The sequence below is a fragment of the Oreochromis niloticus genome, linkage group LG3 (genome assembly GCF_001858045.2).
Source record: "Oreochromis niloticus isolate F11D_XX linkage group LG3, O_niloticus_UMD_NMBU, whole genome shotgun sequence".
Lineage (NCBI taxonomy): Eukaryota > Metazoa > Chordata > Actinopteri > Cichliformes > Cichlidae > Oreochromis > Oreochromis niloticus.
The window spans coordinates 66,502,262-66,574,350 of NC_031967.2; the positions used below are offsets into that span (position 1 = coordinate 66,502,262).

The 72,089-nt window shown below is 41.6% G+C and overlaps 2 long non-coding RNA genes across 6 annotated transcripts; one reads left to right on the forward strand and one right to left on the reverse strand.

The window, feature by feature from the left end:
* Window positions 1-28,059: 28,059 nt before the first annotated feature.
* On the forward strand, window positions 28,060-33,150 carry LOC102076394 (uncharacterized). Of its 5 annotated transcripts, XR_003218838.1 has the most exons (6): window positions 28,060-28,682; window positions 29,396-29,424; window positions 29,836-31,868; window positions 32,180-32,252; window positions 32,518-32,667; window positions 32,767-33,150. It is a non-coding gene; the product is annotated as an uncharacterized LOC102076394 (long non-coding RNA). The 5 variants fall into 5 exon arrangements; XR_002059920.2 differs by having other exon boundaries at window positions 29,396-31,868; XR_003218837.1 differs by lacking the exon at window positions 28,060-28,682 and having other exon boundaries at window positions 29,162-29,424.
* Window positions 33,151-59,704: 26,554 nt separating this feature from the next.
* LOC112846095 (uncharacterized) lies at window positions 59,705-64,017 on the reverse strand. Its single transcript, XR_003218922.1, has 4 exons — window positions 63,965-64,017; window positions 63,735-63,878; window positions 60,854-61,738; window positions 59,705-60,771 (listed from the first exon to the last, which is right to left on the reverse strand). It is a non-coding gene; the product is annotated as an uncharacterized LOC112846095 (long non-coding RNA).
* Window positions 64,018-72,089: the final 8,072 nt, after the last annotated feature.

A 72,089-nucleotide genomic window follows, 5' to 3' on the forward strand; every position in this document is an offset into this window, starting at 1 on the left:
ACGATCCGGATTCCATTTACCTCAGCGCTGAGTCCACTTCTTTAAAGGGCATTCCGTTGCGGAACCTGCTATATATTTCCTCAGGTAAAGCCACAGTTCTAACACAAGATAATATGGTGTTAAAGAATATGCTCATTATTTGGCGCAAAGTCAGGCGCCTGGAAGGATATTATAATTGTTTCTCCCTCCTTACTCCTATTCATGAAAACCCTGACTTTTTACCTGGTCTTCGGGCTGGTTTTGCGGACTGGTCTCAAAAAGGGATCAATACAGTGGGTGATCTTGTTCATGAGAACTGTCTTCTTACTTTTAATCAACTGAAAAGCAAGTTTGGTCTGACCAATAAGGATTTCTTGAAGTACTTTCAGGTAAAGCACTATATTACTTCTAAATTGAAGGATTTTAATGGAGGGTTTGGTCTTTCTCCTATAGAATCACTCATGGTAAAAACTACCCAACTAAAATGTATCACTAAAAAGATTTATAACATTCTCTCTGATCTTAGAATGGATAACTCTAACAAAATCAAGGGCCAATGGGAATCAGACGTAGGCGCTATAGATGCTGAAGCTTGGGATGAGTTGTGCTGTCGTCCTTTTAAAGCCTTGGCATCTAATTCTATTTGGGAAAGGCAGTTTAAACTTATAAATAGGCTTTATATTACACCTGAGAAGAGGCACATAATGTTTCCAGCTTTGCCTAATCTCTGTAACAAATGTCAGTCTGCTGTTGGTTCCTTTTTTCATTGTCTGTGGAGCTGCCCTGTTATTCTACAGTTTTGGAGATCACTCATAGATAAGCTATGTACTATATTTAATTGCCGACTGCATTTGGGTCCAAGGACTTGCTTGTTAGGACTAAATGATGAGCTACCTGCCGGCTTTCGCAGCAAAGATCTCCTTCACATACTGCTACACTACGCTCGAAAGTGCATTATGGTACTGTGGATTTCTGATAAGGCTCCATCTGTCAACCAGTGGCTACAGTCTGTGATATGTACTGTGCCAATGGAAGCCTTCTCCACAGCACTTAAGGACAAACCTTTCCTTTTCTATCGCACATGGGACCCTTTTTTGGCCCATCTGGACACTCCCTCTGCTCAGAGGTTAAAATCGGGCTTACGGGATTTAGCCTGGCAACAAAGGGACGATTGTTAACCTTTTTTTTTTTCATTGTTTGTTACTGTTGCTGTTGGGTTTTTCTTTCTACCTCCCACGTCCTGCTATATACATGTAGATGCATCTTTGTCCTGTGTATGTATATGCTGGTGACTGCTGTTTTCCTGCTTTGCAATTAAAAGTTCAATAAAAATAAATAAATAAAAAGGGGGGGGGGACATCTTTAGCCAAAATTTAAACAACAAAAACTCTATGGCTTTAATTTTGTCCAGATAGTTTTATTAATTTTTTCAAAATTAAAACCATCAAATAAAAAAGCTCTAAAAACTCTTTTCTGGTTAAATCTGTACTGAGTTTATTAAAATCTGGTCTGAGTGTCAAAAAAACAAACAATAAAAACAAGGTTGCCCAAACTTTTGCATCCCACTGTATTAGTATATTTTGTCATTAGTATAATATGAAATAAATTCTACATGTGTCAAGTCATGTGCCAACATTTGCTGTGTTGTAGAACTGAGACATTAGTCATTATAAAAATTTATTTGAAATAATATTAAAATTCTCAAACAGAAAAACATTAAACATAAATATATAAAATATAAGTATTTACAGAGAGACAGGAATAAAAAGGACCCAGCTGCTCTCCAGAGCAGGAACAAGGCTGAGGACGAAATGCTCCATTGGAGACTGGTGTGGCCTCTTCAGGGACACCAGGATGGCCAGCTCCACCACCGATGGACCGTCCTGGGACCAGTCCCTCATCTGCCTCGGAGCTGTCCTCCTCACTGGGCCTGTAAAACAGCACAAAACACAAAGAAATGAGAAAGCTGCTACTAGATTTTAATTTCAACATTGAAAAAAAACAACAACAGGATATAATCAGATTAGTTATAGATATTTAGTAAAGGTGATCACAAGGGAATCCCACCGAGTAAAAAGCTATCAGTGCTGCTGTACATCTGATGCTACAATTACATACCTGTGGGTGCAGCAGCAGGAGCTCAGGGACTGGGGAGCAAAGAGAAGCAACAGAGGATGCTCTGCTGCAGAATCAGTTGGTTCTATCAAGACAATATTAAATGTTAACAGGTTTTAAACAATAGTCATAGAGAAAGTATATACAGTGGTCCCTCATTTATTGCAGCAGGGGTTGTCAGAATAGCCCCTCGCCACGCACTTTATACACTTTTTTTCCCCACACACATGAACATTAGTCACAGTTCTCACAAGTTGATTCTCAAAGTGCAAACCTTTGTAGATTGCAAAACGTAAAAGTATTATTATGCCGTGTTTTGTCTTCGTCTGCCTGCCACTTTTGTGCGCCTTTTTCCCTCGCAGTGCAGGTGTCTATTTCTGAATGAAGGTCATAGTTATGGGTGTTTTTGTGCTGTTTTATCTATTGGATGTGATGGTTATCAAAACAAAACATGATAAATTTGACAAGCGCAGGAGACACAGCACGGAGGAGATTTGTCAATCAGGCTGCAGAATGCAATGCTGTACTGTGCAAAAAAAAAAAAAAAAAATCAGCAAAAAAGCGAGGCAGTGACGGATGAGTGGGACCACTGTGTGCTGTTTATTAATAAACAAAATATATTCCTATATGACAACATGCATGAAAGCAGAACGGTATTTGTACATCAGTGGGAAAATAGCGGTGGCTTGCTAGCTTTTGTGCGGCTTCCTCGGGTCAGTGAAAAATGTAAAAAGAGAAATGAATGAACTTACCAGGTTGCCCGATCTCTTCACATTTCTTCCTCCAAGCTCGGTCCTTTATATTCCTGTCTCGGTACACAAAGCAGCTGGTGTCGTACAGCTCCGGGTTGTTTGCTACGGCGTTGATTAGCCTTGCCTCCATTGAAGAATAAAGGGCTTTGGCTGGATCTGCCCCTTTGACAGCCACGTCACCAGGCTCCTGATTGGTTGTCGTGGCGCGATTTGACGCTGGAGTTCAGATTTTCCAACTCGAGCGGTAGAAGCGAAACACGCGTATGCACAAAATGCAACACAAAAACTCACGCGCGTTGTTTTTTTCGCGAGTCAAACGCACCAGACGCGGTACACTGACGCGCGTTTCACAGGTTTTGGCGTTTTCGCGACGCAAATATGCTTCCGAATTTTCGCCGGACGCGCAATCGCGTGTCATCGCGCTCTTTCCATTGACTTTACATGTAAACCTGACGCTCTGGCCGGCTCTATCGCGTTCAGTGTGAACACACCGTTAGAGAGGAGCGGTGCTTCAAAGGATAGTTGCAGATTTCTGTCAGAATCTGCAGATTATACAGTATAAATAAAATGTTCACGTTGTCTTCCCAACAGTTTCACTAACATCTGCACGGGATGGACACGAAGCGCTCATGTGTTCTCAATGTCTTCTCCAGCACTGATAATTGGCATGTTTTGTGTCAGTGACATAAAAGACGGATTTAATGCGACATGACCATTCAAACAGCAGTTGCTTTCTAAAACATCAGATATGTATCGGATTCAGTACCACATACGAACGTGACCCAGATCGGATTTGAAAATATCGGATTTGTGCTGTTTTTACACTGTCATACCATGATTAGATATGGGTTGCATACGGTCAAAAAAGTCGGATTTGATGCGCTTTCGCATGCAGTGTGAACGTAGCCAGAGCCTCCACATGTTCTCACTGTAATTTGCCCCTCATGAATGAATTTATGATTGCACTAATTTGAATGTTCGGGAGAAAATCAAACGCATTTTACTCACAGTACCCTACAAACGTCACTGCTGTTTAGTTTTCTGTATTCATTTATGTTGGAAGTGATAGCAGTGCTGTACGTTTGAATTTGTTTCCAAAATCCCTCATTTAGATGGAAGCTAGCGAGCTAATTTCCTGCTAATTTCTAACTCTGTTAAATGTCATAAATTCTGTTTCGTTTTCATGGATGCCTGGATGATAAACTCAATTGTTACACATGGTAGAGCAAAACGCTGATCATTTTATTACAGATGAAAGACTTTAGATAGTTTTTCAACTGTCAGTGATGCCACAGTGATCGTGTGATTTATGGACGTGCAGCGGAGTTTGAGTCCAGACACGGCTAGTGATGTCAGACTTAAAGACCGGATAAAGAGTGATATGAATATATCTATAACTTACCGGAATGAAAATGTCTGGAGCACACCAACAGATATTTGGAGATGGAAGAGAACTGGATATCAGCTCGTCTCACAGCTGCTATCCAGACTAGACACCTTCTTTTGGTAACATCCGATACATGAACTGCCTCATGTTGCTTCCAGGTGGGGAAAGAATGAAAAGATAAACCATTTTCAACCTTATTCCCTTGCCGGTCGTGCGATCTAACTTTACAACCGACCGCACAGCAAGTACGAACCATAGCTGGTGTTATCCGTGTACTTTCGCTCCTCTTTCGCTAGCGCTTTGTTTGGCCCAGAAACATGGCGCCTCAACCAAAAATCCTGGCCACGCCCCCTCTCGTGACATCACGCTCCACAACACTGTTGTGGGGGTTTTTGTATTTTGTTGTGGGGTTTTTGTCATTTGTTGTGGGGTTTTTGTATTTTGTTGTGGGGTTTTTGTCATTTGTTGTGGGGGTTTTGTATGTTGTTGTGGGGTTTTTGTATTTTGTTGTGGGTTTTTGTAATTTGTTGTGGGGTTTTTGTATTTTGTTGTGGGGGTTTTGTAATTTGTTGTGGGGTTTTTGTAATTTGTTGCGGTTTTTTAATTTGTTGCGATTTGCACTTCCCAGCCACCGTACCTAAGGCCACAAAACGGCCACGCCCCAAAAAGTGCTATAAAAATATTATATATTCATATTGTTTTCCACTTTAAATTAGTTTTTTAAAACTACTTCTCCCTGAAATATTCATATAAAGTTTTAATTATATTTCAGGGGTTTTAACCCTTTAAATCCCAGTTTCATCACATGAGCGCACTGTTTTTTTAGCTGAAAAAAAACAAAAAACTTAAATATTTTCCATAAAATACATTTGAAGTAATATTCGATTGTTATTATAATTAGGCCTTTAGATGGTCCAAAGATTGGCACCAACATTCATTTTGATCCACTTTTATTTTTTTTGCAGGAGCACATTTCAAAAAATGCACCCTTTCATGTTCCTAAGGCCACAAAACGGCCACGCCCCAAAAAGTGCTATAAAAATATTATATATTCATATTTTTTTCCACTTTAAATTAGTCAGTCTTTTAAAACTACTTCTCCCTGAAATATTCATATAAAGTTTTAATTATATTTCGGGGGTTTTAACCGAAAGCCGAAAAAAACAAAAAACCTAAATATTTTCCATAAAATACATTTGAAGCAATATTCGATTGTTATTATAATTAGGCCTTTAGATGGACCAAAGATTGGCACCAACCATTATTCTGATCAATTACTGTTTTTTTCTAGGAGCACAGTAAATGTAATATAATGGTAATCATATTTTCACTTTTTGCTTATGCTAACTGCTTATTACCACTTATTATTTACTTATTGCTTATTACCACTAAATGCGTATTACATTGTTGTGTTCATAAAATAAAAAAATATGAAAATAAAAATACAAGATCACTTTGAACCAGAAAACATTTATTTTAGAACTATGAACATATACTGTTTGGAATGGGGAAAGGTATGAGAGATATGAGATGTGAGAAAGAGTGAGAGATGGGGGTGTAGGGTGGGATGGGGGGGTGGGGGGCAGTCCTGCTCAGGTGGAGCAGTTTCTGCAGATGGTCAGGCTGTGGTCCTTGCATGCGCCCTTTTCACATTTGCAGCAGGTGGTGATGACTCTTCTTCTTTTTTCTGTGCAAAATTCGTATTGCCTCCTGCCCTTCGATTTGATGGCTGCAGAGGGGCCTGCAGAGGGGCCTGCAGCAGCAGCACCCTGCGCATGTTTGATTAACTCTGCTATGAGTGAAGGCGCTCTCTCTTCGCTATCTGCGGTTTAACTAACGTTTCTCCAACCTCCTCGATATACAACCTCCTCCTGTATGATTTGCCCTGCTGCCAGGCTGGGTCAACTGCGGTCTACAAGACGTAACCGTTGTAAAGCGAGACGTCAATGATATGGTGGAAAAGGGCCAATGGCCACCGACTCGTTCGCCTCCTACACGAGTAGGTGCCAACCGCCTAAAAAAACAAACAAAAGAAAAAACATTAAACCTACGTATATTTTACACAAGAATATATGAGCAAGAATGAATAAATTCGTGTGTAACTGATGCGTAATGACATCTACCTGATCAAGTTTGTCGACACCTCCCTTGGATTTGTTATAATCCTTTATTATTTGGGGCTTTCTCTTCGGGTCATCACTTACGCCTGGAGTGCGGTGTTTTGTGCTCAATAGGAGGACATTTCTGCCGTGGCGGGGGACGTAAGACATGACCGTGTGCGTCATGGTAAAGGCGAAAATGGAGGAAAACACCTCTCTCTGCCTTGTCTGGAGCAGCTGTGGCGGAAGCTCGGGTTTGTTTTTTCTAATGGTGCCAACCAGGGTCATTTTTCTCCTGAGCAGCTCTTCTGACACAGGAAAGGAAGTGAAAAAGTTGTCACATGTGACGACTTGTCCCTGGAGCCCCTCTGTCAGTTCCAGAACAACCCGCATCCCCTGGTTGACCTCAGCGCGTTCCCCAGCAGCTTTGCCTGTGTAGAGCTGCAGTCTCCAGGCGTATGACGTCTTGATGTCGCAGACTGCCCATATTTTCAGACCGTACTTCGCTGGCTTTTTGGGCATATACTGCCTGAAACCGCACCTCCCTTTGAACGGAACAAGTTGTTCGTCCACACAAATCTCCTGGTCTGGGCAGAACATCATCTCGAGGCGGTGGGTCCACATATCCCAGATTTTACGAAATGGAGCCAGTTTGTCACCACGGCTTCTTGGTCTGGAAAGTTTGTCATCAAATCGCAGAGCCCTGCTGATTTGATGAAATCTTTTCTGGGACATGGCAGCGCGAAAAACCATCCGCCCGGATTTCTCACTCCAGAGACTGAGCGTAGATTCATTTTTGGAACGGTAAACACCGGCAAGAATCAGTAGTCCCACATAAGTGCGCAGTTCGTCTGTGTCCACATCTCTCCAGTCTGCGATTGTGCGTCTCCCTTCGAGATTGGTCATTGACGCAATATGCAGCATAATTTCATCGGTAACAAACAGTGAAAAGCTGGATTGTGGGTCACTGATGCGAGCGGTGGCATAATGAGTAGGTCCGGTGTGTCCCGTGGCTACTGGAACATAGCGGAGCGTCTCGGCGTTTGTAGGAGACCACTTTATTCCGTTTTTAGCAATCCACCCTGCTGGTGCTTCCTCCGTCTCTCCGCTCTCATTTTCAGACGACTCTGCTCCACATGAGTCGGAACCGGACTCCAACTCCTCCATTTCCTACTCCGATGAAATCTCCGCGTCATCCCCAGAATCCTCGGCGGATGACGAGGAGCTATCCTCGCACTCGGGGTCCAGGATCATTTTCAAAGCTTCCTCTGTGTTGTAGTGTTTTGCCATTGCGAAAATGACTACTCCCGCGCTACTGCTCATTCTTATAACCACGGCTTTAGTGCAGCTGCATAAACAACCTGAGCTTGCAGACAAAATAAAGTCTAATTTGGCTTTGGGTCTTAGTGTCACGTACAAACTCTGAAGCACGTAAAAACTCCATTACGCGTAAAAACTCCAAAACACGTAAAAACTCCGAAGCACGTAAAAACTCTATAACGCGCAAAAACTCCAAAACACGTAAAACTCCAAAACATGTAAAAACTCCAAAGCACATACAAACTCCAAAACACGTACAAAACACAACAGAAGTGCTCCAGGATGCTAGGGGCAGTGTTGACCTTTTGTTACCTAGTGGCTACACAAGCCAGGAAGTACCAACGACCAGATTTGGTGTGTGGTAGTAACAGGTAAATGAACATTTTTTTGAATTATTTGAATATATATGAGTGCGGAAATCGGAATCACTACTCACACTACTACGAAATCCCATCACTACTAAGAGTATGCCTGTGAATAAAAAGTTAATCCCAGACAGCCCACAATTTTTATACCCTAAGACTAATAACACAACAGCAGTAGTGACAATGCTGTGTTACTATGGTACTAGGTACTATGACCTAATGGAAAACCTGAAAACCATGGTGAACCATGCTGAGTTGATCTGAGTAGTTAATAATAGAAAAGGGGCTTAAGAGATGGAGCCATTACCAAGACAGTGAGCTGACGTGAAATGACTTTTTTTTAACAAACTCCAAAGTAAAGAAAAGTGAACATGTACCCACTCCATCCATTGCAATATGTTTTGGGAATCAACTTCACAGAGTTCCCACACTGCTCACACTTAAGCTGCTTTTTGAAATTCATAAGCTCAAAGCTAAAAACTTCACTTAGACAGATGGTTTCTTAGGATGTGCAGTGAGACTTAAAAACAGAAACAAGAATCTGCTAAAAAAAAAAACTGCATCTACAAAGCAGAATCCACAGATATTTCACCAACTGAAATATGTGCTCCATCATGAAATAAAGAATAAGAAGCCTAGACTAGAAGCCTACTGTATATCAAACATGAATGGAACAGCCTTCCTCTCCTTCATTTCCAAACATTAACAGCCTTTTACAAAGTGGTAAATCGTTCTGCCCACAGTTAAAGGTGGATCTCTGACTTTTTTTTCACAATCCCTGAAATCCTATTTTGTGACTGATTTCTTTCTGCAGGATAGAATGAATGCAAACTTCTGCAGGTATATCAAATGTATACTATTACAGCTACAGGGAAACATTTTGTACAGATTAACTTTTTATTAATTTGTATTTATTCAGTGGTTAACTTCTGTAAACAGCAACAGGATTTCACAGCTTATATCACTCTTTAACAGCTCTGCTGAGAAATTACTATGGTGAGAATCTTTAGGTTCAAGCTGTGGTGAACTAGATTCAACAGCAGGAAGCTGCTACTGTGGTTTTACATGCAAAACTTTATGAAGTCAAAATTATTCATTGTATTAAAGGGACACTTTGACAGGCTGAAAACCTAGGGTTAAAGATCTTTAGTCTGTTAATATGTTCCATTCTGTGCCTCATATTAATAACAAATTTATCCTGTTTATAACTGGTGTGTGAGCCAAAAGCAGAGAGCAGACACATTTGAGCTGCTTTTCGATTAATTGTTCAATTACTGTACCACTAAAACACCCCTGACTTCTGGCCATACAAGCTCAACCTGTACTGACACCACAGTACTTAAAACAGAGTGCAGCTCAAAGAAAACTTGATCAAATAAATCCATTTATGTTGATCACTTGACTGGTAAAAACAGTCCTCCATCATCATGATCACAAGATGTGTTCACTTTTTGGTGGATATGGACCATCATGCTGAAAAAAAGTAAATACAGCAAGAAAAAAACAGCAAAAAATAATTTAAGTAATATAAATAAATCTCAGAAAGTTCATTCTGTTCATCTGGACGTAGCGTTTTCAGTGGAAGAAACATTTCGTCACTCATCCAACTGACGTCTTCAGCCTCAACTGACTGCAGGTTTCCCAATCTTTATAAAAGTACTTTTGAATAATGACTGAAACTAGCACCAGTGGCTAACAATGGGCCGTGAGGTCAGTTTCTTGATCATTAATAGCCAAATTGTCATGACCATTGACCAACAACAACTGATCAAAGACCATTGATAAGTGATCAATTAACTCCCCGGTCAACCAGTGTTCCTTCCCAGTTTTGACAAATGTCCAGCTGGGATAACCACATTTACTCAGGGCCTTGTTAATATGTTGTTCTTCTGCATCCCTGGCTGCTCTGTCTTTAGGGATGGTGTTTGCTCTGTGTTGTAGCGTCCTGATGACATTCAGTTTGCGCTCCATATTGCAGAGCTCTTAGCTTCAGTTAACCACAGACCACACAGTCCGGCACAAAAATAATAACGGATAACATCCAACAGCAAGCTTCAAAGACAAGTGCTCATTTATAATTAAGATTACAGATGTTAAATTTGGGATGTTAAAGGGAAATTTCAAAAATGTGTATCAATGAAATTGTGAAGCATTGTGGTAAACTAAACATATATTAATAAAATATATTCGTAATTTTGCTGTCACACCAAAAGGATTTTTAACTATTATTTTTCTTTTTGTTTTCTTTTTTTTTTTACTTCAGCCCATCCCTCGCATGCTCCATAATGTCTTCATCCATTATGCAAATCAACCATATTCACAGTCAGAAACAATCAGCATCAAACTGAAATCTAGTCAGCATGGTGGAAGATTAAGGTCAGAGAACATGTCCTCACAGTCATGAAGAGGAGAGACATTCTGAAAATGTTGCTGTATTGTAAAGTTTTACCAAAGTCCTTCTAGAAGCAAGTCTGAATACTCGTTAACTGTATTAAGAAACCATCCACGAAGTCTGAGCACCAATTTCTCTGAGTGAAATTCAACTAACAGCTATCTGTGCCTGTCTGATGCCTGCATAAAGTCCATGTATTTAGCTTGAAAATCAATCAAAACTTGATTAGTAAAGTTTAGCAAAGTGAATGCTAATTGCATTCACTTTGCTAAATGCAGTTAGCCTAATTTTGGTTCTAAAAACCAACACGTTCCTACAGTGTTCCCATTTAATAAAATAAAGTTTCTTCTCCCACACAAATCTTGCAACCACGATACCTAGACCCTGAAAACAAACAAACAAAAAATTTTTACAAAAACAAGCAATATTACCTCTGCTTCCGTCGATTGGCTGTTCTTGATGGTGCTGTATTGTGATGACGCTATATATGATGTCATCAGTAACATCATCTTCTGCAGCTTTGTCCTGACCTGCTCAAATTATTCAAATTTAATTGCAGCTCTTATAATTCATGACAAAAAGTCTAAATGGAAATGTATTCACGAAAAAAAATTGCATTTTATTGCATTGTAACAATTGTTATTTGCATGTGCAGAGAATGTAAATACAAAACATCTATTCATAATAAATGTGTAGATTATATGAGAAAATAAAACCACATGTAAAATTGACAATCTGATTCTCACCTTTAGGTTTCCTACAAATATATCTTCTCACCAGCAGAACCAGCAACACCAGTAGAACCATAACTGTAGCTGAATATAAAAATAACAATGCAATGTGTGGAGGAGAGGAGAATGTAGGTAGAGATGTGGATGTAGGTGGAGGTGTGTTGGTGGTGTTGCTCCCTAAAACAAATCAAACACAGTCATTAAGTTATCGTCACTTTCTGAAAGCTGCAGAAACACAGACAGGTGAGTGTGTCACCTGTGACAGTGATCCAACATGTTCATACTGACCTTGGCTCATTGTGCAGCTCAGCAGTGAGATCAGAACTAAAGAGAAATGACACTCAGGTTGATTTGAGCTGAACATGAAGGGCAATACTACACAAACAGCTGACAGACCTAAATTTTCTCTCTTCTATATCTGATTGTTTTGACTTTGGTGCCAGTGTCAATACATTTTGAGCAACAAAGGACTGAAAAGGTGTGTAATAATTAAACAGACTAAAACAATAAAAACATAAGTGATTAAATAAATAAATAATAATGACTTAACCTAGTGTGTGTTTGGAATGTGGCAGGAACGTGTATTTAACCTTCTGAGTATTTGCATCCGTTAATTTTCTACCACTTGTGTGGTTTCTTTCAATCTTGGCAATTCTTTTGAAAATATTTCTCGCAACATGGAAGCATCATTTACCACAGTTTGAAGTGTTCGTAAGAGCAGCACTTTAAGTGATCTTTATGATTACGTGCACTAACTATACTTTAAGAATAGTCTGTCATCAGTTATCAGGAGAGCAGACAGTCAAAGTACAAGAATTCAAACAAACACAGAGATTCTACTTACAGAGCAGACACAGCACAGATGTTTCCTTCATCGTCCTTCTCACTCATTTGAGCTTTTTTTCATTTCTCTCACTGACACCAAGTAAAGCCCGCCCTCTTCCTCTGAGTCTGTGGTTTATCTATAAGTTCACTAGCTGGGCCCACGTCCTCATTTTAGGTTTGACAGCGTTTTGCAGGTAAAAGTGAATGCTTTCACATGAATTGAGCTGCAGTTTGGGGAAGGCCTCGAAGGGGACTGGCGATGGCTCCCGGGCCTGGCAGATCCCCATGCACTAAATAGAAATGAAGAAATTAAAGAATTGAGAACAAGGAGGGAAGCAGGGTGGGGCACATAAACGAGAATGAACTGCTTGCAGACCCAGGGGAACCAATATAGATGACACCTGGAAGGACTGTGTTTGGAGGCGTGGTCTCGCTCCTGAAATACTGATAGATAATCTCCAATACGAAGACTGGTGGGTGTCTCACTACATGTGATAACATTATAAAATACATATATATGTTTATATGTATATATATATATGTATATATATTTCTGTCACTGACACAGAGTAAAGCTCACCTTGTTCTTCTGAAAATGTCCTGTTCCCTTCTTAGTACAGAGACAGTGGTACAACTGATGCTCCTGGAAATAGTGGTGACTCTTCATTTCATTAATGAAACTATTCTTAAATATGTCACATTGTAATGCCCATGTATTATAAAAAAAAAAAAAAGGAAAACATGTTATATGAGGATCAGTAAAGCACATTGTACTCAGTGAAACGTCATAGTTTATTCACAAACTTTAAAGAGAATCAAATATCCTCTATTCTCAGTGATCTGTAGTTTGGTTGATGAACAAATCCATGTCCATGTAGTGGACGTCCCCCTCAGTGAGAGAGGCAGATATGAGCTGAAACACAGGAATCAAACCAGGGACGCTGCTGTTATGGAGCTGAACTGGAACCATTCAGACACTGAGGCCCTCTGAACACATTTTAATTACAGCTGTGCAGAGACACACTGATGACTGACTGGAACACTATGATTCATATTTTACATTAACACCATCCTCACATGTTTATATATGGCCACTAGAGGGAGATGTTTGTACATGTGCAGTTCCTGGTACAGTGACAATTTTATGTTTAACTGTGCATAAAGATTGACTTCATGTAAATATGTGGTCAGGATGGTGTTGAAACAGACTCTGGAAACTGTGAGTTTTAGAACCTTCCAGATTGTAATACTTCTAATATAAAAAATAGAGAATAATTTTTCTTAAAAAACCTACTTAAACTAACACTAATGATGATAAAGCAGCACGGTGGCACGGTGGTTAGCACTGTTACCGCACAGCAAGAAGGTCCTGAGTTCAATTCCAACATCAGGCCGGGGTCTTTCTGTGTGGAGTTTGCATGTTCTCCCCGTGTTTGCGTGGGTTCTCTCCGGGTACTCCGGCTTCCTCCCACCATCCAAAGACATGCAACTTGTGGGGATAGGTTAATTGGATAAACCAAATTGCCACTAGGTGTGAATGTGTGAGTGAATGTGAGCGTGAATGGTTGTCTGTCCTTGTGTGTTGGCCCTGCGACAGACTGGCGACCTGTCCAGGGTGTACCCCGCCTCTCGCCCTATGACAGCTGGGATAGGCTCCAGCGCCCCCCGCGACCCTGAAAAGGAGAAGCGGAAGCGAATGGATGGATGGATGGATAATGATGATAAAATAACACATATCTTGCTGTTATTTCATGATACCCTTCTATTCATTCCACATAATTTCTCTTCAGCATGTAGGTAAAATGTAGCCTAAACCTACACCTTGGTTACACTGGTTTCACGGTCTCAGTAGTAAATCTTAAAATGTTTAACACTAGATTTACTAACCCTGCGCAAATTTGCGTAAGTCCAAAGGTGTTATTCACCCCTGCTGAGATGTTCACAAGTCATCAGCTCGATTCTCCTCCTGCTTTTGTTGTGCAAACCACCCATTACACATTTGCATTTGTTCACTCAGAGTAGCTCAGATCCAAGGCAGGAGAAAAATCTGTGTTACAACCCTCAAAAATGCCTGCCGTATCTATACAAAATATCCCACACATTGACTGACCTGCAAATATGAAAGACACACATTCACAATATATGGAAACACAAGTCTGTTTAATTTATAAAAAAAATGTGTGAAAACAGAATGAAAAGTTGCTAATACAATGACATGAGTGACATGTGTGATCTCTCCAGCTTTGCATGTTCTCTCCTCTGACTGTTCATATAAAAATTGAAAAAATTAAAAAACAAAAAACATAAAAAATAAATTCTGTCCCTCAGTTCAGTTCTTTTGCCACATGGCAAAAGACGGCACTGTGTGGGTAGAGGAGGACACTGGAATGCCCAGTGCAGTAGCAAATAGTGCTTCACTGCTCAAGCTGGACCCACTGATTCTGCTAATGTTTGTCATTGCCATAGTACATATGATATTTATATAAACCCATTTAGAGTGAAGGTCATGTAAATTTACCATTCTCTATTTATTTATTTACTCCCCATCAGGAAGTGTAAGGTCCATTAAGACCGCAGAAGAGCAGCACTGGAATTTGTCAGTTCATGAACTGATGGCATTCATTTCAATTCTGTTTGTAAGAGCAATCATGTGTCTTGTTGGTGCCATTCTAGATTGCTGGTCAGAAAGATTTCTGGTGCCAGTAATCAAAGAGACAATGCCCCGAGATAGATTCATTTCAATTATGCAACACCTTCGATTTGATGACAAGGACACACGGGCAGAACGGGTGAAAACAGACAAATTTGCGGTGATCTCCGACATCTGGACAAGCTGTTTAACTGCTCTGTTATACAGCAGTAGCTCTGCTGTAACCTGTTTCACCAAAAGGTTGCAGCACACTTCAAAATGGGAATCATGTCTGTTTCAAACTTGTCTGGGCTGTTGACTCTGTGCTGGTTGAGGAAATCCACTCTGGGTCACATTTTCATAAGTTTGTTACTTATCAATAAACACTCAGCTCTCTGGGTCTACATGTTTTATGCTAAAGTAGACCTGAAAAACGTTAATTATTTTCTGAAACCCAACCTAACATGTTAAAAATTACTTTAGTTTATATTAATTACAATCAATATATAAATAAAATGGAGAGATGCAAGGATTCATATCTATGAAGCTGCTACCAGAGTTCTGTTTCTGTCATCTGCCTAAAATTAAAAGGAAAAAATAAAATGAATTATATACAATGAGTTTTTGACTCATCAGCTAATTTCTAAAGACATCAAACCTATTCACACACTCTTAGTACTAACCCCTTCTTTCCAGGTTACATTCACAGAATTTTACTGCATATCCAATTTAATGCTTATTCTTTCTTTTCTCCAGTGAAATGAGCCGTGTATTTGTTAGCCACAACTAAACTGGGTAAAGTCCAATTTTTCATATGAAACCTCAGTGAAACCCACAGAACCACACAAAGAAAACAAATTAGAAAAAAAGAGGTTTATTAATCTGACAGAGAAACCAGATCACGACTATGAGAGCAACAGAAACCATTATATTATTATTGGTGATTTTAAGTCCACATTTAAAACTCTGCTAAAAATACATCCAATTTGAAATGGCGAAATAATTGGAAAAGAAGATATAAAATATATAATACATATACTTCTTTGTAACATGTGGATGTCCTCTGGTCTGAGGTGCTGCTGGGACCAGTTAGAGACCAGCAGCTAGACGTCATTGGTTGGACTGGTGGACTACTGCTGGACTGGTAGTAAAGAGTAGACGACGTCTGGCTCTGGTTTAATGTCTGAACACAAACACACACAGTTCAAACAACAGGAAACATGATTTACAAGATTTGTAGTTCAGTCAAGACATCCAATCTCCACCTCTCTGCATCACACACAGTCCCAGTTCAGATGTTACTGGGAACCAGCTCATTTACAACTGCTTTATAAAAGGTTGATGGAATTCACACAGGTCAAACCAGAAACCCACAGATCTGTACCAAATTATCTTATAAACAGCATTAAATTACATTAAAAAGCCCTATAATCACTGTTTCCACCTTCTCCTTCTCTTTGCTGTGTTCACTGGCTGATTGAGTGGTGAGACTTGTGAGTGGACTTGTAATGGGGAGCAGTGGAAGGAGATGTGGGTGTTTAAAATTTGACCAAGTGAATTGTAAAACAGGAAATAACAGATTACCTAAAAGTGAACTTTGTGGTAGAACATGTGAGATGTAGGTGTGGAAGTATTATCTATGATGACCACAAAAGTTGTTTGTAAGAGATGTGAATGAAACCAATCAACTGCATTTTTTTAATGAATCATTTTCATTGAATGTCTAAAATACTGGGTTGTGATCTACTGAGTCAAAAATCTAGAAAATGGCAAAGACGATGACAGAGGACTGTTATTGTATCAGGAAGTGCAGGAGATTAGTAACAAGGACGTGAGGGCAATCATTAAGGCTCAGGTTTATATAAGTACCGTATTTTCACGACCATAAGGCACACTTAAAAGTCTTAGATTTTCTTCAAAAAGTACGGCGCGCCCTATAACGCAGTGCGCCCTGTGTGTTGTAATGAGGACGTAGTAGAGAACACCATGAGAACGCTAAAGGGTGAAGTGTGGGCGTTGACTTTATGCAGGACATCGTTGTTTTAACAACCCTGAAAATGGCAAAGAGACACGCTTACGAAGCACAGTTTAAACTGAAGGCCATCAGCTACGCGGAGGAACATGGAAATCGAGCAGCGGCGAGAGAATTTAAGATTAACGAATCGATGGTTCGCAAATGGAGGAAGCTAGAAAACAAGCTCCAGCAGATCAAGAAAACGCAGCTGAGTTTCCGCGGACATAAGGCGAGGTGGCCCGAGTTGGAGGAAAGACTCGAGCGGTGGATCATCGAGCAAAGAACGAGCGGGAGAAGCGTTTCGACTGTCACCATTCGGCTAAAAGCAGTTTCACTAGCTGAAGAGATGAACATTTCCAAGGAGGCCCGTCTTGGTGCTTTCGTTTTATGAAACGGTGCCATTTTTCCATCCGGACCAGGACTACGGTAGCGCAGCAACTTCCAGCGGATTACCGGTATAAGGAAAAGCTGGCCATCTTCCGCTCCTACTGCAGCAAACACATCGGCGACAAAAACATCCAGCCCAGCCACATCACAAACATGGACAAGGTGCCGCTCACCTTCGACATCCCGGTGAGTCACACTGTGGAGAAGAAGGGGACCAGCACAGTAGCGATACGCACAACGGGGTATGAAAAGTCTTCTTTTACTGTTGTGCTTGGCTGCCATGCTAATGGACAGAAACTGCCGCCTATGGTGATTTTTAAGCGAAAGACTTTGCCTAAAGAGAAGTTTCCAGCAGGAATCATCATTAAGGCAAATGAAAAGGGTTGGATGGATGAGGAAATGATGAAAGAGTGGCTGAGGGAGGTGTATGTAAGGAGACCAGGTGGTTTTTTCCACGCATCACCATCGCTCTTGATCTGTGACTCTATGCGTGCCCATCTCACAGCCGATGTGAAAAAACAAGTGAAGCAAATGAACTCTGAGCTTGCTGTCATTCCGGGAGGCCTGACAAAGGAACTCCAACCGCTGGACATCGGTGTGAACCGCCCGTTCAAAGTAAGGCTGCGAGCGGCCTGGGAGCGATGGATGACCGATGGAGACCACAGTTTCACCAAGAGTGGAAGGGAGCGCCGGGCGAGTTACGCCACAATTTGCCAATGGATTGTAGATGCTTGGGCTAACATGTCTGCTGGCACTGTTGTTCGAGCTTTCGCAAAAGCCGGCATCATTTCCGAGGAGCCGCACGGCACGGAAAGTGACTCTGACAGTGAAGAAAGTGAACCTGGCATGTTTGATGGAGATTTAGCGCAGCTGTTCAATTCAGACACAGAGGATGAGGACTTCGATGGGTTTGTTTGATGATAAAAATGTGAGTACCAAACTTTGTTTTGCTCCTGCTTTATTTTTAAATACGCACACTTGTATGCTTGTGTGTTGTTGATGATGACGATTACTGGTAATAAAAATGTGAGTACCAAACTCAGTTTTGCTCCCGCTTTATTTTTAAATACGCATACGGTACTTGTATGCGCCCTATAATCCAGTGCGCCTTATGTGTGTGATAAATACAGTAATGGCACACATAACTGAGACTGCGCCTTTTAGTACAGTGCGTCTTATGGTCGTGAAAATACGGTAAGTAAATAAGTAAAATTTATTGATATAGCGCTTTTCACGGATAAAAATCACAAAGTGCTTTACAACACAAGAAATGGAAATATAAAAAACAATGTAACAGTAAATAAAAGCAATGTAAAACAATAAAAACAACATAAGAGAAAATTAATAAAATGCTTTCTCTAAATAAAAATGTCATCAGCTGTTTTTTAAAAGAATCAATGGAGTCCGTACAGCGTAGAGACAGTGGAAGAGAATTTCACAACTGTGGTGCCACTGCCTGATAGGACCGATCAGCACGAGTTTTAAAAGTGCGCGGTACCATCAGCAGTCTCTAATCGAATGACCTTAAAGCTCGAGAAGAGGAATGTGGTTTCAGCAGGTCAGATAAATATTGGGTAGCTTGACCATGTAGGGCCCTAAAGGTTAGAACTAAAATTTTAAAATGAAACCTAAAATTTACAGGTAACCAGTGAAGGGAGGCTAAAACTGGAGTTATATGAGATCTTCTCTTGGTGCCTGTTTAGAGACGTGCTGCAGCATTCTAGACAGTCTGAAGACGAATTGAGGCTGATTTGTTAAAACAAGTAAAAAGACAGTTACAGTAGTCTAAACGGGAGGAAATTAAAGCATGAATAATCATTTTAAGTTCAGGCTTTGACACCATTAGTCTGAGTTTTGAAATATTCCTTAAATGATAAAAACAGTTTCGGACCAGCTGCTTAGAATGCTGCTCGAGCGACATTGAGCTGTCAAATATGACACCGAGGTTTCTGAGGCTCGATTTTACATAAGGGTCTAAGAAGCTGATATGCTACCTAATTTCTGAGACCATGTGGTCTGGAGCAATAATAAGAGTTTCTGGTTTATCAGAGTTTAGTTGGAGGAAATTGTCATTTAACCATTGGTTGATTTCTGTCAGGCAATTACTTAAATTAGGCAATTTATAAAACTCAGAAATTTTGAAGGAACTGTATAGTTGAATGTCATCAGCATAGAGATGATATGAGATATTTTTGTAGGGCTTAATAATTTGGCCTAGGGGACTATATAAAGTAGAAAGAAATGGACCCAGGACAGATCCCTGAGGTACCCCACACGGCAAAACAGTTGATGATGTCACATGATTCATGCAAACAGAAAAAGATCTCTCAGACAAATATGACAGTAGTAATATACCTATGGCTTCCCCCCCCACTTCCCCTTTTCCCCCCACACCCCCCACTTCCCCTTTTCCCTCACCCCCTCCCCTTTCCCCTGCGCATCCATGTGTGTGCGTGTGAGCGTGAACGTACTTTTGCCCATGCATGTGAGTTCGGGGGTCATATGAGTTTACATGTGTTTAATAGCGTTTTATTTAATGAGACCATTATGTGTTTTAATTAAACTGTTTTTAAAGGGTTGTATAGGTCTCAGAGCTCTGTTATTTAGACATAGATGATTTAATTTAGCTAGTTTAAGAGTATTTTACTTTTAGTTTAACTAGTTAGGAGTATTTTGCTTTTTTCTTTAGTCCTCTGAAACACATAGGGGCTAATAGTTTTTAAACAGAATACCACAAAAAACATGTATTCTTTTAGAAATAAACTGTGATACTTCTAAAAACCATGTATTCCCACACAGCATTTAATTCAACTAGTTTAGGGGTATTTTGCTTTTTCTTTAGCGCTTCGAACAGTCACGGGAGCAAATAGTTTTAAACAGAGCACCACAAACAACATGTATAGAAATGAACTTTGCTTGTGATACTTCTAAAAACCATGTATTCCCACACAGCATTTAATTTAACTAGTTTAGGAAGATTTCACTATTCTAATAGTTTCATAGGCTAATAGTTTTTAAACAGAGTGCCACAAACAACAGGTATCCCTTTAGAAATAAACTGTGATACTTCTAAAAACACATATCCCCACACAGTGTTTAATTTAACTAGTATAGGAGCATGCCACATTTCTTTAGCGCTCTGAAAGACACAGGGGCTAATAGTTTTAACAGAATACCACAAACATCAGATATTCCTTTAGAAATAAACAGGGATACTTCTAAAACTACATATTCTTAACTCTGCATCAGTTAGACAGAGGGGGTTACAGTTAGACTCCCAACAGTCAGCAGAAGAAGTCATAAAAAAAGAGCTGTCCTTATCAAGAGCATCCAGCACTCACACATCCCAACTATAGTTCCATAGTTTTCCATTACAAAACAGTTCCTTTATCTTATCTTATCATGTCAGAGGTCAACTGAAACCGTGTCCAACTGAACCTCCAAAGGTTTTTCACCTTTTCTTACACCCCCACACATTTATCTCTACAGGCAGACAATTACACCTCCTAGTGACCAACCGATCCTCCAAACAGTTTTCCACCTTTCTTCTTTACATCCTACCCTTTTTTTATCTTATCATGTCAGAGGCCAACTGAAACCAAGGCCACCTATATAAAAACACCCCATCAGACACACAGTATTTTCCTCAGCACTTCACAACTGCCGCAAGGTATAGTGTTTTACCTTTTTATTTTTTCGGATCCCAGACACTGTGGTGCGAGGTAGTTAGCTGTTCATAAGAGTTTAATTTAATCAAACCTCATTTTACGGATCTAAGTGGCTCCTCATCACCAGCCAATTCACCATTTTATTTAAATATCTGAATTTTCGGAATGATGATCCAAGCGGGACACAGAGGCTGCTAGTTTTAATGCACCAGTATGCAAATATAAATAAAAGCCTGACTATCCTGAGAGCCTAGCCGCAGCGACACCTTTCTTTCAGACGGTTGCCTGGATGTGCGTTGGAGCCGACTTTGCTACAGAGCGTTTCTGACCTACGGGCGCTGCTTATACAATAGAGAAAAGCAACAATACAGCGTGTTTCTCTGCTCCAAGACATCAGAGGGCCTTTCACACAGTAAGCATGTCTGTTATACCCAGCGCATAAATGTCTGTGTGTTAGCGCTGATTATTCAAAACTTGTTTAAAATGTGACACATATGTTGTCCGAAAACAAATCCTCTAAATTTGCAAAGTTACTGATTTAAAAATATATTTTCGAATTTTTAGTTCCATGTCAAACATATGATAGTGTCATGATCCTGGGTCCTTTTGACCCAGCGTTTTGTGTTTTCTATTAGTATCATTTTGGTTCTGTTCTTCCTCCTGTTTAGTGTTGTTCTGTTCTGCCGTCTACTCCTGTGTTAAGTCCGCGTTTGCTAGTCTGTGTCTTTGTGTGTATGTGTTTCCTGTTTTATTGTGAAGGTCTGCGTCTGATGTGAGTGTTTTCTGTTTGCCTCCCTTGTCTCGTCAGGTTAATCTCTCCCAGCTGTGTCCCCCACCTGTGTGTAATCTCCCTGTGTTCTCTGAGTGTATTTCAGTCGTGTCTTTTGTCTTAGTGATTGCTGGTTCGTCTGTGTTGTTTCCCCTAGATGTCCCTGCGTCTCTCCATATGTGTTTCCTTGGACCTCCCTGCATCTTCGTTTCTGGTTTGCTTTGTTAGTTTTCCCAGTTTAGGTTTTTCAGTTCTTGTTCACCAGCCTTTGTTGTGTATGCCCCCGCGTGTAAATAAAGATTCACCTGCACCAGAGCTGCCGCCTGTTGGGTCCTCTCTACACTCTCCACACGCCTGCCACACCGGGCGTGACAGCACGAACCAGCCAACATGGACCCTGCGGTATTCAATCCGTCCGAGGAGCTCCGAGATGACATCATCTTTAATGTGGAGATTCTCCTCGGGAAATGGCTTGAGAACCCTCCGGAGGAGCTTCGCCGCGCCGTGGAAAGCCGGCTACAACGGCTGTTTTCTGGCCTGCCATGGCTTCTAAAGTCACTTCCTCCAACCACGCAGGCTTTCCTCCGGCACACTCCTCACCTTCTCTCAGCCACTCCTGCCTCGCTGCCCGACTCGCCGGATGTGTTCTTGCCCGGCCTGTCGGAGCCGGCTGCGGGGAAAAAACGTCGATCGCGCCGCCGGCGCGCCACCCCACAGCCGGACATTCGGACTTCTACATCGCCGGCTGTGGTGGGTGAGGACTCTTTTTCCGTTGTGGATTGTGGAACTGTTTGTTCTGGGGCAGTGTTTTGTGCTGCAGATAGCAATGTAAACAGCTTTTCGCCTGCTCAGCCATTCTTAGCTCAGTTAGCTACCCAGCTGCCACTCTCAGCTCAGTTAGCTGCTACGCAGCCGCTCTCCACTCAGTCTCCAGTGTCAGTCGCTCACTCACCGTCTACTCTGTCTCCGGTGCCACACTCTGCTCAGTCTCCAGTGCTCCCAGCTTCACCCTCAGTGCAGTCTCCAGAGCTCCCAGCTTCACCCTCAGTGCAGTCTCCAGAGCTCCCAGCTTCACCCTCAGTGCAGTCACCAGAGCTCCCAGCTTCACCCTCAGTGCAGTCTCCAGAGCTCCCAGCTTCACCCTCAGTGCAGTCTCCAGAGCTCCCAGCTTCACCCTCAGTGCAGTCTCCAGAGCTCCCAGCTTCACCCTCAGTGCAGTCTCCAGAGCTCCCAGCTTCACCCTCAGTGCAGTCTCCAGAGCTCCCAGCTTCACCCTCAGTGCAGTCTCCAGAGCTCCCAGCTTCACCCTCAGTGCAGTCTCCAGAGCTCCCAGCTTCACCCTCAGTGCAGTCTCCAGAGCTCCCAGCTTCACCCTCAGTGCAGTCTCCAGAGCTCCCAGCTTCACCCTCAGTGCAGTCTCCAGTGCCCCTTTCGGCTCAGTCCCCCCCAGTGTCACCTGTAGTTCAGTTTCCAGTGCCCCCAGTGTCACCTGTAGTTCAGTCTCCAGTGCCCCCAGTGTCACCTGTAGTTCAGTCTCCAGTGCCCCCAGTGTCGCCTGTAGTTCAGTCTCCAGTGCCTCCAGTGTCGCCTGTAGTTCAGTCTCCAGTGCCTCCAGTGTCGCCTGTAGTTCAGTCTCCAGTGCCTCCAGTGTCGCCTGTAGTTCAGTCTCCAGTGCCTCCAGTGTCGCCTGTAGTTCAGTCTCCAGTGCCTCCAGTGTCGCCTGTAGTTCAGTCTCCAGTGCCTCCAGTGTCGCCTGTAGTTCAGTCTCCAGTGCCTCCAGTGTCGCCTGTAGTTCAGTCTCCAGTGCCTCCAGTGTCGCCTGTAGTTCAGTCTCCAGTGCCTCCAGTGTCGCCTGTAGTTCAGTCTCCAGTGCCTCCAGTGTCGCCTGTAGTTCAGTCTCCAGTGCCGCCTGTAGTCCAGGCCCCAGTGCCGCCTGTAGTCCAGGCCCCAGTGCCGCCTGTAGTCCAGGCCCCTGTGCCTCCAGTGTCACCGTTACTTGTAGTTCAGGCCCCAGGGCCACCTGGTTCACCCGTTCACTCCACGCAGGGAGGAAGTCTTACGTCTTCTCAGTGTACTTTTCAGGGTTTAGCCGCCGTTGGTACAGTTTGCCACTCCAGGGCTTCCCCAGAGGCTAGGTGTCAGGCCCCAGCTAATTCTGGACCCCTGCAGTTTAAGCAGCCCCCTGAGTACCACCTCATGTCAGCGTTGCCTGGGCAGGGCCAGTGCTCAGTGCAGTGCCAGTTGCTTTCATGTGTGCTAGGGGCCTTCATGGCTGCTGGCTTAGTGATGGCTTCTGCTGGAGGGTCCGTGGGACCGCTCCGGCCTTCGTCTCGTGTCTCCGCTGGAGGGTCCGAGGGACCGCTCCGGCCTTCGTCTCGTGTCTCCGCTGGAGGGTCCGAGGGACCGCTCCGGCCTTCGTCTCTAGTCTCCGCTGGAGGGTCCGAGGGACCGCTCCGGCCTTCGTCTCTAGTCTCCGCTGGAGGGTCCGAGGGACCGCTCCGGCCTTCGTCTCTAGTCTCCGCTGGAGGGTCCGAGGGACCGCTCCGGCCTTCGTCTCGTGTCTCCGCTGGAGGGTCCGATGGACCGCTCCGGCCTTCGTCTCTAGTCTCCGCTGGAGGGTCCGAGGGACCGCTCCGGCCTTCGTCATCAGTCTACGCTGGAGGATCCAAGGGACCCGTCCAGCCTGCAGCGCTTCCGGCTTCCACGCCGCCTGCTGCAGCGCCTCCGTCTCCGGCTTCCACGCCGCCTGCTGCAGCGCCTCAGTCTCCGGCTTCCACGCCGCCGCCAGCTGCAGCCTCTTCGTCCACGCCAGCTGCAGCGCCTCCGTCTCCGGCTTCCACGCCGCCGCCAGCTGCAGCACCTCCGTCTCCGGCTTCCACGCCGCCGCCAGCTGCAGCGCCTCCGTCTCCGGCTTCAACGCCGCCGCCTGCAGCGCTTCCGTCTCCGGCTTCCACGCCAGCTATAGCCTCTTCATTCACGCCAGCTGCAGCGCCACCGCCTCCGGCTTCCACGCCGCCGCCTGCAGCCTCTTCATTCACGCCGCCTGCAGCGCCACCGCCTCCGGCTTCCACGCCGCCGCCTGCAGCGCCACCGCCTCCGGCTTCCACGCCGCCGCCTGCAGCGCCACCGCCTCCGGCTTCCACGCCGCCGCCTGCAGCGCCTCCGTCTCCGGCTTCCACGCCAGCTGCCGCCTCTTCATTCACGCCAGCTGCAGCGCCTCCGTCTCCGGCTTCCACGTCAGCTGCCGCCTCTTCATTCACGCCAGCTGCAGCGCCTCCGTCTCCGGCGTCCACGCCGTCGCCTGCAGTGCCTTCGTCTCCGGCGTCCACGCCGTCGCCTGCAGTGCCTTCGTCTCCGGCGTCCACGCCGTCGCCTGCAGTGCCTTCGTCTCCGGCGTCCACGCCGTCGCCTGCAGCCTCGTCCGCTACTCCAGCTGCAGTCGCCGAGTCTTCAGCGTCGCCTGCTGCCGCCCCGTCTGGTCCAGCCTCCGAGTCTTCAGCGTCGCCTGCTGCCGCCCCGTCTGGTCCAGCCTCCGAGTCTTCAGCCCCGTCTGGTCCAGCCTCCGAGTCTTCAGCCCCGTCTGGTCCAGCCTCCGAGTCTTCAGCCCCGTCTGGTCCAGCCTCCGAGTCTTCAGCCCCGTCTGGTCCAGCCTCCGAGTCTTCAGCCCCGTCTGGTCCAGCCTCCGAGTCTTCAGCCCCGTCTGGTCCAGCCTCCGAGTCTTCAGCCCCGTCTGGTCCAGCCTCCGTGTCTTCAGCCCCGTCTGGTCCAGCCTCCGTGTCTTCAGCCCCGTCTGGTCCAGCCTCCGTGTCTTCAGCCCCGTCTGGTCCAGCCTCCGTGTCTTCGCCTTCAGCTAACCGGCCACTTTCCAGGCCACTGGCCAGGCGACATCGCCGTCGTGGGCGGCCCCCGGACCGCCTTCGCCTGAGTCGCCGCCATTGCCTCCCTCACGGCCGGCCCCTGAACTGTCCGGGCTCCTGTGTTATCGGCCCCCGGGCCGGCCCCCTGAACTGTGCCCGCGTCGGCGCCGCTGCCGTCCTCACGGCCGGCCCCTGAACTGTGCCCGCATCGGCGCCGCTGCCGTCCTCACGGCCGGCCCCCGGAACTGTTGGGACTTCTGTGCGGTCGGCCCCCTGGCCGGCCCCCTGAACTTTTCTGTTTTGGACTCTGTTTCCTTGGGCTCCAGTGTGTTTCTTTTGTTGTTGTTTGGTGCTGGCTCGTGTTTTGCTTTTGGTTTTTTGTCCCTCTTGTGCTCCTGTTTTGGTTTTGCCTCGAGCCCTCCGTCCTGGACCCCCACCGCCCGCCCTGGTCGGGTTGTTTTCTGTTTTTGGGCGTTTCTTGGTTTTCTTGTTTTGGGCTGTCTGGGGCCAGCCTTTGAGGGGGGGGTACTGTCATGATCCTGGGTCCTTTTGACCCAGCGTTTTGTGTTTTCTATTAGTATCATTTTGGTTCTGTTCTTCCTCCTGTTTAGTGTTGTTCTGTTCTGCCGTCTACTCCTGTGTTAAGTCCGCGTTTGCTAGTCTGTGTCTTTGTGTGTATGTGTTTCCTGTTTTATTGTGAAGGTCTGCGTCTGATGTGAGTGTTTTCTGTTTGCCTCCCTTGTCTCGTCAGGTTAATCTCTCCCAGCTGTGTCCCCCACCTGTGTGTAATCTCCCTGTGTTCTCTGAGTGTATTTCAGTCGTGTCTTTTGTCTTAGTGATTGCTGGTTCGTCTGTGTTGTTTCCCCTAGATGTCCCTGCGTCTCTCCATATGTGTTTCCTTGGACCTCCCTGCATCTTCGTTTCTGGTTTGCTTTGTTAGTTTTCCCAGTTTAGGTTTTTCAGTTCTTGTTCACCAGCCTTTGTTGTGTATGCCCCCGCGTGTAAATAAAGATTCACCTGCACCAGAGCTGCCGCCTGTTGGGTCCTCTCTACACTCTCCACACGCCTGCCACACCGGGCGTGACAGATAGACTCTTGAGCATATTTATTTATATAGCTACATTCACAATGGTATAACCGTGCTAAATAAAAGATGCCCAAGCACCAATGCACTCTAATGCAAGCCTCTGAACGGTAAGTTGATAAGTACATGAAGCGTACCTCTGCCTCTGAAAACAGTTTGTATACGCACTCTGAGGGTCTGCTGAATTGTTTTTAATATGGCACTTTTTACGAACTGCAGATGATGAATTCCCCTTTATTGGAGATAGGGTCCTTTCACAGTATTGTTGTTGTAATCTTTATTTTTCTATTTTATTATTATTATTATTATATATTCCGTACGTTTTTTGTGCTCCTACTCCTTCAAAACCGTTCAACTTAGAAAAACCATTCAAACACCATTAGATTCCTCTTCTTTAGGACATGACTGCGTCTATTTTTCTCATTTTTAACATTTATATTTTTAATTTTTATATTTTTAACATTTATATTTTTAATTTTATTCAACTTTTTTCAACAAAAATTTCTCATGTTCAATGGGGAGACCCTTCAAATCCCTTCAAATCCTCATTCAACTTACTCATTTTTAAACTCTTACTACTTCCACATACGTTGACATAGAGCCATCATTCAAACTTTAAAACGAAGACAAGACATTCAACTATTCAACTTGTATTTATCTTTTCAATATCTATTATACTTTTTCTTCAGTTCCAGTTTAAGTTTCATGATGTTTTTTCTCCCGTTTGAGAGTTTATAATGGGTGTGTATGGGGCGGAATGTTGGGGCTAGAGTGAGACAGCTCAACTGCTAGAGTGAGAGGAGCAAAAAAATTAATCTGAAAATCTTTTTTAAAACTGCTGCTGTGTCCGCAGCGTTTGCTCTACAGGTATGATTTTACCCTCAAAACGTAGCCATCGCTGTCCTCTTTCATCCAATGTGTTTACTATTGTACTAGGTGTTATGGTTCTTTCATAAACGTCACCAATGCACAGCCTCCTCCCTCCAACTCTTCCATAGACTCTAATGTTAAAATGGCTCAGAAGGTTCGTTTGAATATCAGAAGAGCATGGTGTCTTTCCACTGTCACCACGACCATATAATAAACTCCACGGGCATGAAAACTGAGAATTTGGTAGACTGGACATTGCTGCCGCTCACGGTGAAAGAATTTTGTCAATACGACATGTACTTTTCATTTGGGAACGATTTGTTTCGGGCTGACTTTTCTGTTCATTTCAAGCAGCAAAAGTGAGGTGCATGTCTGTGTGCGTGCCATTGGGTGCAGTCACTATAGCAACCAGGCTCACACCTGCCTGCCTAACGAGCTCTCTCTCACTGTGCCAAGATTCATCTTAAACACTTCTCTTTTAACTGCTGCTGTGTCCACAGTGTTTGCTCTACAGCCATCATTTTACCCTCAAAACGTCGCCACCGTTCTTCTCTTTCCAACACCGTGTCTTTCAAAGCTCAGAGATGTAAACCTTTAAAACTGTGTGGATCCAAGTGGAGGGATTACATTTTAGTCATTCAGTGAATAAAAGAATATGAACTTTTAATATTCATTCAGATGTTTTCTGACTCTAAATTGTGTTTTCTCATTTCTCATTTCTCTGCCAAGATTAAACCTAAAAATGTCTGTTACATCTAAGCAGTTGTAGTAAGATGAACTTTTTCAATAGGTACAATAAGACAGATTTGACAGGGTTTTGCCACAGATTAATAGTTTGTCAGCAGTTAGTATATGCTAACTAAGTAGAGCATTAAATTCAAGCTTATTGTTTAGTGGTGGACTTGTCTTCTGCACACAGGTTTTTCAGATCTAGGTAGTTGGAGTCAGTTGATGACTTTAAAATCATTTTTTCTGACTGGATAATTAAAGCTCACAGCATCTACCTGTCTGTAGTTGATTTTCCCACATTTTAACTAACATTTAACTAATCTAATCTCATTTAATGTCTCTGTTTATAGTCTATATAGTTTATCTCCCCACTAACACACTTAAAGTAGTCTTAAAATAAAACCCACAAAACAGTTCAAGATGAAATACTTTGTATTTGCTCATGTAATGCCAGTTGCCCTATTTTTCTGTATGTCACTCATTCGCTTATACTCGGGCAAAAAATACCAATTTGTACACTGATGAGTCTAGTGTATTTTTTCCCTTTATCTCTCTATGTCTCACACACACAGACCAACACACAGACATGTATATGCTCATTATTGCTGTTCAAACTGATGGTCAAATTTCCAAGCAGCACCTGAACGCCTCATCTGTTTTTAACCCATCACTGGACCAACTGTCGTCATTCCGCTGTGCTCTCTGCTGTGGTAAGTACAGTACACTAAGTACTGCATCGTTTTATTTTTATGATGGTAAAAATACATGTTTGACATTTAAACTCACATATCAAGTCCAACAGAGTTCAAAAGAGTTCAAAGAATAAAGAAAGAAAAAAAAAGAATAACCTTCGCTATCATTTATATAGGTTTATGACATTTTGCTGTTAGCAGCAGTGCTAACGCTAGCTTTAATGCTAATGCTAGCATAATGCTAACGCTACCTATATTGCTAACACTAGCCTTAGCAGGTGTTAACTGACAAAAAGAATGTTCCTGTGATATCCCTGTGATATTTCTTGGCGGTCAGTGAGACAAAAGTAACAAATGAGCTTTATTATTGCCATTGTGGCTCAGTTTTAACAGTAAGAGTGCTAGCGCTAGCAGCATTGCTAATGCTAGCTGCAATGCTAACGCTAGCTGCAATGCTAACGCTAGCTGCAGTGCTAATGCTAGCCGGAATGCTAGCGCTAGCAGCAATGCTAAGGCTAGTAACAGTCTAACAGTAGCCTTACATAAGTGGAAATACTTCAGGTAATTAGTATGAATTATAAAATGGCTGCTATGTCTGTTGGTGTGCTATATTATTCTATAACCTGCTGACTATAAGTTCAGTGTATCATGTCGTGTGGGCTTTGTATTTCTGTTAGTCTGATAACACTGTACAGACAACTAACATATTATTTCTCGTCTTACACTTTCAGGAACTTGACTGACAACTGTGCTTTGCCTGGTAGGTGTGCACATACTGTAAGAGAAGTAGACCAAAATAAAAAAATAATCTGACTAATATAAGCTGTAAAGTGATGGGTTCAAACTTTGTGCTAGACCTTTTAAACACAGTTTTATAATAAATACACATAAGTGCAGCTTAACAATTGGGCTAAAATATTTTTTTCGTACATTTTTGTAGTCACACTACATGTGATTAGTTAATGATTCACTCAATCATATTTGTATTTAAATATTATTGCTGAATTTAATTAAATATTTATTCTTTTAGAAAGTGCCCAATTATGCAACTTTTTGCACATGGCAGCCGACAACCGTTACTGCTTCTAAACCCAAGGCATTGAAAATACTTTTTGAACCGTGAGGGTCTTAAGGACTGGTTCTACACAACAATGTGTTCTTTATGTTCCAGCTGTCAAAATGTGGCCACATACGCAATTTCAAAGTTGGGTCTTTCCTCCTGTTCCTGACAGATAATACAATCTATAGGTTAGTTACAAGGTACTTGCTTCTTATTTCCTGAAAATGCAAGGTGAATTCTAATATTTGGGGGGGGGGGGTGTAGCTGAAAAGTAACAGCTTCAGATGTTAGGCACAAAACATCTGCTAGATACAGTTCATGGTGACTCTTGATGTCATTAATATGAGCTGACAGTGCCTCTGTAATATGGTGAACAATGATGAAAGTTTTTAACCAGCTGACTGTTTGTCTTATGAGTAGACACCCCTCTACACACTAAGCATATCGAGATAACCGGCTTTTGTCTCGAGCACATCACGCACTTTGATGAGCGCGAGCAGATTCCTTCTAGAACATCAGACCGTTGGCTGTTATTTGACACCTAAATCGTAACTGCACAAGATAGGTGAGTATTATTGGTTTAAACACACAGTTAATCTCTTAAATCAAAATATGTAGTCCCAAATCAATAACACAACTCCATAATTGATGTTATTGTATAAAAAAACCCCAGCACGAACAAATAATAAGTACCTAAAACCTCCGGTTATAAAACCCGAAATCTCCCGTTAGCAGGCACTCCTTTAGCTACGCTGTCAGTTAAACATTAGCAAAGGTGACAAAGAAATCACCTTAAACATTTTTTTAATTTCTGTGAAATAAACAAATTTTACTGGTTTGTTAAAAGATTAGCCATTTTTTTCTTTTTCATTTTTTCAGTTATCGTGACATATGCAAAGACAAGAACATAAAACAGTGATGTAGACTACAGAAGGCTATATGGGTTTTTAACAGATATTCTCAGCATATAAATAACACAATGCGACATATTTCTTAGTTATAAAGGCTCCGTGTAACTCTGCTTACGTTAACTAAGCCATGAACACCTGTGCGACTTGAATTTCATATGTTAGCAGCACGGTAGCAGGTACACTGACCGCTAGCCACACAGTTTATACTCTTAAATTCATGTGCTCTTTGTACACTCTTGGCTAATTAACTGTGGAGTTTACATTGCAAGTTATTAACACAGAGAGCATTGAAAAACGCATAAGTCTTACCTACATGTTCGGGTTTAAAATTTTCCCTCAGTTGCCTCGTGCCACGTTATGAGCTCCCCCGTGACTCCGCGGGAGCCGAAACTGCAGCACTTACTCTGTTCCTGGCATGCATGAATTCAGAGTTAAAAATATGTGGCGCCTCCTACTGCACGGAGTGTGTGATATCAAGAAAGACGTCTTAAGAGCTTAAAAGAATGTGATTGGACTTCTTTAACTTATCAAAACCTCCCCTTTTTTCAAGTTTTTAACACTAACATGCGTAAGATGACCGAGGGCTTACACAAACATCAAGATTATTTTTAATTCACAGGCTCAAGGGAAATATATGAAACATCAATATATAAAACATCAATATATAAAACACAAAAACACATTTTTGTGTTTGTCATATTTGATTAAATGGACATTATGGTGTCTCATAAAACTCTGTGTGTGTGTGTGTGTGTGTGTGTGTGTAATTTCAGAATGGCTTCATCAAAGCATCATCGCAGTACCAGTGAGCCGTACACGAGGCTGCCACCCCTAACGGTCAAAGTGGTTTGTCTTAAAGAAACCCCTAAAGTCACTGGCTGGCATTTCTCTGATGGAAGTGCAAGGCCCAAAACTGTCCACAATAATACAACTGCGGCAGTATGTGACGGGACAAATGTGTTCAGATTTGTGCTATTCGAAAACTTGGCCTCCCAAATTAAAGAGGGTAAAACCTATACCATTAGAAATTTCAAAATGGGCAAATTTGGAAGCACGCGATCAATGCTTTCAAGTAAGGACACGGCAGTGTACGTCAGTGCACCCATCCAAGTCAGTCAGCAGCTGGAGGACGAGGCAAGGCTGCTTCTGGGGCCACCCACCACCTTGACCCCACTGACCAACATCAGCCAATCACAGATGATGTACGTGACAGTGAAGGGATGGGTCACAGCTGTAAGTTTTCCCACATTAATTTGCTACTAACACATTAAGATGTAGCTTAAAGTTTTGACCGTTTCATTTTTACTGTTCCAAGTTAAAGCTAACGCACCAAACAATATGTTTATTTTAGTGCACTTGCAAAACAAAAATCAAATAAATAAAAATCAGAGAATGACAAAAGAAAGAGGATGGTTCTTTTGAGATTTACAGCATGTAGAGCCAAATCTGAACTATGTACAAGTTAAAATAGGATACGGTTATCTTCTGCAATACACAGATTTATGTCCATTTTTAAAATAAATGTCCTTCTCTGTCACATTTAGATGGAACCGTTGAAAAAAAATTCAAAAGGGGCAGGATCCAGCAATCCCTTTGCAGATCATCAATCTCAAAGAGGTAAGGAATATATATACAGACAGAGAGGGAGAGGGAGAGAGAGAGAGAGAGAGATACAGACAGACAGAGAGGGAGAGAGAAGAGATACAGACAGACAGAGAGGGAGAGAGAGAGAGAGATATACAGACAGAGAGAGAGAGAGAGACACAGACAGACAGAGAGAGAGAGAGAGAGACACAGACAGACAGACAGAGAGAGAGAGAGAGAGAGACAGACAGACAGACAGAGAGAGGGAGAGAGCTTACAGCATGTTTTAATTTTACAGGATGAGTCAGAGGTGAATGTGGCACTCTGGGGAGAGGCTGTGCTCACCCCAGTCTGTATCGGATCTCCGGTAGAGATCAGTCACTTAAGAGGCAGCAACTCGCAGTCACATGGCTTTGCTCTTCATACATCACCATTTACTGTGGTTAAGGTTGGTAAATTACTTTATGCAGTTTCTTGATGCTCTTAGTACTGGTCTTAAACTGGCAATGAAGTTATTTTTCTTTTCTTCTTCTTTTATTATCTACAGCCTGGAAGTGGGATCCATGAGATTAAGCCAAGAGGTTACAGAACCATTGGCCAAGACCAAGAGGTCCTGGACTCCGATGACATTCCACACATTGTGTCATCTGATGTGTGGCTAAAAGTGTTCCCAGACACCCCAGAAATCCTCCCTTCAGTGATCCTGCTGAATTATGAAAAGGGCACCGTAATAGATATTCTGATGCCAGAGGAGTAATGCTCTTTATTATTTTCCCAGCATTTTTAGTTAATTATCTAATGTATTTCTTTTTTTAATCTGTTGTTTATCTGTAAGTAATTAGTTAAAGATGAAAATTAAATAAGTTGAAAAAAAAAATCAGTTAATTAGTTCATTGTTTTGTGGTGGTTTGTTATTCCTGAATGTTTTAATAAATGCTTTGCAAACTTTAAGGGTCTTATTTAATTTAATAACAAAATGTATTTACATATACTTCAAAGGATTTGAGGCGGCAGCACTAAATTAGTAAATTCCAACTGAAGAAAATGGAGAACAACAAGGAGAAAGATGAGGAGGAAAAGAACAGTTTTTACTGCGATTGCATTCCTGTTTTGAGCAAAGGTCCTTGTTTTTACTGTTATTAGCAGCATCTTGAGGCTGTATTGGTTTCCAAGTCATCACTCTTCAGAGTTTTAGTGTTTCAGTGAATTTGCTCTAACAAATGTAACAGTTGCAGGGTTATAATATCCAACAACTGCTCCACTATATAATGTACTAGAATGAATAGAAAGAATTGTGACTATTAAAGCTATATAGAGAGATTGTACATAGTTACCAAGTACTCACACACATGCCCTCATCAGGGTAGATTGTGTCAGTTGATAACTTTCCAAAGATTTAGGTACACTCTTTTCTGACAGAGAACATGGTCTCTGAAAGACCTTATGCTAGACTAACTTTTTGTGGACTTTATTTCCACTTTCAGGTGGATTACTGACTTCCTGTTTGAGAGGAAGGAATAAAAGCAGACTGCATTGTGCCATGATCGCTGCTAAGAAGATGCTGATGACCCCACACATAGACTGTTTGTCACACTGTTCTCTGGCAAGAGGCTGCTGTCCATCACTTCAGCCTTATTTTACAGACTTCCTGCCTGACAAGAAGTCACTGATCTACAAACCCAGTAAATTAGAGTAGAAGTGCCAGATGTTCTGGTTTTTCTTTCAAGAATATAAGATTCTTGAATTTAGACCCTAAAAATGAATAATTCCACTCTTCTAGTGATAAAAAGAATATCAACTTTCAATATACATTCAGATGTTTTCTGACTCTAAATTTTCTTTTCTCATTCCTTAGGTTTTTCTAATTTATTTACATTTAAAACATTTTCAGCTATTTTCCAACTTCTTCCTTTGTGTAAACATCAGCTTTTAGCAGTTCTGCACTTTTGTTTTCAGGTGCAAATTTCTGTATTTTTCATCTCATTCAACATTTTTAACTTAAAATTCAGCAATTAATTCATTTCAGTGCATACACTCAGATTCAAGCATTCACACTGCAGTTTCTTCAGAAAATGCACTTTCTAGTTTTAGAAGTATCCCTGTTTATTTCTAAAGGAATATCTGTTGTTTGTGGTATTCTGTTTAAAAACTATTAGCCCCTGTGTGTTTCAGAGGACTAAAGAAAAAAGCAAAATACTCCTAACTAGTTAAACTAAAAGTAAAATACTCTTAAACTAGCTAAATTAAATCATCTATGTCTAAATAACAGAGCTCTGAGACCTATACAACCCTTTAAAAACAGTTTAATTAAAACACATAATGGTGTCATTAAATAAAACGCTATTAAACACATGTAAACTCATATGACCCCCGAACTCACATGCACGGGTAAAAGTACGTTCACGCTCACACGCACACACATGGACGCGCAGGGGAAAAGGGGAAGTGGGGTGCGTGGGTGGGGCCGGGGGGGGGGGGGGGGGGGACAAAACAGCCATAGGTATATTACTACTTATGACATAAACCATTTTAAACAACACCAGTAATCCCAAACAAGTTTGTGAGTCTGTTTATCATGATACTGTGATCTACAGTGTCAAAAGCAGAGCTGAGATCCAACAGGACCAGAACTGTGTACTCTCAGGAGTCTGCTGCCATCAAGATATCACTAGATACTCTAAGTAAGGCCGTTTCAGTGGAATGCAATTTACGAAAACCAGACTGGAAAGTGTCCATAACAGCGTTTTTATCCAGGAAATAGTTAAGTTGTTCTACTACTACTTTTTCTAAAATTTTCAATATAAAATCAATTTGGATATTGGCCTATAACTGTTAGGAAGAGATGGATCCAGGTGAGGTTTCTTTAATATTCGCTCAACAACAGCTTGTTTAAAGAAGCTGGGAACTGAGCCAATATGAAGGGAAATATTTATCATTTCCACAATACAGGGGCCAATGGAATCAAACACACTAGTGAAAAGTGAGGACGGAAGGACATCAAGGGGTCTTGAAGTCTGTTTTATATGACAAAGCAGGACTCTGATGTCTTGTAATGTAACAGGAGTAAAAGAGGACCAAGTATCAGAGGAGAGCAAGTTGTAAGTTTGATATTGAGAAGATGATGCAGAGATACTTGACCTAATGGCGGTGACCTTATTTGTGAAATAGTTCATAAACTCATTGCATTCAGACATTGAGTGAACTGGTGCACAAGGAGCATCAGGAGAAACAACACTCTTAATTGTTTTAAACAAGAACTTAGGGTCATTCTTTTTGAAGCTATGAGGTGTGAAAACTGTTCTGGCATTTTTCCACATGTCATTTAGTAAGAGGATAGATTCTTTAAGGTGTAACCTATAAACCTCAAGCTTGGAAGCCTTCCACAAACGTTCTAACTTGCGACAATATCTTCTGAAATTACGAATGTTTTCATTTATCCAAGGACAAGATTTCAAACATAGGACAGTACTTTTTTTCAGAGGTGCCACTATGTCTAAAATAGAATTACACTGATTACTGAAGGATGAGACAAGGGAGTCCAAATCATTGTAAGTCATTTCAGCATCAAACATGGCAGATAACCTTTTGGCAGCATTCTGGTTTATAATTTGCCTTTTAATCATGATTTTGGGAGCCGGGGGATCCAAATAAAACGACAAATTAAAATATATGCAGCTATAGTCACTCACCTGGACATCTTCCACACGAATGTCATTTATATTTAAACCCAAGGAGAAAACAAGATCCAATGTGTGACCCTTTATATGTGTGGGACCAGAAACATGCTGCCTAAAGTTAAAAGACTCTGTGATAGTCATGAAGTCAGCAGCCATGTTACAGGATGCATCATCAATATGAAGGTTAAAATCTCCCAACATTACCACCTTCTCTAATTTAATAATGGATGACAAGAGGTCGTTAAATTCAGTTAGAAAGACTTCGGTAGGTCCAGGAGGTCGGTAAATTAAAATACAATAAAAGGTTTGCAAAGAGCCGACCTTAAGCATCTGCAGCTCAAATGAAGTGAAGGAATCCGAATTCATCAGTCTGCGGTCGTGTCCAAATTCATGGGCTGCATCCTCCTGAGGCCGCATTTGTAGACCGACTACGTCACAGCAACGCGCCGAAGGCTGTCCAAATTCGTAGACTGCTCTGAATGCAGCCGACAAATGCGTCCTCATTTTCCCCGAATTTGAGGATGGGTCGGGTGTGTCCTTCTTGGCCCACCATATCCCAGAATTCATAGCGTGGCCCAGCCAAACTCTAGTTTCTGGCAATGGCGGCCGGTACTACGTTTTAAAATTACTCTTATTAATTTTTCTGGGTCACAAAATAAACTTTTAACATATTTTCAGGCGAGAAAGTAGCTGTGTAAACATCAAATATCTGCTCGGTTTATCAAGATATCGCATATTTGGAAAGGTGCTTCGACGTTTTCGGAGACGCCTGCTACCCACCAGCTCGATAGCGAGCCGGGAGCTCGAGGGTCACTGAAGCCGCTGAGAACGGCACAACTCCCGGCACATCATTTTCAGATCACCGCGGACTTTCGCTACTCGGGTTAAACGTAGTATATAAGTACCTGAGACAACCTAAATATGTTATTGTTGGGCTTTTTCAGTGTTTTGTTTGTTCGTGAGTAAATCGGTTTGGCTGAGATTAAAGTTATTAGATTAGATTAGATAAAATAAAACTATTAATCCCCCGAGTGGGTTCCTCCTTGGTTTTTATACAGCTGACCAAACGTCAAACAGAAAACCGATTAAACAGAAGTGTGAGACGGTTGAGAATTTACGCCAGTGTCCTGTTATATTTTACATAGCAAGGAGCAGACGGCCGAGTTTATTAAACTCCACTGAGACAGCGGTGACGTTAATCAGAAGGCTAGACCGTCCAATTTCACTGCCGTTTACTTCCGGCCTACCTGACCGTCTGAGGACCCGGCCCACGTAGACCGCGAAGGCCGGGTCCTCAGGAGGATGCAGCCCATGAATTTGGACACGACCTGCATATGAATCTGTCCTAGTGCACAACAGCGAGTCCTCCGCCACGTCCTGAAAGACGTGGAGTTCCGATGACAGAGCAGCCAGTCGAACAAATTTCCTTCAGATGTGTATAATCCATGTTTTGTTGCCATGTCTCAGTTAAACACATGAAGTTGAGAGATTCCTTCACAAAAAGATTGTTTAAAATAAATTATTTGTTTGTGATTGAGCGAGTGTTGAGCAGGGCAAACCTGATCGATGGCATTTGGTTGGTGCACTCAACAGCTGACTGCAGTGGCACTCGAATTAAACACCTGAGCGCACCGCTACATCTGTTACGCCTGGCGGTGACTTCAGGGCTAGCTGGAGCTAATATCCATGGTAGTATGTCTGTGAAGGTTCTCAGTCATCCAGGTCATCGTAGTCTAAGGAGCTTGGGAAGAAGTTTAAATTAGCTCCTTAGACATCCATGGTAGTACATCACCTCTGCCTTCAAAACCGCGGTCAGACGACGGACGAAAGGTGAACGTGGAGCCATCAGACCTGGGAACTGAAGTGTGGCGTCGGGACTAGGTGACAGTAGATGCATTGGTCGTAGGCACTGGGAATCTTCCCACATCCAAGAAGCTAATCTTCGGTACCTTCTCAGTCGCACCTGGACACCGGCCCTGGTTCCCCTCCCTCCTTCTTTTCTTCGTGTTGAATCCCACCGATATGTAGAGTAACGTGAACTCAGGTGAGGAACACACAAAAGGTGGAGGGAAAAATTTCCTGTAACTGTCCCAACTGTCAAAGTAGCTCTGCATTGAATTTTTTAAATACAACAGCGTGCCCCAATCAGAAATATAGATGGCAGAGATAAAATCGAGACACAGAACAGTAAAAATAGCATTGCAGGCGACAATAGCGGCCAGTATAAAACTATACCAGTGAGCTGTACTAGCGGCACAAGCACTGAAACCAAACAAAGGCACCATCTTGGACGCCTTCAAGCCTCACAATGAGCTGGTAACTATGTGACAGTACATCTCATCACCATGTTACAAAGAAATTGTCCTTGTCCTGAGTCCGTGAACTCAGTGATTTTGGTTTTGTGTAATATAATATTATTATTATTATTATTATGGTTTTGTGAACTGGCATTCTGGCTTTTGGTTTTTTGCCCCCTCTGTTGGGCCCTGATATTAGTGTTCTCGCTGTCTCGTTAGGTTCATCAGATCCAGCTGTGTTCCCCACCTGTGTGAAATTTCCCTGTGTTCTTTAGTGTGTATTGAGGTTGTGTGAACTTGTGTGCTCCGTCTGTGAATCTACAGTGTGTCCCCCCTGCTGTCATCCTTCATGTACCTCCGTTCTCCTTCCTTCGTGTTCAGGTTCATTGTTTAGTTGTTTAGTTTCTCCCAGTTCAGGTTACTTTTAGTTCTGTTTTGCCATCCTCGCCTTGTTTATTGTTTTGTAATAAACCTCCCTTGCATCTCAGCAATGCCTGCATTTGGGTCCTCGTTCATTCCTCCACACGGCTCACTCCGCTAGCCGTGACAGTATGAACCAGTCAGATTATGGACCCGGCATCATTTGCCCCACCCAAGGAGCTCCAAGAGGACATTATTGACTGTTTCGAGGTTGGTTAACCTGTGGCTCGAACATGAGGAAAAGGAGTTTCTCTGCGCTGTGGAAGCCAGGCTAAAGTGACTAATTTCTGATCACCCATGGCTACTGGAGTCACTCCACCCGGCCCGTCGGAGCCATCTCCGAGAAAGAAACGCATTCACCGCAGCCGGACTTTGGGCCAAGCCTCCTGTGTTGCCTTAAGCTCAGTCTCCTGTAGTGCCTTTAGCTCAGCCATTAGCTCTGCCCACTGCTCAGCCATTAGCTCAGCCATTAGCTGAGTAACTCCCTCCAGGGCCTCCCCAGAGGCTGGGTGTCAGCCACCAGCCAACTCTGGACCCTTGCAGGTTAATACGCCAGTGCCAGCTACTTCACCTGGGAACTCTACTGAGCAGTCTCAGCCGTCATCACCCGCTGAGAGCACCAGCGAGTTCACTTTTCCGCCTCCATCCTTTAATGGGTGTGTTGGTGAACACTTTCAGCCCTCTGAGGACTGCATACCGCTGTTGCTATCTGAGCATGCCAAAGATTCTGGAACATGCTGGTTCTGTTTTGTGCTGCCAGAGGTCCCCGAACCAGCTGGTTCTGTTCTGTGCCTGCCAGAGGTCCCTGTACTTACTGGTTCTGTGTCTGTCTCCGCTGGAGGGTCCAAGGGGCCCATTCAGCAGTCTGTCTCCGCTGGTGGGTCCGAGGGATCGCTTGAGCCATCACCTGATTCTGCTAGAGGGTCCAAGGAGCCCATCCAGCCTCCTGCTTCCGCTGGGGGTTCTGAGGAGCCCGTCCAGCCATCACCGTCACCTGCAGCGCCACCACCTGGAGTTTCCACACCATCACCTGCAGCGCCACCACCTGCAGTTTCCACACCGTCGCCTGCAATGCCACCACCTGCGGTTTCCAAACCGTCGCCTGCAGAGAACTGATTGAACTGTTTTCCAAGCACCCATGTGTGTATATGAATATTTTCTTTTGGACTCTCGGGACTTTGTTTTGGTTCTAGTCCAGCATCTCCTGGTGTAGATGTCCTGAAGGGGGGGGGAGCAGTCCCGCAGCAACATTCTGCTGTCCGGATCACTCTCTGAAAAGCTTTTTGGTCCTTAACACAGCTGTTCCCAAACCAGGATGAGATGTTCTGTGTGAGGATGCTCTCCACAGCCTCTGCAAAGAAAGTCCTGAGGATCTCTGGTGAGACCCTGAACTTCCTCAGTTGTCGTAGGTGGTACAGACGCTGCCTAGCCTTTTTGGTCTGGACCTGAATGTGGGCAGACCATGTCAGGTCTGAGGAGATGTGGACACCGAGATACTTGAAGGACTGCACCCTCTCCACTGGAGCTCCATTGATGATAATGGGCTTGTAGTCCCTGATGGTGGAGCTATTGAAGAATGTGGCGACCACAGACTTCACCAGGGACCCATTGAAGATGGAAGTGAACACACCCGCTAGCTGGTCAGCTGCTGTGCTGACCAGCTAGTGGGCTGTGACAGAAATGCTACAATAATAGAAGCATTATACAGTAACTAGTGTAGCAAACTACTTTATTTGGGAGGGATTACTAAATGTGAACTCAAAACACTGACCTAATTTAAAATTAATGTTTAATTTGAGCATTCAACGGAAGAACAGGTAGTGAAGAAAAAAAAGCTTTACTTATTTATTTATTTATTTATTTATTACCTAAACAAATATTTATTTATTAAAAATTGTATTACTTTTTAGCTACATAAAAATAAAAACCTGAGAGCTTTCAGTTTTACTTATACTACGCATATTTATAATTTGTACTGCTGTGATTGATAAACTTTAAAGAAAATGTTTGAAATGGCAGAAAAACAGTTTCCTTTAGGAGAGATGGGCAGTTTGATATCCTGAACTTGGGTCAAGATTAGCTTAGTTTAGCAGAAAGACTGAAAACAGTCTGGAAACAAGCAGCTCATTTGGCAGTTTCCAAAGTTAAAAACAGAGCAGCTGTACCTCTGATCCTCTTTGGTGTGATGGCTATTTCTCCATAACTGATGGCTTCTGTTCTCACTGTTGAGTAGATTACAGTTGAATCACTCTCTGCACAATGAAACAAACAGAAATGATTGCATGTACAACAACGACTATGAGGGGCCGTACAAGCCAAAATTCATTCTTTCACTCTCACACACATACATTCTTCTTTCACACACATATACTTTCACTCTCACATACATATATTCTTCTATCAGACACATGTATTGTCACTCTCACATACATATATATTTTTTTCACATACATATACTTTCACTCTCATATAGTTTTATTTTAATTTGTATATTTAGATATTTTTATTCTCATGTTTACACATATTTAACACACACATTGCAATATTGTGCTCTCTTATACATGTATTTTAATGTACATATTTACAAATTTTCACTCTAACATACATGCATTTTCATTTATGCATTCCTACAGTTTGCTCTCATTTACATGCATTCAATATGCATTTAATCTCACAAATAATATATGTATGTAAGAAGAGAATGCATACATGTCTGAAGAAAATATATGTATGCAAGAAAATAATGTATGTGAATGAAAGAGTATAGTGGAAACGGAAGGAGTTTAATGGAAACGGAAGGCTGGGTGTCTGTACCGCTGTGATTGGCTGAGAAGCACGCGCGGGTCACTTTCAAGTGTCTGACAGCATGGAGGGGGGAGAAGAAACTCGAGTTCTTCAGCAAGCTATCGGGGTGTTAAGAAATATTTTATCATCTCCTGAAACGGTCACATCGTTGTCCTCGTCACTTGATCGAGATGGGACGGGCTCAACTTTTTTTTTAATGTGCGCTCAGAATAGTGGCACAAAAATAACGCCATAGTGACCCAGAAAGAGTAATATTTCAAACTCCGCCACTCTGCGTTCCTCCGCCACTGCCTCGTTTGAGTTTTGGACGAAATGGATTCTGGGATATTGCATTTCGTCATTTCAAGCTGATTGGAGACCAGAACAGCCAATCAGATATTTTTGCATCCAAGTCTGATTGGCTGGTTTTGTGGCACAAAAATAACGCCATAGGTCACAAAATAAACTTTTAAGATATTTTCATGCGAGAATGGTGCTGTGTAAACTTCAAATATCTGCTTGATTCATCAAGACATCAGATATTTCCATAAGCGCTCTAATGTTTTCGGAGATGCCTGTTACCCACCAGCTGACCGCATAGCTGGACTGGCCATGGGCATGCCGGGCGTTTGCCTGGTGGGCCGATGGTGATTTTTCATTTTTATGTTTGTTTGTTTTTGTAACGGTATAAACAATGAAAGGTGGTGGATTAGCCAGTTGGCCATGATTAACTCTGGGCTGGACCAATTACAATACATCCGTATTGAGAGGAAAAGGAACGCGATTAGTCACGTACTTCAGCTAGAATGAAAAAAAAAAGACAAAACTGGAGTTATTCCGTTTTTACGTTGCACAGCTGCCTCTTCTCCCCTCATTCTCTCTCCTGTTGCTACTTCAATCATGAAACCGATCAATGATCAGCTGATCGTCTCTCTTGTTTGTTTATCTCCCACTTTGCGCCAGAAAGAGGAAACCAGCGGATGCCGCGCTAAACAACAGCAGCACGTTCAAGCTTGATCAGCTGTTGTTAGAATTTATTTAAAATTCGTTTCTAGTATCGGCTGATGTTTGCTGGAGCCACAGCTGTAAAAGCTGCTGCTCTCGATCAAGTGACGAGGACAACGATGTGACCGTTTCAGGAGATGATAAAATATTTCTTAACACCCCGATAGCTTGCTGAAGAACTCGAGTTTCTTCTCCCCCCTCCATGCTGTCAGACACTTGAAAGTGACCCGCGCGTGCTTCTCAGCCAATCACAGCGGTACAGACACCCAGCCTTCCGTTTCCATTAAACTCCTTCCGTTTCCACTATACTCTTTCATTCACATACATTATTCTCTTGCATACATATATTTTCTTCAGACATGTATGCATTCTCTTCTTACATACATATATTATTTGTGAGATTAAATGCATACTGAATGCATGTAAATGAGAGCAAACTGTAGGAATGCATAAATGAAAATGCATGTATGTTAGAGTGAAAATTTGTAAATATGTATATTAAAATACATGTATAAGAGAGCACAATATTGCAATGTGTGTGTTAAATATTTGTAAACATGAGAATAAAAATATCTAAATATACAAATTAAAATAAAACTATATGAGAGTGAAAGTATATGTATGTGAAAAAAATATATATGTATGTGAGAGTGAAAGAATGAATTTTGGCTTGTACGGTCTCTCATAAATGACAGTATTGTTTTATTATTACACTATAGCTGTGGCAGTACGGTTTTATTTCGGGTTAGGCAGAAATTAAATGATAGCTTTTATACACAGATGTGGGTTTTCACAGTTGTTTTTTTTCCACTTCTTACCACCTCTGCTGAAAAACATCTTACCAGAAAGTGGTGAGAATAGAAGGCAGATGACCACAAAGCTGCCATTTTCTTTTAATACAGACTGCGACGCTTCACCACAGAGCACAAAGCAAACATGTTCTCACAACATGAACACTTCTGTTAGCCAAACCAAGACACACTGTGGTGAGAGGTCTGATCAGTCTCAGACTACAGTTACCTGGTGTCAACAACAGGAAGTGGCTTCTGTGGTGTCACATGCAGAAAGATGTTAAAAGTCAAAATTACATATATATATACACACACACACATGCACACACACACACCAGGGTGTCTGTATCCAGTAAGGTTCCTTATGCTAGTCCCCCCCATGCTAACCAAGCCTACCTGAGATATGAACAAGAGACAGATAACAGAAGCCATACCGGCCTGTGCGTTGCCCGTATTACCAAGAGCTGCGTCAGGTGTTGAGAAACCAGGACACATTGATGAGAAGTTGGCCACTGGAATAGGAAGGCACAGGACAAGCAATGAGAAAAGGCCACTGTTGAATGTTACAACATAAGTAACCCCAGTGGAAGGTGTTACATGAAAAGGATCTGGGAAATGTGGACTCTTCGATACCCAACATCTACACTAATGGCAAAACAGCGAGTGTCTCACAGTATTACCGGTACAGTTTTTAATTGGGTGTTTTTCACTATTTGATGTGTTGTTGTTCCTGTACATGATGTTGTTTGTGACATTATCCTCTCAATCTTTGTATTGAGCTGCTGTAATGATTAGAATTTAACAGCAAAGTTTAGATAAAATTGTCAAAAAAAATTCTACATTTGTAATTTCTAAAAATCAGCAGGTATTTAAGACATTTCCACTTAATAAAGGTTTTGATTATTCACCAAATCAAAAGCATGTATTTGAAATCTAGATATCAGAGTCTCACCTTCAGGATTTTTGTGGACATATCGTCTCACCAGTAACACCAGTAGAACCACAACACAGACTGATCCAACACATGACAACACAGAGAGAACAGCAGGAGAGGTGGATGTAGGTGGAGGTGTGGTGGTGTGTTTGTCTAAAATAAAGCAAACACAGTCATTAAGTTGTCGTCACATTGTGAATGTTGAAAGCTGCAGAAACACAGACAGGTGAGTGTGTCACCTGTGACAGTGATCCAGCTGGATGGAGACTCTCCATGACCGCTGATGTCACACTTGTAGAGGCCTTCATCAGACCTGGAAACATGCTGGATGGTCATGTGACCTGTAGGCTGCTTCCTGATGAGGGAGCCATCTTTATAGAAAGCAGCTGGGAGGTTGGAGGGAGTGGTCTTTGTTTTACAGAGCAGAGTGACGTCATCTCCCTCCATCACAGGGAGGACAGGACTCTGCAGGATCACTGATCCACCTCAACACAGAGACAAACTACAGCATTTCATCCATTTACACACAGCTTCATCAACACTAACTCCACACACTCAGCTTACCAGTGACTGTCAGGTTAACCACGTTACTGATGGGACCCTCTCTGGACTCACACCAGTAAACTCCACTGTCATGAATCATGATAGTGATGGTACAGGAAGAACCAGCTGGTTTTCCCCACCCATCTCCACACTGAGTCCTCTGTTGTTTGCTTGTGTTTCTCCTCAGAGTCCATCCAGCAGAGCTGTCGTCCTCCTCACAGCTCAGAGACACAAAGTCTCCTTCAAAGAACTGAGAGCTGCTGGGACTCACAGTCAGACGAGCTGTGAGGGTTAAAATGAAAAACTGATGATCTGTTAGACTTTACATTGTGACACATGAACCCAATCAGGTCATATCAGAGAGCATTTCTCAGGTTTAAACTGTGACAGAAGAAGGTTACTGACCTTGGTTTGTTGTGCAGCTCAGCAGTGAGATCAGAACTAAAGAGAAATGACACTCAGGTTAATTTCAGGTGAGCATAAAGAACAACTCCACACAAACAGCTGACAAACACACAAACTCATGTCTCTCTGATATATCTCTCAATTTCAATTTAATGCCAGAAACATGTTTAAAAAGAGAAAAGACTGAAATATTTATTTCAAAGTTAAACAAATAAAGATAAAAAAAGGAACATGGAGTTGGAGATCATCCATCTCAATTCAATTCAATTCCATTTTATTTATATAGCGCCAAATCACAACAAAAGTCGCCTCAAGGTGCTTCATCTCCTTGACTAAATTTTCATCTTTCAGTCTGCAGAGCCCAACTATAACTTGCTGACCATCTACGTATAAATAACATGTTACTGGTCCAATGCTGGATAAAAAAAAAATCCCTGATTCACCTGAAATGTTAAGTGAACATGTTTTAACATTTTACATCAAATTTAAAATCTGACACAGAGATTCTACTTACAGAGCAGACACAGCACAGATGTTTCCTTCATCGTCCTTCTCACTCATTTGAGCTTTTTTCATTTCTTTCACTGACACCAAGTAAAGCCCGCCCTCTTCCTCTGAGCACCAGCTTTTCTATTGGTTCAATACACAGTGAGTGGTCAATGTGTGTGTGTGTGTGTAGTTGTGTGTGTTTACTTCCCCTCAGTGAGAGAGGCAGATATGAGCTCCAATCCAACTTTATTGATAAAGCACTTTAAAATACCCAGCACAGGCCCAAACTGCAGCACAGTAAATAAGTTAAGAACTATAGAATAAAACAAAACAGCAAAAAATAAAATACATAATACATAAAAATTAAAACATCCCTATATTAAAAAACAAGATAAAACAGCATAGAATCAACGAAAACAACTAAAATAAAAATAAACTAAAACCAACATCTCATTCGGTGTCAAAGGCCAGGGTGAAAAGATGGGTTTTCAGAAGTGATTTAAAAACAGGCAGAGAAGAGGCCTGTCTAATCTCTAAAGGCAGATCGTTCCACAGTTTTGGAGCTGCTAAAGCAAAAGCACAATCTCCTCTAAGTTTCCACTCAGTCCTGGGTATGTTTAGGATCACCTGATCATCTGACTTGAGACACCTGGTGGGTGGCTGTAGCAACTCAGAGAGAAAGAAGATGGGGCTAGGCCGTGGAGGGCTTTAAAAGCAAATAAAAGAATTTTAAAATGAATCCTAAAAAATGAATCCTCCTGTCACTTGGTGTTCACTCTCTCTGCAGTAGTATCACTTCCTGTTCCTGTTCCAACACAGTGGTCTTTTTGAGTAGCTTATCTGCTTAGCAATTTAATTAAAAACTTTTAGATAACTTCTGTTTTCATAGTATAATCTTCACGTGCTTCATCCAAAACACCCTTTCTGTGTGCTCACTACCTAATTTATAGCCAAAGTATTCACTCACTGTCTCTGTACTGTTTCGGTGGCTTAGCTTAGCTCGTAGCCAACTCGCTAGCACCATGGCTACTTCACCTGTCCCTCCTGCACTTTCCTGCTCATTGTGTCAGATGTTTAGTTACTCCTCAGCCTCCTTTAGCAGTAATGATACTTGTAACAAATGTAGTATATTTGCAGCTCTGGAGGCCAGGATTACTGAATTGGAGACTCAGCTTCGCACCCTTGATACACCCACAGCTAGCCAGGCCCCTATAGGCGGTGCAGCTGAAGGTAGCGTAGGCCCCGCTAGCTGTTCCCCGGCAGACCCCAAGCAGCTGGGAAAAGAGGGCGGCTGGGTGATGGTGAGGAGGAAGCATAGTCTTAAACAGAAGCCCCATGTACACCACCAACCTGTTCATATGTCTAACCATTTTTCCCCACTCGGCGAAACACCTGCCGGGGGTCAAACTCTGGTAAATGGTGATTCTGTTCTCAGATATGTGAAGTTTGACAGCCAGTGGGCTGGCGTTGTGTTTTGCTTTTTCTGTTATCTGTTTCTTGCAGGTAGGTGGAGCTGACCCAATTAGAGATGCAGCAGAGATTCCTATGAGCCTGGTTGTGACAGAAGCTAGAAACACCAGCAACCATAGGCTATGTCCACACGTACACGGGTATTTTTGAAAACGGAGATTTTCCGTTTTCGTTTTAAAAAATAATCCCGTCCACACGTAAAGGCAGAAATGAAGGAAAACGCTGCTAGGAACATGCCAAAGCAGCAGGTGGCGCTATATTCCTAACCGTGTAGAAATGTTGGCCAATCAGAAGTCTAGAAGCCTCGGTGGGAAATAGTAAACAAAGCTGGGGCATAGAAGCAGAACCGAGTCGTATGTGTGGAGGGACAGTAACTGTGTGTGTATATGTAAGCATTTAAACACTGCAGAGAGGACAATTAACAGTAACAGTATTGTAGAAATTCATTTCATCGAAACAACAACGTGGCGCACACTGTGACGTCAAAAAAGGCGCACACCTTTGACGCTGCGTTTTCTCCGTTTTTCTCGTCCACACGTAAATGCAAAAACGGAGTTTTAGAAAATATCCACCCTGGCCGGAGTTTTTAGAAATCTCCGTTTTCACTGACCGAAAACGCCGTTTACGTGTGGACGAAAGGTGCTAACGCATAGAAAAATCTGCGTTTTCAAAAATACCCGGGTACGTGTGGACATAGCCATAGTCAATTGTCTTCGAGGGGCCAGAGCAGGCAACATTGAGGGAAATTTAAAACTGCGGGCTAAGGGTAAACGTAAATTCAGTAAAATTATAATTCAGGTCAGCAGTAATGACACCCGGTTACACAAATCGGAGATCACTAAAATCAATATTGAATTGGTGTGTCAAAACAATGTTGGACTCGGTAGTTTTCTCTGGTCCCCTCCCCACCAGACCAGGAGTGACATGTTTAGCCGCATGTTCTCCTTAAATTGCTGGCTGTCTGAGTGGTGTCCCAGAAACGATGTGGGCTTCATAGATAATTGGCAAACCTTCTGGAGGAATATCCTGTCTCAGAGTGACGCTGAAAAACTAGTTCATACATTTCTTACTTCTAGAATGCCGCCCCTCCCTGAGCCTGGTTCTGCTGGAGGTTTCTTCCTGTTAAAAGGGAGTTTTTCCTTCCCATTGTCGCCAAAGTGCTTGCTCATAGGGGGTCATTTGATTGTTGGGTTTTCTCTGTATGTACAGGGTGGGCCATTTATATGGATACACCGTAATAACATGGGAATGGTTGGTGATATTAAAGTCCTGTTTGTGGCACATTAGTATATGTGAGGGGGCAAACTCCTCAAGATGGGTGGTGACCATTGGGGCCATTTAGAAGCCGGCAAACTTGGATACAACTTTTGTTTTTTCAATAGGAAGAGGGCCATGTGACACATCAAACTTATTGGTAATGTCACAAGAAAAACAATGGTGTGCTTGGTTTCAACATAACTTTATTGACCAATTTTTGGCACAGCGTGTTTTGGGGTTTGAAAGCCACAGAGACCCGGTGTTTAGAAAAAATGCTTCTCATCTGTTCCGATACTCCTGACACATACGGGATCACTACAGGTTTTCGCTTAGCTTTGACAAAAGTCCAGCTGGGATAACCACATTTACTCAGGGCCTTCTTGATGTGCTGTTCTTCTGCCTCCCTGGCCGCTGTGTCAGTGGGGATGGTGTTCGCTCTGTGTTGTAGCATCCTGATGACACCCAGTTTGTGCTCCAGTGGATGATGAGAGTCAAACCTTAAATACTGATCTGTATGCGTAGGTTTCCGGTACACAGCAGCTTTTAGATGTCCCCCATTACTGATGGGAATCTCACAGTCTAAGAAGGCTAACCTGCCACTTTTCTTATCCTCCCTGGTGAATTTGATGTGTTGGTCCACCGAGTTAATGTGATCCATGAATTGTGGTACGTCCTGAGATTTGATTTTCACCCAAGTGTCATCCACATATCTGAACCAATGACTTGGTGGTGTTCCAGGGTAGGATAGCAAAGCCCTCTTTTCCACTTCTTCCATGTACAAATTGGCCACAATGGGTGAAACTGGGGAGCCCATGGCACACCCATGTTTCTGCCTGTAGAATTGACCCTTGTATGTGAAATAGGTGGAATAAAGACACAGTTCCAAAAGCAAACACACTTGATCGATGCTGAGTGGTCCTGTGTCTGAGGTTGAGGTCATCCTTGTCATGGTCCGCGGCCCGGTGTCTGAGGAGCGGATGGGATGCTCACGCCTACGGGTGTGGCTGTCGTCTCCACACCTGCATCCCATTCCAGGCCATCATCAGGTGGACTATTTAACCCCGCTCGGACGGCTGCTCCACGCCAGTCCGTTAGTCACCATTCAGCAGTTATTGTTCGGCATGTTTGAGCCTACACCTGCCTGTCCTCCTGCCCGCCTGGAGTTCAGATAAACCACCGGTCATCATCTTCTCCATCTCCTCTCCCTCTCCTGCGGACCCTCACCCTTCCCTCCGCTTCCCACGGCCCAGCCCTGATCCCTCCCATGGTCCTGATCACGGCATTCCCGAGTTGTTTATCTCCCGGTCCCTTTTGTTCTAACATTAACTCAGCGTGTTTTCCTTTGATCATTCCGGGACACCCTTAGTTAAGAAATAAAGTTTATTCTGCGTGCATCCCTGCGTATTGTGTTTGCTTCTGGGTCCAGCTTGCGTGCTAGACCTACGGTTCTTGACAATCCTGTAATCTCTTACGAACTACCTCCAATGAAGCAACACTCAGTACACTGACAAAGGACACGGACTTTCAAAGCAAAACGGGAAACATGACACAGCGATGTGGACTTGACTAGGAGATACAGTTGACAGGGGAAACAGAAAACATGGAACACAGAAACAGAAACAAGAAGACTAAGAACTCTAACATTGAAACCAAAAGACCAGAAATGATAAATAATGATAAAATCAAAGTTCAATAATAATACAAATCTCAAAACACTGGGTCACCAACCCAGGACCATGACAGTACCAGGTCATGTACTGGGAATCACATCTGCGTCCTTAAATAGTGCCAACACTGATAAAGCTGATAAAGAAACTCCAGTGTAATAATCAGATGATAATCGCCACTACAGGCTGCTGCCGTTTTGTCAGTAATGTTCTGTTGGGATGTAAAATGGTGTTAGTGGAAGCAGTGTGAATCAGCAGAAGTTATCCTTGGGGGCAGTTTATGTGGTTCAAATCAAAATCAAATCAAATCAAAATTTATTTATATAGCACATTTAAAAACAACAATGTCAATCAAAGTGCTTCGCAAATTAAGAGCGAGTAAAATAAATTACCAACAGCAAGACAACAGCAACACCAGACAAACATAGAAGCCTGCCAAATGATAATCAACTAACTTAAGTCAACGCCAAAGTAAAAAGATGAGTCTTAAAGCGAGACTTAATAGACTGAATAGTATCAGAAGTACGAATGGCAATAGGGAGATTATTCCATAGTCTAGGTGCTGTGATAGCAAAAGCACGATCGCCTAAGGTTTTCAGCATAGACTTAGGTTGCATTCAGAGCATCTGATTAGAGGAGTGCTTTTGGGGGGTTATACAGATGGAGAAGTTCTGTTAAATAGCTAGGTGCCATATTCTTTAAAATTTTATAAGTGAGAAGAAGAAATTTAAAATCAATACGAAATTTCACAGGAAGCCAGTGCAAGTTAGCTAAAACCGGAGTAATATGATCATGCATTCTGGCACCTGATAAAAGGCGTGCAGCAGCATTCTGAACTAATTGCAAACGGTTAAGAGAAGAGTGTTGGAGGCCAAAATAAAGGGAGTTACAGTAGTCTAGTCTCGACGTAATGAATGCATGAATAAGCTTCTCAAGGTCCTTGGGGGAAAGAAAAGGCTTGGCTTTAGAAATTTGACGTAGCTGATAGAAACTTGATTAAGCACTGTAGATACTTACTTCTCTAATGCAAAGGAGCTTTCCAAGAATACCCCTAGGTCTCTTACAGTGTGGGAGAGGTTGCTAGCAAGGGGACTGAGGGTATCAGTTAGTCGGTTCAGAGGGACATGGCTATCAAAGACAATAACTTCAGTTTTGCTCTCATTCAAAGTCAGAGAATTTTTAAATATAAACAGGCTCTGACATCATGAAGACAATTAAACAATGTATGCAATAGATCTGTGACATTCAAGCTCAAAGGAAAATATATTTGAATGTCATCGGCATAGCAATGGAAAGAAATATTATATTTCCTTATTATATAATATTAGAAATATTATATAAATATTATATTTCCTATATAGTTCCTTTGAGAGTGTGGGTCTATAAGATTTGTGTAAATGTTTTTCTAGATTGCTTTCTAGAAAGAAAAACAATGACTAAAATGCTTTGTACAAGTACATCAAAAGGTAAGGTGACGGCACCAAGTTTACTTTCCTCTATGGGTCAAAGTTTTTGATAAAGCAAAGCATGAATCAAAAACTGTGATTATTTTCTGGCAGCCAAGCAAACATGCATAGCTTTTGTTTGTCTGGCAAGATGACAAAGACCAAATATTGAATTTGAAATAATTAGAAAATGAAAAAAAATATATTAATGTTTAAAATACTTAAGAAATTTCACATTTAACATAAACTAAATTCAAATAAAAAAGGAATAAAATCCAAATTGTCACTGGCTACTGTTTGATGTCTGAGTGTACTTTCAATCTCAAACAGAGACATCATGTACTGAAGCTTTTCTCTCACGTTTATGGCTACTGAATTATGTTACTGCTGTTATGTCTGCAGTTTCAGTTTAGTGTTTGTTTCCTGCACTGAAGACAGATGTGTATCAGTTAGCCACAAGGAAACAAGGTTTTTTATTACTCCGTGTCAAAAGGCTCATTATGATGGGAATCCTCCTGTATGTTGGAGAAACTGTGGACACCAACGGGCACATCACACCCATATTATGTGGGACTGTCCTCTGTTACGGACCTACTGGAAAGACATTCATGGTACATTACAAGGCATTTTTGGCTGTACATTCCCTCTGGACATGAAGACAATCTTTTTTGGTTGTATACCGCAGAACTGGTCTAAAAATGATATATGTCTGTTAAGAACGTTACTTGTTGCCAGTAAGAAAGGTATAACTAAGAAATGGTCCTCGCAAGATATACCGACTCTATCATTATGGTGGGAAATTACGCTAGAGATTTATACGATGGACGAGGTAACAGCTTATGTCAATGATAGGGTGGGTTGGTTCCGCTCGTGTTGGGATAAGTGGGTCCTATATGCCAATACCCATAAGCCGAGTCTTATTTTCAAAGCTGGAAATTATCCAACCTAGTTAACTAGTCACTCCCGACAGTTTTTTTTTTGCTGTTGTTTGTTTCTTTTTTTCTGTTTGTTTGTTTTTTTTCTTCTTTCTCTTTTCATTCTGTTTTGATTTGTTTTTCTCCTATAAATGGTGTCGATTAATGCCTGTAATCACCAACGTGAAGTAACAGTTTAGAAATAAAGAATTATAATAAAAGGAAACAAATCAAATTTTCCATCTGACACCTTGGTGAAACCCACAGAACCACACGGCAAAAAACTGCGAACAAATGTTTATTAATACTGCAAAGATAACAGCTCACAGGCGTGGAAATATAAATCGACAAGCACACATAAAATATCAATGGCATTGAAGTTACTGTGATCATAGAATATACTACCATGTTTATACAACCTTTGTTGATCTGGCAGGAAAATGCACTCTTAAAACTTCAGTTTATAACATGTGTTTTTTGAATAGTTTGTCTAATTTGGTTGAAAAAGACAAAACAAACAAATTCTTTCAGGATGTGGTTTTCCTCTGGTCTGAAGTGCTGGGGGGACCAGTAAGACACCAGCAGCTGGACGTCAGTGGTTGGACTGGTGGATTACTTCAGTGAAGAGTAGAAGACGTCTGGCTCTGGTTTAAAGCCTGAACACAAACACACACAGTTCAAACAACAGGAAGCATGATTACAAGCTTTGGGGTTCAATCAAGACCTCCAATCTCCACCTCTCTGCACAGACCAGGTCATGTACTGGGAATCACATCTGCATCTTGAATCAACTGTAAAATTCGCGAAACTCAAACGTGGGATACACAGATCTGTGATTAGGTCATCAATGGCATTAAATAATATTAAAAAACCAAAAAGATTTCTCAGGCAGGCTGAGCAGTCAGACTTAAAAACAGGAACCACCACCACATATTGTCCAACAAATACATTCTTGCATCATGGTCTTATAAGTAGGACTGCACCTGAAATTTCATGTTTGTTTAGTAGGTAATATTGTTGGCTTGTCTGTCTGAAATCCCAATTGATCATGGTCATATAAAAACAAAGCTGACACTTGTGAAACTTCATCTGAGATCTATCACAGCAGTTGCCTTTGTGTCAAAGTAACTGAGGACAGACCGCAAAAAATACGAAGGAGATTTTTTCTGGCCTGGTCTTTTATAGCAGATAACCCCTTGAAAATATGCTGTAGTAGATCAAACACAAAAGAAAACCATGAATCAACATATGAACATTACCTGTAAAAAGACCGATGCTGCTGAAGTGAAGCAGAGCAAAGTTACAGATGTTTTAATAGAGAAATAGCTAAGTGTTTTGCAGTTTGGCAGAATTTGTAAAAGTTTCTTCAGTACTGAATAGCAGAAATTAGGCTTTTTTTGTTAAGGGTCATTTTGGGGAAAAAGAAAACAAACAAACAAACAAACAAAAAAAAAACAGTGTCCAAGAGCACTGTACACATCAGCACACTGGTGGGTAATAAGCCAGCAAACAATGTAGAAAATAGAGATTTTTGATGGGAAACTGGCCTTGAACCATAGAGATAAAGCTGTGCAGGAAGTATGCTTTTATCATGGTGGAAGCAAGACACCAAAAGTAAGGAGAATTTGTACTTTAGGTGAAAATTCTTATGAATATAGCGCATGAAACTATGCTTCATGTTTTTTAAACTTGAGGTTTAGTTTTGGTCTTTTGCTGCTGGTTCAGTGAATCTTGGTTGGAGAGTGCAGTGTCAGCATCGGTGCGATGTTGGCTTTCAGCACCCATTGGCATGTACCAGTACGTACCATCAGGTGAACGATCAGCGCTTTGTGTTTCCATCTTTTTGCTGAATATGTTTACCTCCTCTTTAATCATTTGCTGTTTTAGCTCTTTGGTGATTGCTGAAATATTTTTGTGAGCCTTTAACTGAGATTCTGACATTTCTGGCAAAATGCATTTAAAAATTGGTTACAGGATTTAATAAATTGATATTGCGTTATTCAAATTTTTTCTACCTTCAGACCCAGACATGTTTTAAAAGTGATCAGTAAATTCATAAATCAGTTTTTGAAAGAGTCAGTGATGAGCAGCCAGGATAAAGGTTAAATGCTGTGATTACCATCTTGGAATAGTATGAGAAAGAGACTGACAAGCAACCAGTTTTCAGGTACTAGGAATTCAATTCAATTTCAGTTTTTCAACTGAGGCAGAGTTTATGTTGGCTCTGACGGCCATCTCAGTTCCTAAACAGTAGCCAGCAGTAGCAGATTGATCGTAGTGTTGACTTTTTTCATACTTTTTCTTAAACTAAATTTACTTTACACGTTTTGCTGTGTGAATCAGAATGTGGTTTGCTTAGCTTAGAATAGACTTAGAAAAGACTGAAAGACAGCTAGTCTGGCGTCCAGTCTTTTCTTAGTTAAAAGAAGTTTAAAGGATATTCATTAAATATGAATTCAGATATTTTGTGTGTAATTTAGAATGGAAGCCTGAGAAATTTCAACAATGATTACACTGTGTAAAACTTTTCACTGTTATATGTCAAAAGATTGGAGATTGCAATCAACCAAGTTCTGGTTTCTTAAAGTTTCTGAATCAAGTACATAATCCTCTATGCATTTGGCTGTTATAGAGCAAGTTTAGCCAAGAGAGATCAAAGACGTTATTTTGATTGTACCCCAAAATGGCAACGGCCAGCTGGCACATTTCTATGACTGTTTCTGTAAAAAGTACATTGTTTACGTACTGTAGTGTATCATATTTGAATATATGTATATGTATATATATATATATATATGTATTAGGGGTGCAACGATACTCGTATCGATATTGAACCATTCGATACAGTGCTTTCGGTTCGGTACGCATATGTATCGAACAATACAAAATTTTTAATTTATTTTATCAGCTTTTCTTCTGATGATGCTGTCTGTGCTTCAGCCCCCCCCCAAAATGAATCAAAACACCCCCAAAGATTTCTTACTTTTTTGACAATATTTGCTGTTTGTGTGACACACTACTAAAAATATAAAAAGCATACAGTACTTGGTTGAGACGTAACATTTCGACAACAAAAGTATAGGTAACCCCGCCCTCCCGAAATGGTTTGTTCCAGCTCTCCCCTGCTCTGGCTCTAGCATCCTTGCTGCCAGAGCGATGGTGGCTGAGACGCAGCGGAGCGGAGGAGTGAATGCCTGGCTTAAAACAGGACATATTAGATGCATTTAACCTTCAGTTATATAGTTAGGTAGGAATCAGACCATGTTTCTTTTTTAGCTGAAAAACATTACACCCAGGTAACCTGCAGTGTTGAAAACGTGTTTTCCGACGATGATTGCTACCCTACAATCCGTCCTACTCTGTAGTAAAATCAGCGACATTTGACCGTCCTGTTGCTCCCATTGAAATGTATATAGTAAATAATAAAAATAGGCTATATAAATTTATATAACCAATTTAAAATCTAAAACTGGGAATAGTGACAGGCAAAACAGAAACTGTTAAACTGACAAAGAAAAAAAAAAAAATTTTACTCATACAATCTGGAAGTTGTGTCCTCCCTATATTAAAGCTGGTATACAGAATCTGCAAAACAAACTGGGTTGAAACACTTTTGACCCTCTTTAACAACATTCCAGCATAACATTATCATTGATTGGGGAGATTAAAATTAATGATATATTTTTATGTGGTTCAGCCACAACTCTACTAAAACCTCAGCCAGTAATAGGTAGGCCAACTTTTGGACCGTCCAGTTGTCTGTATGACTGCCGCAGTACGTGCATCACATTTGCACACTATCAGAAAGTGCCAAACAGCCCTGGTGGAGTGAGGAGCTGTAAAGAGAAGCAGAGTGGTCTGTTTATATTCTAAAAACGTTTTAAGCTTGTTTCAAAGATTCTGTACTGCAGCTTTAAATGTTTTCCAAAAGCACACATACACTTACCTTATCAGTGTTTCTCAAACTTTTTACAATGTGTACCACCTGATAAAAATGTCAAGCTCTCCCAAGTACCACTATGAAAGCATGAAACTCATAAATCTTACAACACAAAATTAGTATTATTAAATTAGTAAAATTAATATCTGCAGTAAAGATTTTTTCATACATTGTATACATTCTACCACAGGCAAAGTTGCCTCCATTTTTATCATTTTTTTAAAAAATATTTTGTAATAATCTATTCTGTTTTGGGAGTGTTTTTTTTTAATGTATCTGTATTATATTACATACACATTAAAAGTGAATCTCTGTCCAAAAAAATGCACTCAGTTTATTTTTTACTCACTATGAGCATCATTCATTATTCTCCCCCAGTAATTAAGGTTAGGATATGTTTTTTTTTTTTTAATTCCAATCCAATCTTCTTTTGCAGCATTTAGATAACCTTTATCAGATTTGATGGTTTTGTTACAGACTTTTCAAAAAAGTGTTTTGCTTTTCTTTCACACATGTGGGGATTAAATTGTGTTAAAATGTACAAAACAGTGATGTCATGTTTTGTGACGAGGACCCAGGCACAGAGAGACTTGATGAATTTAAGAATCTTATGATTTGATAAAGAAATTTGCAGACTTGCATAGAGATGGTAAAATTATGATGACTGATAACGGAGATGAAGACAACAGACGATGAGGACAGGGAGGAACAGGGGTTTAAATGCACCAAGGAGACAGTCAGAGAGAACTCGGGACAACTGGAGAAATTTAAGGATGCAGGGACTGACAGAGACAGGGAAGACCTCTCATCGTGACGTGTAAAGTTCATCTTGCCTGGCTGGGCAGCTTTGTGGGTGCTCAGCACCCCCAAAGCTCTGATCCTAGAATCGCCCCTGTCATGGACAAAAGTAAAACAGTGTGTCGGATGTGCGACGCAATGCTCAATTACATGGGTGGGAACTACTGTGTTAGCGCAGTTTGCTCGTTAACGTGTTGACTCCGACAAGCCCCACGCACGGGGCGATCTGCGGTAGCTCGTTAACGGAGATTTGCCGTGTTGTGGCGTTAACATCATTTCAGATTAACGCTGACAGCACTTGTGGGAACACAACGAATATGACTGCACATTTACGCCGACATCATCCTAGTGCAAAGACAAGTGGAAGCAGACAAAAACAACAAGCACGCATGCTACAAACTTTACCCGAGTCATTTAGACAACCGTTAGCACATGATTCTCCTTATGGGGACCTGATATTGATTGATTGATTGATATACCTTTATTAGTCCCACAAGGGGGAAATTTCATAAGGCTGCCGACCTATTGCACGCAATGGCGGCGCCATCTTACCCTCCGACCATACATACATTACACAAAACATCACATGGGGAAGACAGGTCAGAGAGGTATAACAATGGAAAATGCACAACATGAGGAAAGATAAGGAGAAAAAAAATAACTCCCCCCAGACTGAGCTCCAACAGGGAGATCAGTTTGAGAACAGAAAAAAAACACCTCTGCACATAGCACATGAAAAGACTCTTAATACACCAAAGAAACACATGACAAGCAATATGTTTAATATGCTGCTGAGAATATAGCCCAGAAGAAGCGTATAGTATAGCTCTTATTTTGGAAAGAGCCATTTCTCTGTAATAAACTGTCTTTTCCAAAGATGAGTGATTTCTCGATCAGATAGATTTATTTTTTTTATTATTTTGTTGTTTCAGCAACATTAAATTTAAAAACTGTACTTTTGAGTTAAATATATATTTATAATTTTAATAAATGACAAATTAAAAAAGCATGAACATTTTTTTGTATCGAAAAAATATTGAACCGTGACAACAAAGTATCGAACCGAACCGAACCGTGAATTTTGTGTATCGTTGCACCCATATGAAGAGCAGAATTGGCTGAAATCTTTGGCTTCTATAATCTGTAAAAGCTTAAGATTTTAAGATGTATTCATATCAAAGATAAAGAGTCAGTTCAGACCTGCAGTTGGTCCTCGTGGTGTTTGAACTTGAATTCAGCCTGATTTGTTTTTCATGTCTTCTCCTCCATCATCAGTTATCAGGAGAGCAGACAGTCAAAGTACAAGAATTCAAACAAACACAGAGATTCTACTTACAGAGCAGACACAGCACAGATGTTTCCTTCATCGTCCTTCTCACTCATTTGAGCTTTTTTTCATTTCTCTCACTGACACCAAGTAAAGCCCGCCCTCTTCCTCTGAGCACCAGCTTTCTATTGGTTCAAACACAGTGAGTGGGGACTAAATTCTAAAAAAAGAAAAAAAAAAACCATAAATGATGAAAAAAAAACCTAATTAAACATATAATTTTAACAGAGTGGCTTGCCTCAAACATTTATCGGTTCACACAGATCAAAAGAAAAATCCTAAAAATGAAATGTCCTCTGTTCTCAGTGATCTATAGTTTGGTTGATGAACAAATCCATGTCCATGTAGTTACGTCCCCCTCAGTGAGAGAGGCAGATATGAGCTGAAACACAGGAATCAAACCAGGGACGCTGCTGTTATGGAGCTGAACTGGAACCATTCAGACACTGAGGCCCTCTGAACACATTTTAATTACAGCTGTGCAGAGACACACTGATGACTGACTGGAACACTATGATTCACATTTTACATTAACACCATCCTCCCAGGGCAACACAGTATGGTGTGGGATCATTTGTGTGTGCTCAACCCATGTTTGCTATGGTTATTTCTGACTTTCTTCCACAGTCCCAAACTATTTTTTGGTTTATGCAGATTGGTGATTCTAAATTGCCCGTAAGTGTAAGTGCACATGAAAATCTGTTTCTCTCTGTTATCCCTCTTCAGTGTGTACCCAGCTTGTCCACTGTGACCCTGTTAAGAATAAGCAGAAGAGAATGGAGGGATGGACCATCCCCCCACGTGGTTTATATTTGGCCACTACTGAGACAATTTTTACTTTAAATACTAACATGGATACAGGCTGAACATCAATAATACTTTCATAGTAATACTGAGGATGTGCTGTTCTTAATACAAGTCATTTTAATTGTGGATGAAGATTATATTCACTTAAATATGTGTTTAGAATTGTGACGAACGAGTCTGCTTCCAGATCAGATTGTAACAGTGCAACAGTTTTAAGATGTGCTTGTTGTCAACTCAGTATTCTGACTTCACAGTCATTTTTAAATGTAATGTAAAAAAAAAAGCAAAGATGAGTGAACAAGAAAATTGTGTATGTTTTAATTTATTTAGACATATAAAAAAGTCAAACTTAATGTAAACCAAACCTTCTGATAAAGTAACATTATCATTGCATTATTGTTTTCAGTGAATGATCATCATAATACTCCACCTTGAAGTACTTGTATTATTTTGTTAAACATTTTAAGACTTTTAACATTCCTACTCTAAATAACAAAAACAAAAAACCAGCTGTTCTGGAGAACTTTGTCCACCTTTGATTGTCTTTAAGTTGTGTTGGAGCCACAGAGAGCAAATCTTTGTTCTTCATGGAGAACCAGTGAGGCTGTTTGGACTTTCCTATGAAACATCAGTGCAGGAGTCTCTCAGTACATCTGTTTACAGTGAGGACAAAGAAGCAGCAGAAACAGACACAGAGAAAACATGGACAAGACGAGCAGCAGCAAATAGTCTGCAGGGAGAGAGAGCATGCAGCTGCTGCAGCACTTCCTGTCAATCGCATGACTGTACTTAGAGTACAGGAGAGTAACTGAGTACATTTGATCTTGTTGATTGAGGTGATTTTATTCTTTATATTGTGTTAGATAAAGTCTGACAGCTTATCTTAAATTCATTTAATATGATGTGTTTTCACAGATGAAACCAGCCAACAGTAAATCAGATGCTTCACACTAACTCCACATGGCATTCATCTGTAACCAGCAAAGTGAAGCTTTAATCCTGGTTCAGATTGATTAACATTAACAATCTGTTAATCCACTGAATATAAATAACAACAAATTATAAGGTCACTGAGGTCAATATTTTTTAAACAGTATATATTAAAAAAAAATGGCACAAACCAACGTGTGACAGAATAAAAGACTTTTACTTTGAAAATACTGGGTTGTGCATGACTCATATAAGGACTGATAACTGCTTGGTTTAGGGCCAGAGTCATCAAGTAAACAACTTCTCCTCTTCCATATTTATACAAACACAGCTGCTCCTGCAAAAGATGGGAGCTGTACAAAATATTTTTTTTACTGTTTTTAAAATTTATTGTTTTGACTGTATTGCAATGATTGTGATATGGTTTCCGAAAGAGACTCAGGCGCAGGTCAGGATGTTCCTTTAAGCGAAGAACAGTGCGTTTATTCACAGTGAACACAATCACCAAGTGGCTATATACAACGTGCAGGGGAAAGGGGTCCGGGTCGCCAGGGTCCGTGGAGAAACAGGGTTGGGGAAAAGGTGCTCCACACTTTCTGTACAAAAACTCCTCCTCAGTCACTCCTCTCAGAATCTGGTTTCCAAAAACGATCTAAACACAAAAGGTCAGGTTAGCGGGATAATAACAAAGGACTTTCAAGATACAGGTTGGCAGATACACAAGTTTGACTGACGCTGATAGCTCAACGATCCAGCGAAGACTAGTGCAGACTCGCCATCTTAAGTAGTGCAGTACTCAGCTGGAATCAGCGGCCGGTGCGATGATGAGAGCAGGTGTGTGGGCCAGCAGCGGGAGCCCGCAATGAGCGTCGCCGCGGCAAGAGAGAGAGAGAGAGCGAGAGGGGGAGAGAGCAAAAAACCCACAAACATATTGCCTAATAGAGGGTCGCCCAGCGGGGCACAGGGACCATGACAGATTGTCTCTTCAGAGTTCAGGCCTTTTTTAATGGCAACTGGATGACAGGTGCTGCACCTTTAATGTGAAATAGTAAGAGGAAAATTTCTAAACCCTGGTTACAGCCCTGCTCATAATCTGTACTGGAGCTTGTTTCTGTGGTGTTAAACCCATGACAAGTTCAGTTTTAATTGTAATTCTTTGTTTTCTGGACTGAAACCCCCCCCCCCCCACACAGTTAACCACAACTAAACCATCGCAGCTGTTTTGCCATCTGATACTTTGGTGTAACCCAAAAAATCACATGAGAAAAACAAGTGAGAACAACAGTTTTTTAATCCTACAAGGAAACAAAATCACTATTATGGGAAAAAGAACAAAGTGCCAAACTCATACACTGAGTATGAGTAACAGAAAACTTATTTTGGCCATAAAACATTTTATTATTGTTAACTCCAGTTAAACTTGAGTGATTTTAACGCACATGAGTTTAAATAAGTGGAAAAAGGGAGAGAAAATACATAGAGCAATCTTTTGAACATGTGGATGTCCTCTGGTCTTAGGTGCTGGGGGGACCAGTTAGAGACCAGCAGCTGGACGTCAGTGGTTGGACTGGTGGACTACTTCAGTGAAGAGTAGACGACATCTGGCTCTGGTTTAAAGTCTGAACACAAACACACACAGTTCAAACAACAGCAAACATGATTACAAGATTTGTAGTTCAATCAAGACCTCCAAACTCAATCTCTCTGCATTACACACAGTCCCAGTTCAGACGTTAATGGGAGCCACCTCATTTACACCTGCTTCATAAAAGGTTGATACAAGGTCAAACCTGAAACCCACCGATCTGTAGCAATTAGCTTATAAATTAAATGACACTTAAAAGCCAAAAGCTTTTCTCTTTCTCTCCCTCGCCCTCCCTCTCTCTCTCTGCTCTGTTCACTAGGTGAGTGAGCGATGAGACTTCAAAGTGTAACAGTGAGCAGTGGTGTAGCAGTGAAAGCAGAAGTGGGTGTTTAAAATTTGACCAAGCTATTTGAAAAATATAAAATAACAGAGGACCTAAAAGTGAACCTTGTGGTACAACATGGGTAATGCGAGCTGTAGATGGTGACATATAATCTATGATGACCATGACAGTTGTTTGTAAGAGATGTGAATGAAACCAATCAACTGCATTTTTTAATGAATCATTTTCACTGAATGTCTCAAATACTGGGTTATCATCTACTGAGTTGAAAATCAAGAAAATGGCAAAGACGAGGACAGACAGGGACCGTTATTATATCAGGAAGTGCAGGAGATAATTAACAAGGATGTGAGGGCAACTATGAAGGCTCAGGTTTACATAGTGAGCTGGTACCTATTTGACAGTACATCTTGTCACCATGTTACAGAGAAATGCTACAGCAATATAATAACTGGTGTAACAAATTACCTTCCTTGGGAGTGAATACTTAATGTGAACTTAAAGCACAGACCTCATTTTAAATTAATGTTAATGCTCAATTTGAACATTCACCACTGGGACTGTTAATAAATAAAATCTTAACAACTTTAACAAGACAACAAGCTTTATTTTGTTCTTATTAATATTTAGTTTTTAGCTACATTTGAATAAAAACCTCAGAGATTTCAGTTTTGTTTGCATAGAATGCAGCATATTTCTTAACGCAAATGTGTAATTCTTACTTCTGTCACTGATAAACTTTAAAGGAATTGTTTAAAATGTCAGAAAAACTGTTTCCTTTTGGAGAGATGGGCAGTTTGATATCCTGAATTTCGGTCAAGTTCAGGATAGCTTAGTCACTCTGCTGACCCACAACTGCACACCATCACACAGCTCCAACCCTGGTTATTTGTTTATAACTGATGACTTCTGTTCTCTCTGTTGAGTAGATTACAGTTGGATCACTCTCTGCACATGAAATGATTGCATGTACAATGATGACAGTATTGTTTTATTATTACACTATAACTGTGGCAGTACGGTTTTATTTCAGGTTATGCAGAAATTAAATTACAGGTTTTATACACAGTTGTTGTTGTTTTTTTTTACTTCATACACCTCTGCTGAAAAATGTCTTACCAGAAAGAGGTGGTGAGAATAGAAGGCAGATGACCACAAAGCTGACATTTTCTTTTAATACAGACTGAGACGCTTCACCACAGAGCACAAAGCAAACATGTTCTCACAACATGAACACTTCTGTTAGCCAAACCAGGACACACTGTGGTCAGAGGTCTCATCACCCTCAGACTACAGTTAACTGGTGTCAACAATAGGAAGTCGCTTCTGTGGTTTCACATACAGAAAGTCAAAATAATTAATTTTATCAAAGTAGGTTGGGTCTGATCAGTTTTTCTCTTAAGACATAGTAGTGACAGTGATGTATACCTGACAACTTTGCATACTAAATTATAATCAGTTCTGCTGTGGAATTTAATTAATGGTCATTTATGGCACTGCCAAAAGTCACAACATATCCTTTCGAATTTAACAGCAAAGGCTAGATAAAATTTTAAATGTCAAAAACTTTTTTTTTTCTATATATCTAATTTCCAACAATTGGCAGGTATTTAATACATTTAACTATAATAAAAGGTTTGATTGTTCACTAAACCAAAAGGACATATTTAAAATCCAGATATCTCACCTTCAGGTTTCTTGTGAACATATCTTCTCACCAGCAGAACCAGTAACACCAGTAGAACCACAACACAGACTAATCGAACACATGACAGCACAGAGAGAACGGGAGGAGAGGTGGATGTAGGTGGAGGTGTGGTGGTGTCTTCCCCTAAAACAAAGCAAACACAGTCATTAAGTTGTCGTCACATTGTGAATGTTGAAAGCTGCAGAAACACAGACAGGTGAGTGTGTCACCTGTGACAGTGATCCAGCTGGATGGAGACTCTCCATGACCGCTGATGTCACACTTGTAGAGGCCTTCATCAGACCTGGAAACATGCTGGATGGTCATGTGACCTGTAGGCTGCTTCCTGATGAGGGAGCCATCTTTATAGAAAGCAGCTGGGAGGTTGGAGGGAGTGGTCTTTGTTTTACAGAGCAGAGTGACGTCATCTCCCTCCATCACAGGGAGGACAGGACTCTGCAGGATCACTGATCCACCTCAACACAGAGACAAACTACAGCATTTCATCCATTTACACACAGCTTCATCAACACTAACTCCACACACTCAGCTTACCAGTGACTGTCAGGTTAACCATGTTACTGATGGGACCCTCTCTGGACTCACACCAGTAAACTCCACTGTCCAATGGGAGTACAGCAATGTTACAGGTAGGAGCAGCTGATGTTCCCCACCCATCTCCACACTGAGTCCTCTGTTGTTTGCTTGTGTTTCTCCTCAGAGTCCATCCAGCAGAGCTGTCGTCCTCCTCACAGCTCAGATACACAGATTGATCTTTAAAGAACTGAGAGTAGCTGGGACTCACAGTCAGACGAGCTGTGAGGGTTAAAATGAAAAACTGAAGATCAGTTCTACTTTTGTTAGAACAATAGCATAATTATCCCTTCTTTACTTCAGTTTTCTATGTGAGCTCCATTGTGAAACATGAACCCAATCAGGTCATATCAGTGAGCATTTCTCAGGTTTAAACTGTGACAGAAGAAGGTTACTGACCTTGGTTTGTTGTGCAGCTCAGCAGTGAGATCAGAACTAAAGAGAAATGACACTCAGGTTGATTTGAGGTGAACATAAAGAACAACTCCACACAAACAGCTGACAAACACACAAACTCATCTGTGATATATCTGCTCATTTTAGTCTGATGGCAGTAACATGCTTCAGTAAAGTTTGAGCAACACAAGATTGGAGTGTGTGTAAATTAAAAAAACAAAACAAAAAAACAAACATAAACATCTTTTGGAAGATCTCACAAGTATTGATAGAGTTTAGATTCTTCATGACATCAGTTTCTATCTTAAAACCGCAGTGGGGGCACTGGTTTAGCTCAATGTGTTAGCAGTTGAACACGTGGTTTGAAAGCAGCGTCCGGTGTCTTCCCCTCTCTTTCTCCCTGATTTGCTGTACATCTTTACTTACTAATATTAATAATAAAAGAACGGCACTGGGCACTGACCTATATGTCCTATATGTCAATTAAATATAAAATATCCACTACTTTTGAATAACACAGTAAAGTCATGTGTTCACTGTCCAGCTGTGTTGATATAATGAGTGAATGATTTGAGCTTTTCACTGCCTGCTGTGTTTCCTCGACTCCTGAGCAAAGATAAAGAGTCAGTTCAGACCTGCAGTTGGTCCTCGTGGTGTTTTGAACTTGAATTCAGCCTGATTTGTTTTTCATGTCTTCTCCTCCATCATCAGTTATCAGGAGAGCAGACAGTCAAAGTACAAGAATTCAAACAAACACAGAGATTCTACTTACAGAGCAGACACAGCACAGATGTTTCCTTCATCGTCCTTCTCACTCATTTGAGCTTTTTTCATTTCTCTCACTGACACCAAGTAAAGCCTGCCCTCTTCCTCTGAGCACAGGCTTTTCTATTGGTCAAAGACAGAGGTGGGGTGTAGTGGATGTCCCCCTCAGTGAGAGAGGCAGATATGAGCTGAAACACAGGAATCAAACCAGGGACGCTGCTGTTATGGAGCTGAACTGGAACCATTCAGACATTGAGGCCCTCTGAACACATTTTAATTACAGCTGTGCAGAGAAACACTGATGACTGACTGGAACACTAAGGCTACGTTCACACTGCAGGCGAACGCGGATCAAATCCGATTTTTCTGACCCTATGCGACCCATATCCGATCTTGGTATGACAGTGTGAACGGCACAAATCCGATATTTTCAAATCCATCTGGGTCACTTTCGTATGTGGTACTGAATCTGATACATATCCGATGTTTTAGAAAGCGACTGCTGTGTGAACGGTCATGTCGCATTAAATCCGTCTTTTACGTCACTGACACAACAGACGCCAATTATCAGCGCCGGAGAAGACATCGCGAACGCTTCCTGGCCATCCAGTGTAGATGTCAGTGAAACTGTTGGGAAGACAACGTGAACATTTTATTTGTACTGTATAATCTGCAGATTCTGACAGAAATCTGCAACTATCCTTTGAAGCACCGCTCCTCTAAAACAGCAATAAGGATCATTATTAGGTTATCTACATTATTATGTAAATAACAAAATAACTTAAAGCAAAAATTGGGAAACGTAAAGTCCGAAGTCTTTATATTAAGGGCCATCAGTCAAACAATGTTGTTTGCTCTGGGTCTAAACAGAGCGCGTTGTGTGTGACATCTTCCTTTGCTCATGCGGGCCGCTTTGAGGGTTCACACTAGAGAGCGTTTGCTGTCGCATTTTATTTGTAGTGTGAACAAGCAGACAAAAAAAAATCGTATTTGATCAAAAAATCGGAATTGAGCATTAAGACATGCAGTGTGAACGTAGCCTAAGATTCACATTTTACATTAACACCATCCTCACACATGGTTTATATATGGCCACTAGAGGGAGATGTTGGACTTTAAACAATAACATGGATACAAGCAGATTATCAGTGATGCTTCCAAAACTATAAATTTATTCTCACCCAAACCAATTTACTCAGGAACAAATCAAACACTGAAAATATCCAAACAATAACCTTTTTAAGTTATCTAAGTGACTTACAGTGGCTTGCAAAAGTATTCGGCCCCCTTGAACTTTCCCACATTTTGTCACATTACAGCCACAAACATGAATCAATTTTATTGGAATTCCACGTGAAAGACCAATACAAAGTGGTGTACACGTGAGAAGTGGAACGAAAATCATACATGATTCCAAACATTTTTTACAAATAAATAACTGTAAAGTGGGGTGTGCGTAATTATTCAGCCCCCTTTGGTCTGAGTGCAGTCAGTTGCCCATAGACATTGTCTGATGAGTGCTAATGACTAAATAGAGTGCACCTGTGTGTAATCTAATGTCAGTACAAATACAGCTGCTCTGTGACCGCCTCAGAGGTTGTCTAAGAGAATATTGGGAGCAACAACACCATGAAGTCCAAAGAACACACCAGACAGGTCAGGGATAAAGTTATTGAGAAATCTAAAGCAGGCTTAGGCTACAAAAAGATTTACCAAGCCTTGAACATCCCACGGAGCACTGTTCAAGCGATCATTCAGAAATGGAAGGAGTATGGCACAACTGTAAACCTACCAAGACAAGGCCGTCCACCTAAACTCACAGGCCGAACAAGGAGAGCGCTGATCAGAAATGCAGCCAAGAGGCCCATGGTGACTCTGGACGAGCTGCAGAGATCTACAGCTCAGGTGGGGGAATCTGTCCATAGGACAACTATTAGTCGTGCACTGCACAAAGTTGGCCTTTATGGAAGAGTGGCAAGAAGAAAGCCATTGTTAACAGAAAACCATAAGAAGTCCCGTTTGCCACAAGCCACGTGGGGGACACAGCAAACATGTGGAAGAAGGTGCTCTGGTCAGATGAGACCAAAATGGAACTTTTTGGCCAAAATGTAAAACGCTATGTGTGGCGGAAAACTAACACTGCACATCACTCTGAACACACCATCCCCACTGTCAAATATGGTGGTGGCAGCATCATGCTCTGGGGGTGCTTCTCTTCAGCAGGGACAGGGAAGCTGGTCAGAGTTGATGGGAAGATGGATGGAGCCAAATACAGGGCGATCTTGGAAGAAAACCTCTTGGAGTCTGCAAAAGACTTGAGACTGCGGCGGAGGTTCACCTTCCAGCAGGACAACGACCCTAAACATAAAGCCAGGGCAACAATGGAATGGTTTAAAACAAAACATATCCATGTGTTAGAATGGCCCAGTCAAAGTCCAGATCTAAATCCAATCGAGAATCTGTGGCAAGATCTGAAAACTGCTGTTCACAAACGCTGTCCATCTAATCTGACTGAGCTGGAGCTGTTTTGCAAAGAAGAATGGGCAAGGATTTCAGTCTGTAGATGTGCAAAGCTGGTAGAGACACACCCTAAAAGACTGGCAGCTGTAATTGCAGCAAAAGATGTGTCACGGTCTGGCAGGCAGACCGTGGGGATGTGAGGAATGAGGACCCAAAATGCAGGACTTGATGATGAAGGCAGTGCGTTTATTTACAGTGGTGAAAATCCAAACAACAATAAATCCCCCGTGCGATCCCGACTCCTGTTCCGCGTCTTCTCCCTTATCCCGTGCTCCGTGCTCTGTCTTCGTTCCCTGTGTACTGTCCGTGTGCTGCTTCCCGGTCGCCACAATTCCTCCAGGGGAAACACGCATACAAAAGGCAGCCGTGAGTACAAAACCTAACGGCAGACTTGCAGTAACCTTGCACATTGACTAAGACTGACGGGAAGTCAGTCAACGATCCAGCGTCGAGGAGCTCTCAGCCACACTGTTTTGAAGCTCCTCTGACGAGGCTTGATCGGCGCCAGGTGTGTGTGGATTCCTGGGTGTGACCCGTCAGCTGGCAGGGCCACACCCACCAGGCCTAAAAGTGCCTGCCACGACCGCACCCTCACACACACGCACACACCCATAAACACCTGACAGTACACAAACACGGAACACAGGGGTCCGTTCTTCGTACCTCGCTAAGTAAGTTAGCTGGATTTGATTGTTGACGATTTCGCGTGATCTTGGATCATTCAGTTCTCCGAAGCTCATCTGGGACTTGCTGTCATAGCAACAGATCCGTAAGCGTAAACCTGCTTGGGAGCAGGTTTACTTTATGTAAACAGGATTAGATCGCGGCCACTCAGGTATGTCCGCTTCATTTATACGAAAGCAACAGCGATATTTCTCCACTGTTTTTCCATAAATAAATATTATCAATGTAACTAAAGATAATGCAGCATTTGATTCTTTTATTGATTTCATACAGATACATACAGGTCATTTCCTAAAAAAAGGGAAATGTACTATTAATCATTCTATTTCATGTATTTAATTATTTCAGATGTAATTCATAGTTTAGAGTAGTAATAGTAAATTACTTCGTGTAATCAAGATGAGAGACCACGGCTATAAAAGCGAAGGTGGATTTGGGAAGTCTGTCGCAGCCATGTCCTGTCCGTTTGTACGCGAGCAAGGAAGGTGCAAGATTGATAAGGAGAGTTTACAGAATTTAGCGTATATTGCGGGATAGACAGGATCCTTTAGCTCAGCGCGACAGTGTGCTCATAGAGAGATATCGATTTTCCCGTGAGGGTATTATTTACTTAACACTCTCTCTCTCACACTCTCTCTCTCTCCCTATATATATATATATATATATATATATATATATATATATATATATATATATATATATATATATATATATATATCTCCCGACTTACTGTGCATGCTTCAGTCACCCCTTGCATGGGAACAGGTAAAAGTGATGGAGTGTTATGTCAAACTACACACAAAAAACCCACAATGTCAATAAATGTCACAGTACAAAAAGCCGGGGTGTGACGAGGGGGTGCAGGACCACCACCTGTCTTTATTTGCTCTGCCCTTTTCTTGGTTGCTGTTATAAACAAACAAACAGATTATTCCAGGGTCTCTTTTCAAGAGACTAAAAGCAATATAAGTGATAAATATTACCATTCTGTAGAATATTCTTATATTTCACTTTTACTTGTTCCCATGTTCTAGTGGGTCCTGTTGTGGCTCTAATGTGAAAGAGGATATGATGTAATATAATATAATGTGGTATAATATAATATCACATGATATAATGTAATATCATGGATCACTTACGAGTTTAATTTGTCAGCAACTTTCTGCCAGCCCTCTCTCCTTGCTTTTGCAGCCTTTGCAGTGTTCCCTTGCGTTTTAATTAAACTCTGAAACTCCTGATATCCCTCAATAAAGAGTTCTTGCTCTGCTGCCGTCAAATACTGAGCGCGCTCCTTCGACATCTTCGCCGACCAATCACAGGGTTGCCGATCAATGTTTCTACTATCGATGCGTAGCCCCTTTTAAGCCACCCAGTGATCTCAGATTACTTCATCCAGCTGTACTAATCGTCAACAACAGGTGTGTTCGGAGAACCGGATTAGCGAGCTCAAAGTTAGCGCGATGATTTGATCTTGGATGTAGTAAGTGAGGTACGAAGAACGGACCCCTGGTCACTACCATTGGAACAACAGCACTGTTACTCTGGCCATGAAACATATAGTTATATTATCACTGTTTTAAGAGTATATGTAAAACTCCACTTAAAGTAGGATGTGTTTTTTGAATCACATGAGCCTCAATAATAAAAAATAAACAAAAAACGCATAAAAAATCTTGAACATATGAATGTCCTCTGGTCTGAGGTGCTGGGGGGACCAGTTAGAGACCAGCAGCTGGACATCAGTGGTTGGACTGGTGGACTACTTCAGTGAAGAGTAGACGACGTCTGGCTCTGGTTTAAACTCTGAACACAAACACACACAGTTCAAACAACAGGAAACATGATTACAAGCTTTGTAGTTCAATCAAGACCTCCAATCTCCACCTCTCTGCATCACACACAGTCCCAGTTCAGACTTCACTGGGAACCAGCTCAGATACAAATCACTCACGCTTCCATACTGCTCACATAAAACATAGATAAAATTATCAAAACTCAAACCTGAAACCACAGATCTGTTTGATGATCCACTGGATTAAATGACATTAAAAAAACAAATATTTTCTGCTTCGAGCTTCATTCCCTCTCTCTGTGTGTTAACCGGGTGGGTGAGCAGTGAAAGGATACGTGGGTGTTTGAAGTTTGCAACATTGGCTCTTTGCAAGCATCACCACAGAAAGCATGCTAACAGAAAGCTGGTCAAGAACCCAGAATAAGAACCCCGATGTAACCCAAGTTTTTTGGGGTTTTTTTGTAAGTTTAGTGGTGATTATATTACAGTACATTTTATGGTCATGTTGTGGAGAATCTCTAAAGTAATGTAACGAATACCGAAACTAATTACTCTCACTGTGAAGTTATTAAGTACCTACTGCATGAATTTTAAGTAATTAGTATTGTAAATATATTACGTTCTTTGAGTAATGACCACACCACTGCACATAACATATGCACAATCTCTACATTTAAAGTTGATGTCTTCTGCTTTCTGTGGTACACAGTAAAGTTAGAACAGGAAGCAAGCAAAAGCAAAATAGTTCCACACACAAGCGGTATTTAATTTAATGTAATTTAATTTAATTTAATTTAATTTAATTTAATTTAATTTAATTTAATTTAATTTACTTTTATTTGATTTGATTTGATTTGATTTGATTTAATTTAATTTTTGCCTACATTTAAATGGAAAACTGACAGCTTGCAGTTCTGTTTCAACAAGATAATCTGTCTTACATCCTTTTGCTCATAAACTTTAAAGGAATAGTTTAGTTTCAGAGAAAGTTTCTTTCTGATAAAGATTAGAAGTGTGACATCTTGATCTCAATTCATGATTAGTTTACTTTAGGATTAAGACTAAAACAGGGTGAGCAGCTCAGTTGGCTGTGTCCGAAGTTAATGAAAAAGAGCAGCTGTACCTCTGGTCCTCTTAGATGTGATGACTTCTGTTCTCACTGCTGAGTAAACTGCAGTTGAATCACTTTCTGCACAATGAAAAACACAGAAATAATTGCATGCACAGTGGTAACAGTATTGTTTTATTATTACACTACAGCTGTGACGGCACATTTTTATTTTGGTTTATGCAGAGATTAAATGAAAACTTTTATGAAGAGCAGCAGATTTTCACTGTTCTTTTCTCCACTTTTTACCACCTCTGCTGAAAAACATTTGAGCAAATAGAACTGGTGGGTGTTTCTGTGAAAACCCAGACTGAGACACTTCACCACAGAGCACAAAGCAAACGTCTTCTCACAATATAAACACTACTTAGCCAAAACAGGTGAGAGGTCTCATCACCCTCGGACTGCAGTTAACTGGTGTCAACAACAGGAAGTTGCTTCTGTGGTTTTTATATGCAGAAAGAAGTCAAAATAATTTATTGACTTAGGTTCACTA